Below are 72,089 nucleotides of genomic sequence, written 5' to 3'. Positions count from 1 at the left end.
GGAATTACATGGTCCCGATTTAATTCACCAAGACATTGAGAAGGTGAAAGTGATACAAGAACGACTGAGGATGTCGCAAAGCAGGCAAAAGTCTTATTTTGATGTACGATGTCGTGATCTGGAGTTTGAGGTTAGTGATTTGGTTTTCCTGAGTATCTCGACGATTAAGGGTGTTATGCATTTTGGCAATAAGGGTAAGCTGAGTCCGCAATATATCGGTCCATATAAAATTCATCGACGAATTGGACAGGTTACTTATGAGTTAGAATTGCCATATGAATTAGAATTTGTACATCCGGTATTCCATTTATCTATGTTGAGAAAATATATTGGAGACCCTTCTCGAGTCATCCCTATCAAATATGTACAAGTTATAGAGGATCTATCATATGAAAAAGCGCAGTGGCTATATTAGATCGACAAGTCCGCAAGCTGAGAACAAAAGATGTAGCTTTCGTCAAAGTATCATGGAGGAACAAGAATATGGAAGAAATGACATGGGAAGATGAAGAGGAGATGATGTATACATACCCTTACCTGTTCCAAAATAAAGATATCGAGGATGCTAGGGGAACGCATGACGCATTAGAAGGTGAAACAACTCTATGAGGTAAGCAATAGCTTGAGAATACTCTTCCTTAATACAAAATGGTGATATGTAGATAATGTACATATCCATTATGCTTTATATAACCTTGTGATTCCATACGTTTGGCTTAACTGCTTGCAAGTTTGGCTAGTGACCCTTTTATAAGGGACAATCGACTGGATTTCCGTTGGAATCCACGATGATTTGGACTCCCCATAAACCCTCACATTCGAGGATTAATGTTTCTAAGGGAGGACGGTGTTACAAACCATATTCAGGTACGTTAGTTTATGCCATAAGTTAGTCAACATAAATGACACAAAGGTGTATAAGGGTGGTTAACAAGTATTAAAATTTAAACGAAGCAAGGATGTTGTCAGCCATATTTTCGGGTAAACCTAGAGGTGCTTAATACACTCAAGAGGTCATTTTTAATGTATTTGAATCATATAATATTTGTATCATAAGTCTTGAGGTCAAATGAGTTATGAAACAAAAGTAGACAAAAGTTGTCGCAACTTACATTCATAATTTTACTTAAACTTTAGGTCAAATATTACTAAGCTTCTATCCTAATTTACTTGTAATTATCGGGTGATATAACCAAAAAAATTAAGATCTATAAGTCTGGTTTCCAACACATTCAACCGTTCATCGATACGATATCAGAGTAGAGAGATATTCTTGCTTTTGCGAGACTGTGCCAAGCACCTCTCTATCGGTCCCACATAGTCGGTTTAAGAGATATGGACAAATAAAATATGCCTAGAACCCATTTTAAGTCATTCATTTTTAGTATATTCAGACCTTAGAACCCTAGAAATAACCTCTCAAGGTTCTATCAAGATTCAAGACCCAAACAAAGGGCAAACAACACAAATCAAGTGTCGGGAATCCCGTGACGCTAGTAAGTTTCTTGTTCTTCTTGTTGTTGCTCATATTTATTTTCTCATAGCTCATGTGGGAGATTGTTTTAAGGGGTTTATGTTATGTAAATAATCCCTCAAGTTTTTAATATAAACCATAGGTAATTTCAAGCCTTCTAAAGTGATTCTAGTACCAAAAAACCCTAATTGATTGCCAATTTTGCTTCCTTGTTGTTGTGGCAGCATTGGAGGGATATTTCGTGGAAAATGAAGGTCAAATTGGAGTTGTTATTTCAGTATAAAGGTAAGGAACCTCTTACTCTACATGTATTTAAGATTATCCAAGTTGCGGCTAAGTCATTGAAGCTAAAACTTGTGAAATATATATCAAAAGGCTTGGTAGTAATGTTCTTGGTTGATGGACTATTTTAGGTGGCTCAATATGATTAATATTGATGTTTTTTGGGCTGTTTGGTGATTTTTTTCACTTGTGGGAAGTCATATAAATAGGGGAGGTGCTGTCCGTTTCATCGTAAAATAGGTTGTGGTCGGTACATAATAGTTACGACGCTTAAACGTTAATGATAGTGTCATTTCTCATATTGTAGACTATGGAATCATGACATTTTCCTAGATTGAGGTTGGACAGTATATACAAGGTATTTGAGGCTATCCCTTTCCTTCTTTTGCCCGACTCCGATTGTACATAATGTAATGAATGAGCTTCCAAAGATACTCTACTCTTAGAAGCTAGCAGTACTTACATTGCTTCCCCTCTTATGGAACGATTGATGTTGATGTTGCTTCTCTTATTCTTATGTTTTCAATGTTGTTGGTTCTTCCTAATTCGTATAAGGTTCATAGTGAAGAGTTAGTCCTAATAACGTGTATAGAGGATACTGACCTTACGTCACCCCGAAAGGTTTAGAACGTGATTCCATGAGTCGACCATGCATTATATATATGAATATATTTTACTCCACTGAGCCACGCTATAGTCGGCTGGGTACGACACCTATTGTGCAACCACTAATCAGTTGGGTTTTACCAAGATCCATGTGGCCAGGTATGATTCTATCGAGCTTTATGATGGCTGGGTACATTTTTACCGAGTTCTCTTTGAGGCCGGGTAAAATATGATGACGATGATGCCCACAGAGGCGTGTGTTTTAAAAGTTTATGTATATATATGTTTGTATCATGCATTTCATGTCAGTACCCCACAGATGTACCCAGATGTTACAGGTTGTATATTCTCAATCCTTATTCACATTACTATTCATACTTATGCTTTCCTGCCTTGCATACTCAGTACTTTATTCGTACTGACATCCTTTTTATTTGTGGATGCTTCATGTCGTGTTGCAAGTCCTGATAGATGGGTAGACGCAACTCCCCCACCATGTTCAGCAGTTTTTAGCAAGATCCCTTCTCCGGACTTGCCGTGGTCTTGGTATGAATTTTTGTTATAGATATTATGGGTATGTTGGGGCCCAGTTCTATCTATGTTGCAGCACTTATGTTCTTTTAGAGGCTCATAGATAGGTGTCGACTCATGTATAGTTTGGTATGCCTTGTCCGCTGATTTTTGTTGTATAGTCTTTCATGGCAACGTGGTAGCTCGTACCATATATATAGTTTCCTGACTGTCTGGTTATTCCATTTTAAGTATGTTCATGCCATTATATTTCATTTGTTGGTTGGTTATGATCTATATCTACCATTTATATTGATCTAGTCCTTAAAGATAATAAGGAAGTTTAGATAAATTGTACGTTGGTGCTCGACAAGTATGTCCCGGGTGCTAGTAATGACCCTCCAGTTTTGGCTATGACATGAAATATCCAACCTCACAAGTCTATTAGACAAGGACTGAATACCCAAAGCTAATGGCCTCTCCTCTGCTGAAATGAACGCCAAACTTCCCATACTCTCTGCCTTTCTACTCAGGGCATCCGCAACCACATTCGCCTTGCCCAGATGACAAATGATGGTAATATCGTAATCCTTTAGTAACTCAAACCACCTGCGCTACTTAAAATTGAGATCCCTCTGCTTGAACAAATGCTGCAAGCTATGATGTTCGATGTATCCCTTACAGGACTCCCCATAACGATAATTCCTCCAGATCATAAGAGCATGAACTATCGCGGCCAACTCTAAATCATGTATGGGCTAATTCTTCTCGTGGGGCTTCAACTGTCGTGAAGCATATGCAATAACTTTACCCTCCTGCCTCAATACACAACCCAAACTAATGTGTAAGTGTCACAATGCACAGTATACATCCCTGAACCGGAAGGCAGCACTAAGACCGATGCTGAAGTCAATATGGTCTTTAGCTTCTAAAAGCTCGCCTCACAATCATTGGACCATTGGAATGGAGAACCCTTAAGGGTTAATCTTGTCAAAGGTGGTGCGATAGATGAGAAGCCCTCCACAAACCGGTGATAATAACCTACTAACCCCAAGAAGCTCCTGATCTCGATCGCCGTAGTAGGACAAGGCCAACTCTGAACTACCTCGATCTTCTTGGGATCTACCTTAATACCCTCTCCTAATACAACATGCCCCAAGAATTCCATAGAATCTAACCAAAACTCACATTTGGAGAACTTAGCATATAGCTTTTGTTCCCACAAGGTCTGAAGCACCACTCTTAAATGCTGCCTGTGCTCATCTATGCTACACGAGTAGATCAAAATGTCATCAATGAAGACAATGACAAACGAATCAATATAAGGCCTGAACACCCTATTCATCAAGTCCATAAACGCCGCTGGGGCATTAGTCAAACTAAAGGACATCACTAGAAACTCATAATGGCCATATCTAGTACGAAAAGCAGTCTTCGAAACATCTGAGTCCCGAATCTTCAACTGATGGTACCCCGATATCAAGTCGGTCTTAAAGAACACCCTGACACCCTGCAACTGGCCAAACAAATCATCAATACGTGGCAACGGGTGCTTGTACTTAATGGAAACTCTGTTCAACTAGTGGTAATCAATGCACTTCCGTATAGTTCCATATTTCTTCTTTATGAAAAACATCGGTGCACCCTAAGATGACACACTCGATCAGACGAACCCCTTTGCTAGAAACTCCTCAAGGTGTTCTTTCAACTCCTTCAACTCTTTTGGAGCCATGTGGTACGGAGGAATAGAGATAGACTAGGTACTTGCAGCCAAATTAATAAAGAAATCGGTGTCGCGATCTGGTGGCATGCCTGGATGATCAGAACAAAACACATCGGAGAACTTTCAGACTATGGGTACTAAATCAATCGCCGGAGACTCTGTAGTAGTATCCCGAACATAAGCTAGATAAGCCAAACAACCCTTTTCGACTATGTGTCGAGCCTTTAGAAAGGAGATAACCTGACTAGATGCACTAACAGATGAACCCTTCCACTAACCCGACTTGATGCACTGACAGACGAACCCCTCCACTCCAATCTAGGCAACTCTAGCATCGCCAAGGTAACAGTTTTGGCATGGCAATCAAGGATGGCGTAATATGGAGACAACCAGTCCATGTCCATGATGATATCAAAGTCGGTCATATAGAGCAATAGATGATCTGCTCTAGTCTCATAACCACAAAAAGAAACAATGCAGGACCGGTAGTATTGATTCACAACAACAGAATCACCCACTGGAGTGAACAAATAAATAAGAGTACCCAAGGACTCATAAGGAATACCCAGGAAATGAGCAAACAAAGATGAAATATATGAATATGTAGACCCTAGATCAAATAGTACTGAAGCAACCCTACTGCAGACAGAAATTATACATGTGATCACTGTATCTGAGGCTACTACATCTGGTCAAGCTGGAAAGACATAGAATTTCGCTATAGCACCACCTGACTGGCCTCAACTTCTAGGACGACCCCTACCTACCTTCCCTCCACCTCTAGGCGGCTGGACGACTAGTGTGGTAGCTGCTACTGTAATCATAAGCTGATGACCCTACTGCATTGCCTTGCCCCGAAGCTTGGGGCAGAACCTCCTCATATGAACAAGATACCCGCACTCGAAACAACCCCTCGGTATGGTGGACTGCTGACCTGAAGTCTGGCCCTAATGGCCTAAAAGCCCACTGGAGGAACCCTGAATAGCTGGCAGATAGTAGGAGCTCTCTAGACTGGCGCTAAAATAGAGCCGCCCTAGAGCTCCTCGAGAGGGCGACGATGGTAGATATGTGGGCTTACTAAACTGGCCCCTCTCAAACTAACCTCTGCCCCTAGCTAGAGCACCATTAAACACTCCAGAATATCAAAACCGCTTATCCCTCGTCACCTGCTCTTGGCTCCGCTGACGAACATGCTCGATCCTTCGAGGTATCTCTACAACTAGCTTGTATGAAGTCCCCATCTCAATCTCTCAGGCCATAATGGCCTGGATACCTAGAGTGCAATCCGCAACGAACCTCCGCACTCTCTTTGCATCAGTAGGAAGTATCTTAAGTGAATGGAGAGACAACTCAGAAAATATCGCCTCACAGTCGGTCATCGACATCTGTCCTTGCTAGAGCTGCTCGAACTAAAATAGTAACCCTTCCCTCTGAGAGGTTGGAATATATCTATTTAGGAAGAGGTGTATGAACTAGTCCTAAGTCATAGGAGAAAGAACTTACTGGCCTACCGCGAAGATAGGACTGCAACCATCTACGAGCCCTACCATCTAGCTGAATGGTGGTAAAGTCCACCCCGTGGGACTCCAATATCCTCATGTTATGGAGTCTGTCCCTACACCGTTCAATAAAGTCATAGGGGTCATCATGTCACTCACCTCTAAAGATAGGAGGATGAAGTTTGGTCCATCTGTCCAATAGCTTCTACGGCTCGCCGACCGCAGCTGGTCTGGGCTTAGGTATAGTTGCTGCAACTAGCTGGGCTCCGCCAATGGGTAGTATGTTCGGGTTCTTATTTATGACACCTGCATGCCCTGGAGCCTGAGTAATAGGGGTCTGTGCTCCCCCTCCCGCCTGAGATGTGGCTGAGTCTACTGGAAATAAGCTAGCCTGAGTCATCGAATCCATGAACCGCAACATATGGTCTATGACCTCCTGGAATCCTGACACTGGCATGAAATCCGCTGGGGCTAGCTCCACTGCAGGCACCTCGTCTTGCTCCTCAATAATAGGATCCTCTACTGGATCCACTAGTGGCATAACTGGAGCAACTCTGGGACGCCCTCATCCTATAGCACAGGCTAGAGCCCTCCCTCAACCTCTACCTCGACCTCTAACAACAGGGGGAGCAGCTCCTCCACGGTTGGGTACATCTTGTAATTCCACAAAAAATTTTGCTATGTAATTTAGGATTTTGTAGTACCAGGTAGGCTAATCATAATATTTTACACGCTATTAAGATGATAGATATCAATTGGATTTGGTAAATAAGTGTATAAGTCATATAATAAGTAATTTGGGGTCCAAGAAAAGGCCTAAGTCTAAGTCAAATTAAAAAATTTCATAATAGGCTAAAATTCCAAATGAGTTCGCGCAAGTCCACACTTTGGATGAGCATATCTAAATATATATAAGGTTTTATGTGATTAAGAACTATAAAATGAAAGGTCATCGAGTTTAATTTCTAACCCTTCAAACCGTTCGTCATTTGGACATTCCTACACAAAGTTATGAACAAATTACCAAAGGCTGGATTTGCGATCAATTTCGCGATCGCAAAATGACTCTGCAAACCGCATACGCGTCTCATAGTGAAGCAGAGTCGGGCAAAAATTATGCTGTCGCATAATTGATTAAGCTGTCAATTATGCTATCACATAATGATTATGCTGCAAGTTTGCTGCCCACATATCGATTATGCTATAGCATAATTGCACCACATATTTGACTTCGGGGGTCATTTTTAGAATTTTTCATATCCGAACCCACTTTGATAAATAAGCTTTGGGGCTTCATTTGGGGATATCTTATACTAAATCTAGAGAGAGGTGAGACTATTTTATAGAGAGAATGAGGAAGCCTAGCATTATAACCATTTAATCTTTCATCAATCTTTAAGAATCAAGGAAACCAATCACAAGATCTTCATCTAAGAGATAATGTTCTATACACTAGATTTTAATTTCGAGTTTTGAGTATAAGATGGGTTATTGAGGTGTGATTTTTGGGTGTAATAGTATTATGTATACATGCAAGTACAAATTAGGTTTATGGGAAGATTGTTGAACACAAATAAGTAAAGATTGGGTTGGGGAAGAAGGAAATCTTCTAGAAGATCTTTGAAATCAAGATGCATAACTAGTATTTTATAAAATTCTCAAATGAGTTGAAACTATGAATATCTTCCTAATTTGTGTTCAATTTTGTTATGTCTCGAAGTAGATTGGGATTGCTAGAATTTCCGGAACGTTGTGGTAACTTAAGGAAAGATTAAACAAGGTATGTTGGCTAAACTTTCTCTCTTGAAATCAAATTCCATAAATGTTTTCATAAGTTCAAGCATGGTTGGCTCAAAGTTCATAAATCTTATATTCCGAGTTATTACTCATAAACATTACTATTCCAAAATGAGCCTTATGAATATATATATATATATATATTCTAAGTATGAGTTGCGTATTAAAACGTTATGTCTTTGAGTCATGTTTGAAATAAAGGGTAGTATGCCAAATTGTGTGAGAAAACTCGACATGGTTGATACTCCTAAATGCTCTCATATATATTGAATGTATTTGATTGATTGTGTCTAGTTGTTGGTAATCTGTAAAGATGTTTGAAATGAATTAAATAAATTTGGGAAATAGAGTGTGGCCAACGTGTCGAGAACTTGAGTTATAATTGTGGCTGGTGATGCCTATGACATGAGAAAATATGAATAGATTATGAAATGAGCCTCGACTCAACCGTTTTAAGATGACTTCAAAAAGTAGAATTTGCTTAAAAGCTCTATTTGAGGTATGTATGTCTAACCCTCTTCTTCTTATAATTGAACTATTGGTGTCCGAATAATTCGTGTATGTTTTGACTTGATCATGCTAGAATTGGTTGCCTTAATGTGTTGGGTTGAAAGATTTATGTTCCACAATTGTTCTAATTGTTTACCATGTAATCATGCTATTTGAGAACGTGGTTATGATTTCCATGCTCTTTTCTTTATGTGTGCAATGTTTTATGTGATAGAACTTATTGACATGAATGACATTGCTATTCGAACAAATAAAAAGGGAAAGACTAGAATTATAAAATGTGTCCAAATGCCAAGAAATACTTAATAAATGGGGTGATTCTGCCATGTAATAGAAGATGGAAAGAAATGTGAATTAAATGGATAATTGGAAGAGGTTATATCCAAAATGAGATGGCTTAGCCGGTCGGGCCAAGACCGGACTCCATGTAAGAACACAGTGACATTGTGGATGAAATTGTGAATATGGTTACGTCTCACTTGAGACGGCTTAGCCAATCGGGTCGAGATCGGACGCCATGCTATACACATGGTGGCATTTATGTTGGATTTCTGATTATCATTGTGAATTTGGATATGTCTCACTTGGGATGGCTTAGCCTGTCGGGCCGAGACCGGACTCCGTGTAAAAATACGATGGCATTATGGGTTGTAGAACTTGGCACTAAAGATTATTTAACTTAAAGATATGAAAAGATTGAATCAGAATGATGTGATCCTTAATTAGTGTTTCATTGTAATCCTGTGAAGTACTTATTGATGATTTTAACTGACTTCTATTTGTTTTCACTATTCATTCTATTAAGATTTGTGTTTGCCTGACATACTAGTACTATTCGACAGTACTAACGTCCCTTTTGTCGGGGGCGCTACATCTTTAAATGGATGTAGGTGGTTCCATAGCATATAGTATTGGTCGCAACTAGTGGCGTATCCTCTTTTCAGCAGACTTGGTGAGCCCCACTTCACGTCAGGGTCCTGTATCATTGTTTATCATGTACTTTGCATTTTGAGGTATAGCCGGAGCCTTGTTGTCGGCATTTCCATATTACTCTTCAACTGTATTTAGAGGCTTTATGGACAGGTTGTGGGTAGTGTTTGGTATTGGAGATTAGATTAAAAATATTGGTATTTGACAAATATGTTTTTCTTCATTTCTATAAAATTTTTAATATTTTGGATATTATGGTTGAAAGTGCTAACGGAAACAAAATGGAAGTTGTTAGTGAAATATTTACAAAGTATTATAGATGGAGTTCATCTCCTCTTTATTCATGACTTGGTTTGTGGTAGAATTAAATCTAACAGGCTTACTCAGTCGGGTTTACTCGGTTGAGCGTCGGTCGCACTCCTTGATTTTGGGGCATGACACATCTGTCGCGCGCTTTCTCATCATCTATGAGAGAATAAGAGGACGATACTTAGCATAACATAAACTGCACATTAGAAGATAAAGAAAGAGTGGTTTTGTAACACCATATAGCCTCTCAAAGATAAGTACAGACCTCTCTGCACCGATCCGCAAAATTCTATTAGGCCTGCTCATAACTTGTAAGACCTACGTGAACCTAGTGCTCTGATACCATATTGTCACGGTCCAATTTCTTCTATAGGCCATGATAGTGCCCAACGTTTTTGCTAGGCAAGCCAACAGTGAACTAACCATGTGATTGTTCTTTTTATTAAATTCTCAAGTTTGGCATTGGGGAGAAAATGTTCTATGCGGTCGCTTGAAGTGGGTTGTGATCATAGAAGGCTGGGATCCAGTGAATTGCGAACACGTGCAAGTGGTCACATTCACGTGGAAGAATTTGAGGGTTTGCAGTTCATGCGTTTTCTTCATTGCAGTCGCGAGGGGTACTACGCGATTGCATAGATTGGCGAGGCAGTGGTACAAGTTCTCATAAGGGCTTCCACGTTCTCATAGTAGGATTTTTAATTCATGGTAATTTTATTCTAGGAGGTCACGTGTGTATTTCCGCGATCGTGTAGTGTAAATAACTGCGCAGCATATTAAAATTCCAAAATCGAGGTTTATGTCATTTTTCACCATTTGGACTTGAGAGCTCGGAGGCGATATTTTGAGAGATATTCAGAGGGATTGTTGGGGTATGAGTTCCTAACTCGTTTTTGACTAATTTCCGCTAATCTATCTTCGATTTCTTCTACTAGTTAAGGATTTGGGTTGAAAATTTTACGGAAAAGTGTAGAAGTTCTTAGACCAAGTTTTTGGATTTTGAATGGCTAAATGAGGTCATATTATGATGATTCTTGTATAGTTGGACTCGATATCAAATGGGTGTTCATTTTTTGTAATTTTTGTCAGCTTCCAAGATGCGGACCCTGTCAACTTTTGGGGAGATTTATCCAATTCTTGCAAAAAACATAATTTCATTATTTAGATTAGTTTCCTATAGTTATAATTATAGTATGTAATTATTTTTGGCTAGATTTGAGTCATTTGGAGTTGGAAAGTCGAGGTGAAGGCCTTCTTATTGATTGATTGAGCGAGGTGTGATGAAAGTGACTTGTCCAACCTTGTGTGGGGGAGATTCCCCCTAGGATTTGGTACTGTTATGGTAATTTGCATTATGTGAAGGCCGTGTACACGAGGTGACGAGTGCGTACTCGGGCTAAATGTTGAAAATCCAATTTTTGCTAAGTAGTTTCCCTTTTTATTTCTTTAATTGAGTTACTCTAGCATGTGTAGTCATCATGTTTAGCCTAATTTCACATGTCTACGTGTCTTATCTCTTATTTGAAATTTTTACAACCTGCTTAGTTGAATTACCTGCTTCCTTGATTCTCTATTCATTATTTAACTGCGGGATTCTTTTCTTGAAATATCATTGTTTCAATTATTATGTTTTAGTTTTCGTGATTATTGTTGAGGTGACTTTTTATTTATGGAATGAGGATTCTGCCGTGCGGATTGTTATTGTGGCACAAGATTTCTGCCATGCTGATTGTTATTGTGGCATGGTGTTTCTTCCATGTGGATTGTTATTGTGGCATGAGGTTTCTGCCATGCAGATTGTTATTGGGGCACGCGGTTTTTGTAGTGTGGTTGTTATTATTTACATGAGGTTTCTGCCATACCATTGTGATTATTGATACACATGGGTGGTATAAGGAAAGATTGTGATATATTTACTTTTGGGACTACGAGGCGGTATCTCGGGAGTTACCCTATTGATTTCCTCTATTTACTGCATTATTTGTCATTGTTTTTCCTTAAGTTGTAAGATTCTTGCTTCCTTACATGTTGTATTTGTTTTCTTTAATTTCAATGCTGTTACTTTCAGTAAATTCTTAGTGTTTTACTTCCCTGGCATTTTATTATATCATTTTATCGTCTGCATTGTTTCTTATTATTTCCAGTAGGGCCCTGACCTGACCTCGTCACTACTCTACCGAGGTTAGGCTTTACACTTATGGGGTACCGTTGTGATGTACTCACAATATGTTTCTGCACATGTTTTGTGCAGATCTAGGTACTTCCAATCAGCGTTGATATTAGAGTGTTACGTTGATGCTTGAATATTTTAAGGTACATCTGCCCTCATCCGCATGCCTCGGAGTCCCTTCTACCCCGTCTTTTCCCTGTTTATTTATGTTTCTTGATATAGATAATGTATAGGATTGTGCAACATTGTATCTAGATCTTGTGACTTATATCTTCCGGGACTTGGGAGTTGTATGTACTTTGAGTTGCAGTTTTACCTTGTGCAGTTGTTGACATTTTGAGCTTTTAGATTATTAATTCAATTATTCCGCATGCTTGTTAGACTTACCTAGTCATAGAGACTAGGTGTTGTCACAACATCCTACGGAGGAAAATTGGATCGTGACACGTTGGTATCAGAGCTCTAAGTTCATAGGCGTTAGTCCCCGCAATATTACGTCGATATTACGTCCTGCGGTATTTCATTGCGATGATGTTACGCTTCGCAGTATTAAATTACGACGATGTTTCACCCTGTAGTATTGTAAGTTGAATTTGTCGTAAGGTAATTGATATCAGACCAAGGAAAAATTATTTGGAGATTATAAGGCTTATGCTATTTCAAACAAGTGATGAGAAAATTCGTGAAGGTGAGAGGGGAAGCAAGTCAAAGAAAATGAATTTTCATCCAAGTTTGGCATGTTGGGATAAAATACGGGTCGATCGTTAATACCCGATATCTACGGACTAGCACCATATAAGGTACCATATGACCATGATAATAAGATATATAATGTGTATTAAAAACAAGTAGAATTTTAAGTAATTTGTGGTATTTTTAAAATATGCGAGTAATTGGTTAATTACCAGGTAACGGGATATTACCTAGTTAACAATAAGTGGGTAAAGATTAAAATTTCTCCACCCCACCCCCATGTGGTAGCAAGCCACTAAACCCAACAAATAACTCATACTCCCTTTTAATTAGGTGTCCATCTAAGGTAATGGGGATACGAAACTTGCATAGAAGTTGGTTTCAAGTGATTGCTAAACTTCAGTTTTGGATTAAAAAAAGATTATGGATGAGACTCAAAAACATTTTCATTTGTTATTCCAATAATTTTATGATGGTTGTAAAGTTTTTGTTTGTTAGATGAGAAAAAGAATCAAATTACTTTGGAGAATTCGTTTTCCTAAGGAAACTATTTGGATTGACATAATTCTAGAAAAGCATTATTATTGCATTACTATATTGAGTTATAGTAATCTATTCGTGTTTTAGCTTCGTGATATTAGATTTCGAGTAGTTGAAGATGGAGCAGTTTGTAAAAAAAACTAGTTTAGTCGTCTATACATCGCAAGTTCCTGAAAATATGGTAGGCAACTTAGTAACGTGACGTTTCTTCTTCAACAAGAATTATAGCAAGAATATCACACGAATTTTTCCATAATTCAGGTATGTTAAGGCTATCCCTTCTATTCTTTTTGCATGATCCATACGATACGAACGAAACATGCAAATACACATATTCTATAAATGACTCTATTCATAGAAGTATTAAAGATATCTATATTCTTGAATTTCCATGTGTCATAATATATTATCTTCTGTTCATGGGTCTCAGAATAATACACAGTTAAAAAAAGTTTATCCGGAAGGAATATTGCGATTATTACGTATTTTTCATGCATTTCACTCATTTATACATGTGCATTGATCCATGACCAGATGACGTTATATACGCATATATATATGTATGTATATGTATATAGGATATGGGAAAAGGTTACGATGTTATATACGCACCACCACCTGATCAGTTGGTATATGATGATGATGCTGCTCACAGTGGCTGAAATATGATTCAAACAGCGTTATATACGCGTATATAGGTATGTATATATATGTATGTGGGATATGGGAAAGGTTATGGCGTTGTATACGAACCACCACCTGATCAACTAGTATACGTTGATGATTTGGCCCACATTGGCCAAGATGATATGATGGGATGCCCACAGAGGCTGATGATGTTATGAAACATGTACCTATGCACGACATGATATTCATATGCATATCAATAATGCTAAAAGTAATTTATGATTTACAAAGTTCTTCAGACTTACAGGTGAGGTCATTTACTCTATATTTCCTCCATGTCTGTTATGTACTTATTTATGTGCCTTACATACTTAGTACATTATTCGTACTGACATCCCTTTTTGCTTGGGGATGTTGTGTTTCATGCCCGCCGGTCCAGATAGATGAGTCGAGAGCCCTCCAAGTAGGCTATCAGCTTAGTGGAAAATTTTGGTGCGCTGCATTTGCTTTAGAGTTGTGTGTCTGGTAAGTATGATTTTGACGTGTATCGTTTGGTATGGCGGGACTTTGTCTCGACTTTTATGACATTTATGTATTCTTAGAGGCTTCTAGATATATGTCGTATACATAAAAGATTGTACGGCCTTGTTGGCCTATGTTTTGTGTTTATAAAGGATCATGTTGGCCTATTAGGCATGTATGTCATGTGTATATGATGATGTAATAAGAAAGATACATTATGTTGGTACTCGGTTGAGTAAAGTACCGGGTGCCCGTCGCGGACCATCGGTTTGGATCGTGAGAAAAGTGGTATCAGAGCAGTTCTTTCCTAGGGATGTCTACAAGCCGTGTCTAGTAGAGTCTTGTTTGTGGGTGCGTCGCGCACCGCACTTATAAGCATGAGGCTACAGGGCATTTAGGATTGTCACTCTTTCTTCTTACTCTAGATCGTGTGGTAGAGATCACTTATAAGAATTCAAATTCTGAAATTCTTTTTTTTATTATTCATAATAAGACGATACCTACATCCGGAAAGAAGAATTGGAAAGAGAGATAGTTGTGGAAGAGCTGAGTCAGAAGAATTGGATTTTTGTATAATTGTCACACCTCCTTTTTACCCGCGCCCGCAGGGGCGCAGAAGAAGTTTTTCCAATTAAAGGACAATCGAAACGAGATTTGTTTATTTATTTCAAAGTCGCCACTTGGGAGATTTAGGGTGTCCCAAGTCACTAGTTTAATCTCGAATCGAGGAAAAGAATGACTCTGTATTACAGTCCACGAACCAGAAATCCGGATAAGGAATTCTGTTGACCCGGGAGAAGGTGTTAGGCATACCCGAGTTCCGTGGTTCTAGGACGGACGCACAACTGTCACATTCGGCTTATTTATCTAATTTTAACAATTATGAGCTTATATGCAAGTTTTAACTCTTTACCAATTTTATTATTATTATTATTATTATTATTATTATTATTATTTTTATTTTAATAGAGAATTTGTGAGAACGTATCTCGAACCACGTCACATCAATGTACCCGTGGTTATCGACACATTTCGACTCTGTTGGGATTTGGATTTGGGTCACATAAATGTGCACCCGAGTTTAAGAAAGTAGATTATTAAAGGCGCGCCTAAAGCGACTAGCGTATCATTATTTTGGGTAAGGCCGTGAAATTTTGCTAAACGGCTTATCCCGAAGTCTAAGTAATTTTACCAACACGTATAGAGGGACCCACAGCTTTTGTATTTTTATTTGTCGAGGCTCGTCTCATTCATTATTGTTTTTAAAAAGAATTTGCAATGTCGTGGAAATGCATCTTGAACCATGTCACAATCAATGTACCCGTGATTAGCTACACATTTCGACTTCGTTGAGATTTGGATTTGGGTCACATAAATGTGCACCCGGGTTTAAGAAGGTAATGTTATTTAAAATACGCGCCTAAAGAGACTAACGCGTGGTTATTTTGGGAAAAGACCGTGAAGTTCGCTAAGCGGCCGATCCCGAGTTCTAAGTAATTAATACGTACATTTGTGAGGGCCCCGCAATCTATGCATTTTATTTGGTGAGGCTCATCTCGTTTATTTTAAAAGGACGATCCTAAAGTGACTACATTTTTTCTATTAAGTTCGTCTCTAAACACAAAATGAAGGTCCCAACCAATTATTACTTAACTCTATTTTATGATTTTTAAGGACGGTCTTGTGATCGAGCCCGTTTCCTACGACCAGCTTTCATGCGTTATTCGGGCCAAGTTCAGTGTTCGACTAACAGAAGCGGATTCGAGTCTGATTTAACATACACAGGCTATTGTCAATTGTTTTACATGATGAAGCCAAACCCAATATTTCAACTTTTTGAGCAAATGGGCTGCCAACAATCATTATCTACCTACTGTTGACAATATTAAAACCTTCATAGCTAGTGAAACTAACAAATTTAAACAGGCAGGTTCAATAGAACAAACTCATGCTATCTTCATCTTATTCCACTTATTTGACTAAACAGTTTGACAATAATGAGCATGCTTAAGTATTCGAGAAAAGCACAGTTAACTTGGGAGTTTGATTTTTTAATTCTTTACTACTAAAGTTGGTATTAAACTACTAAATTTACAACTAAGAAAGGCAAATTAATGGTCCAATACAGTCCTTATCCACAGTCCACATTTTTCATTGAATTATAAAGATAGACTATACAACTTATCATTTATCTACTAAATTACAGATGCACTAAGTACTCCACTACTCGAGCATTTTCTTTTCTCTTTTACATCTCACAGCTACATCACAGTGTGATTTTAAAGTGTACCCGGTAATAGACAATAGAAGAAAAAGAGGAGGATCAGTAGAGCAGTAGCAAACAAAAACAGCAATAACCAGCAACATATTAACAGAATAACCCAGTAACAAATTTAAAAAAAAACAGCAGAATTCCAGCAACACCCAATGAAACAGTAGCAAATAACCAATAGCAAACTCAGGAAAAACCAATTGAAACCCCAGAAATACCAACCAACAACACCAATGAAACAGTAATAGTACTAGTTCTGATATTCAGTAGTAAAAGAAAAGACCTCACTTTTCAGTTTCTTAGCTCTCAAACACTGAACCTTTTAGGATTAAAAACCAGCATATTTTTTTGATCTCAAATTACTGAACTCTTAAATGTTAAAAATCCAGCTTAGACTCTCAGAAAAAAAAACTGAAAGAAAACTTATTTCTCTTCTAAAAAAAAAACCAACCCCTCAATCTGTCTTAAATGACTCTATTTATAACCCAAAAATAGGCCTTCTATCTTTGCCTTGAAACTATCAGATTCTAACTGCACATCCCCCTTTGAATCCCATTACTTAATGTCTTCTTGTTTGAAGTTATTTTGTTCCCCACACTTGCATGCCTTGTTCCCTATTATTTCAATCAAAACTATGGGTTATTATAGTATTCCTATTAACTCCCATACTATCATGTTATGTTCCTCATTGATGTTAAACTAATGGCATCTATTATCCACTGAACAAACTCTTAAGTTAGTCGACTTGCAGACCTGTTAAATCGCAAAATTACCCCCTTAACCCCTGTGTATTACTGCCCTGCCCTAAGCTTCATTGATCTGTTATTAAAACTCTATAAGTTGTAACCCTAACAACTAATTTCTAATTGATCACTAAATTACTACAGCTATAAACCAATTCCCACTATCAAATTCACACAGTGATTCAAAGCAGAAGACCAGATCATTTCAAACATGGCATCAATCAAAGGGAATGAGTTGATCATATTGGGAACCAATCCTGATCAACTCAGACCCAGTGATTGAGCAGGGATTCAATAATACAAGCAAAAATTGAAGCAGTATGAATCAAGGAAGGAGGTTCATGCGAACAACTATAAAGAACAGGAGGTCAAACCAAATTCAGGGAATGAGCAAACACAACTCTAATTCAAGTATATACAAGATGCAAGATAGTAAACATACTGGTATGAACCAAAGGTTGAACTAATTGGTTTAAAAGACAGAAAGAAGAATACTATGTAGTAAGCCAAAGAGAACATATAATAGATTGTAAATACATCAAAGGAAAAGCACAAATACCAATTTTAAATAAAAGACTACTAAATAAAGAAATACAAGATATAAAAGCAAAAAATCCAATAAAATATGTACACTTAGGAGGAACGGAGATCCTAATAAAAGCATGTTTTATTTCATCATATAGTATTTCCGCTGGTGCTGTATAGAATTTGATGAAGAATAGGTTGCCTTTTGTAATTCTCTTGAAGGTGACAAATGCTTTGTATAGCTCTGGTATTCCAATTATTTCTTCTCTGTCATGGGTATATACTGTGCTGAGTAGTCCGTAGTTGTAACATGTTTTTACTAGGTTTGCTTTTGTTTTTGGCTGGGCTATAAGCCTATTATATCCCTGTAGTTTTTGGGTTACATAATCTTGTGTTGGATCTGTAGTAGTTGTTGATCTAGGGTTTAGGTTCAGAAATGTCTGGATTTTATATATATTCTCAATATATGTTTGAGTAATATGGTTATATACCTTTTTGTTGTGGTGTAGGCTATTAGCATAGGTTGAAGTTTGTGGGGCTATAACTATTGCTTCTCTTGGCTTTTTTGATGTAAATGGCTTATCAAATACGGTATTTAGGTTTACATTGATATGTGGCTTTTTGCTAACTTGTTTGCTTGTACCTGCAGCTGTATATAAAGCAACTGTGTTATGGGTTTTTTGGAGTTTCCCAACGTCTCCTTCTACCTCTGGAAGTTTAGAGTCTTCCGATTGACTTAGCTCCGCATTTTTATAGTCATGCTGCTGACTTTCTAGCTATTGTAATCTTTTTCCCATACTCTCCATCTGTAAGGATAGAGTAGTAAGGATTGTAAATATGTCTTTTGATTCTTGGCTTTCATCTGTTTGGGTACCTTTGTCTTGATAGGTAGTCTGCAATAACATTCTTGTCAGTTCGTATTACTTCAATTGTAAATGTAAAATTTTGTATATTTAATACAAGTCTCCTTATTTCCTTTGTAGTTACTGAATCCTGTACTTTCCGAGTTATCCACCATTTTACTTGTGTATTATCTGTTCTTACTATAAATTTGTTATAAACAATATATGGCTCAAATGCTAACAAACATTTATATAATCCAAATAGTTCTTTATTGTTGGTACTTCTAATATTTTGTCTATACTTAGATCCAATTCTTTTCCTTTTATTTGTTCAAATATATTAGTGTCAAATATTATTTTTTGTTCTGAAGATTGTTCATCTTGGTGTTCTTCTTGTTGTATAATTTGTATATCTTTTTCAGTCATAATTTTCTTCATCTGACTCTTCTATATCCTTGTTTATTTCATTTTCAGAGAACTCGTTTTCTGATATCTCATATATGCTGTCTTCACTGCTTAATTCATAATCTACATATTCTACTTGTGTATATTTATCATTATCTATCAATATTTCGGTAATTTGTTTCTTCTTTGGGTTTTTTGGTAATTTACAATCTTTGGCTAAGTGTCCTAGCTTTCCACAATTATAGCAAGTACATTCTGTTAGTTTTTCTTTTTCCTATATGGTTTTTTATGTTTATAATTTTTTACATAATATCTTCTTCTTGGTTTCCTATATTTATACTTTGAATATTTTGATTTAAATTTCTTTTTCTTTCCTTCTTTTTTGTAATATTTATCTGTGCAGCCAAATTGGGGTGCTATTCTACTTTTGCAACATGCCAAATTTTTTACTAATATTTTTTCCATTTTCATGTTTTCTTTATATTTTTCACATAATTCTATAAACCAGTTTTGTAGAAATTTTATCCTTACTCCTAATGTATCTGCTAGTCCTGCTTCGTTCCAACTTTTTATTATTTTTGAGCTAAAGGGTTCTGGTAATTTTGTAAAATATAATTTTCTTATCTCTTTACTTTCATCTGGACTATATGTTCCTTTATAATAATAGTCTCTAAATGCACAAGTATATTCATCTATATAACACATATTACATATTGCTAATTTTGTCATTAAATTTCTATTTGTAATTTTTTCTTTATTTTGTTCTTCTACTTCTGTTGTCATACTACTAAATTCATTTCTTATTGCTATTTCATATTTATTTAATAAATCTGTAACTGTTGTTGTAGTTGTACCGTCAAGTTTTTTATTACTCCTTAATGTGTCTAAGCTTTCACTTGATAAATTTTGTAACCATAATTTTACAGTTCCTATTAATGTTCTTTCTATATATCCTGGTGTTTCCGTTATTGTTATTTTATTATCTATTAGTTGTTTTGAGATATATCCTATCCATAATTGTATTGTTTTATTTATATCTGCTACACAATCTAGATCTAAAAAATTATATTGTTCAGTTATCTGTCTTGGTGCCCATTTCTTATTTAACCTTTTATCCCATAATGTTTTGTTTCTGTCATATGCATCATAACTTACTCTGTAATAGGTTGGGTTTAATTGTTTTGGATTTTTTATTCCTGATATGCTTGGTTTATCTTCGTTCATATCTCCTGTATTTATTTCTGGGTTTATTTTTATCTTTTATGTTTTTTCTATAAGTTCTGTGTATGTTTCACTTGTTTCTGAATAGTTTTCTCCTAGTTCTGTGTCTTTATCACTTTGGTCATTTATTTCGTTTATACTTATTTTTGATGGACTCTCCTGTACTTCTTCTAACTGTAATTTGAATCTTTCTATCTCATTTGTTAGTTTTAGTTCTTCTTCTTCTTCTTTACGTTTTTCCTTTTCTTTTAAAAATAGGACTAACACGAGATATGATAATACCGGAAGAGATAGAGAAACAACCGGAGATACAGAAAATGGAGATACCAAGTTTCTATGCTAATAAAAGAATAATTGGTATAGCAACTATTATTCAAGAACTAGCTAACAATTATCTACAAGGAAATGCTATCTGGAGCTACTATTCCAGAGACCAATTGATGATATATGCCAACTCGAAGGAACTACGACAAGGAGATATGGATGAAGTCCAGAAATGGATTTTATCATTATTAAAGCCAGAAATGCAACCAACTACCAGAGCATTGAAAAAAGAATTTATTTCAAACGAGTTATTAACAAGATACTGCAAACTAGTAGGACACAAATATCCAGACCACATATGTTCAAAGTGCAACGGAGATGATAACTATGTACCAGAAGTCCAACTAGAATGAAGGTATCAACAAAGAAGACAAAAGAAGAAGACAACTACTGGAAACATATAATGTAAAGTAAATAGTACTAGTCGCATTCATGAACAGTAAAGGTCGTTCATGAATAGTAAGAGTCATAAAGTAAATAGTATATGTCATAATCATGAACAGTAAAGGTCGTTCATGAATAGTAAGAGTCATAAAGTAAATAGTATATGTCATAATCATGAACAGTAAAGGTCGTTCATGAATAGTAGGAGTCATTTGTAAACAGTAAGAGTCGTTTTAATTTTCTTTATATAGAATGTAAATCTGAGGAAGGAGGACATCCTCAGACATCCTCACCCTTACCTTCTCTCTCTAATATTCTCTCTTATCTTCTCTCTTGTAAGAAATATCTGAGTTATTTACAAGTATCTAAAACAGCTATGGAGCATTCAAACGAGTTACAAAACCAGGTAAATTTATTTATAATCATGTTTAACTAAACTCTTATATTCCTTATAATCTCTTAAAAATCATAATTGTTTATCATGTTATAGTACTGTTATAAAGAACATCTTGAGAAAGTTTGCCTGTCTAATAATGCTGAGAGTAGTTAAGCCCAGACTATGCCATCCTAAAGTGGAAACCAGTAGGCAAGGAAGCCGTTTAGGGGAGTACACAGAGTTGAGGCGCTGTTAGGGTAAATGATTGAAGCATGAAAAACATGGTAGTGACCAGAAAAGATTGTTCAGTATAACTTATTAAAATATGATAAACTCTATGATAAACAAAGAGGTTAGAGGGAATATGTTTAGTAAACACATGATAAATAATAATTATAAATGAACAACCACACATATTTATTAGAAGAAAATATTGACTATAAAATACTTATGTTATATATCTTTAAGAGACTTAATAACGATGTTAAAAGAAAAATTTACGATATTTTAGTTACTTTTGAAATAATATATGTAATGGAACAAGCATTTACAGAACTAATTGTATCACATGAAATAGATATATTAGATCTATATGAACTAGATTTATATTCAGACTAATGATCACATATCAAGTTAATAAAATCTTTTTATAAATGAAACATAACACTTTTCATTATATAAGATTCTATAATACCCAGAAATGGAAACTTCTTAAAAACCTCAGTAACATAAATAGAAAAATAGATTGTGTTAAATACAATATTAAAACCTGCAAAGATATTATTAGATATAATAAATTACGTAATAAAGCTTTATTAACTATAGAAAATGAAATTGAATTTTATGAAGATAAACTTGAAAGTTATCAACACAGAAAAGAAATAACACTGAGAAATATAGTATTCATATTCTATATATAGTTTCTTTAGTTTCTTCCTAATTTTCTGCGATTTCTTAGTTATTTTGATTGTTTCACTGTTTTGCGGGTTTGTACTATTAATGTCAGTGTTATTTTTCATGATTTGCTTCTTAATATAAATGTTTATTTTTCATAGCTCTGATACCATTTTGGGGGGGGTTGTTTGAGTTCATCTTATTTTTCATAGGATCTTTTTTATGTAGTTGTGGAATTAAATGCTTTTTCATGATTATCTGTAGCTAATGAAATTAACCTTGAAATTTCTTTTATATTTTCAAGTGTGTATTCTAAGTATTTAATATCTTTAGTTTTTTGATATTCTTCTATATTTTTTCTAATATTATTTTTGACATATTTATATGTTTTAGAATTTCTAACCAGTACTTAAAATATTTGTAACTATCAATTTTTGATTTGTTCATATTAATACTGAGATGTATAGGTTGTCCAAATTAATCGATATAATATCTAAAACAGAATATAAATATGTTTGTTATCTAAAGGATAAAAGATGAATAAAGAAGAATTCGCATTAGAAGAGAAAACATATGAGAATCCAGAAGGATTAAAAATAACAATAATATTTTCTAACTTAGGAAGAAGATATAAAAAAATAGGAAATAACCTAAACTTAATGTTAGAAAAAGAAACTGTAAAACTAGAGGATAGTTTAACCGCCATGGTTAGAATAACAAAAGAAAACGAAGAAATAGATAGAAAACGAGAGATTAAAGAAATACAACAGCAAGCTAAAGAAAAAATACAACAGATAGAGGAAGTAAAAAACACTAAAATAACAGAATTAGAAAAAGAATTAGATACCCATATAGAAATATACTTGGCAGATGATAGGATTGTACAACCTATAGAAAAGAGTATAATAAGTGCTGTAAGAGGTAACTTAATATACCAAAAATTTAAATTTATAGTAAGTGCTAACTATTCAGTAGCAGTAGATGATAAAAATATAGATAAATCATTAGTATTATACTGGAAAATGTCTGGAATAGAATTAGCACCAGGAAGTAAAATATTCACAGCAAGATGTAAAAATCTATATGTCTTAACAACAAAACATAAGATAACAGCTAAAAATAAAATAAATAAAATAAAAATAGAAAATCCATTCGAAAGAATAGTATCAGTTATAGACAACAATGATTACAGTTATACAGAAATAGACATGGATGAAGATTTAGAAATAGTAAAAGAAAGATTAAGCACATCAAAACGAATAAATAATGAAATGCCAGAAACATCATCATCAAAAAGAATAAATTATACCACTCCACAAAAATTAATAGAACAAAAAATAGAAGAAATAAACCCACATCATTATTATATAACAGGAATAATGGACCAAAGAAAATATTTAATACTAATAAATACAGGGCAGGAAGAGAATTATGTTATAAGAGAACTAATACCAGAACAAGAGATAGTAACAATAGAACAACAAAATTCAGAACTACCAAAAGCGTTAAGAAAAAACGAAGAAACAACTGAAAAAGAATTAATTATTGGAGGAATACCAATATTAATAAATTTTAAAATATATCAAGGAGATAAAAATATTACACTAGGGATAAAATGGTTAGAAAAAGTCAAACCATATAAATTAGAAGATAGGCAATTAACAATAAGTTATGAAAATAAGAAAATAATAATAAAAAGAACTTTGATATAATGCCAAAGATATACATACTTTCCAAAATAATAGTAGAAGGATATTATAATAGATATTATACACCTATGGTGGATACAGGAGCAGAAGCTAATATGTGTAGACATAATTGTTTACCAGAAAGTAAATGGAAAAAGCTAAAAACCCCCATAGTAGTAACAGGATTTAATAATGAAGGAAGTATGATAACATATAAAGCAAGAAATATAAAAATACAAATATGGGATAAAATATTAACCATAGAAGAAATATATAGTTATGAATTCACAAATAAAGATATATTATTAGGAATGCCATTTTTAGATAAATTATACCCACATATTATAACAAAAACACATTGGTGGTTTACTACCCCGTGTAAACAAAAATTAGGAGCAAAAAGAGTAAATAATAAAGTAAGAAAAACAACACCCTGGATTAAAGGAAGTGAAAAGATTACCCAAAAATTAGAAAATGTAATACAAAGTAACCATAATATAGAGATAATCATTTTCTCCATAAATAAGATAAAACCACTACAAGATAAACTAGAATTACTATATAATGATAATCCACTCCAAGGATGGGAAAAACATCAAACAAAAATAAAGATTGAACTAATAGATGAAAATAGCATAATAACACAAAAACCTTTAAAATACAATTTTAATGATTTAACAGAATTTAAAATGCATATAAAAGAATTATTAGATAATAACTACATACAAGAAAGTAATAGTAAACATACTAGCCCAGCATTTATAGTAAATAAGCATAGTGAACAAAAAAGAGGAAAAAGCCGTATGGTTATAGATTATAGAAATTTAAATGCAAAAACAAAAACATATAATTATCCGATACCAAATAAAATACTAAAAATTAGACAAATACAAGGATATAACTATTTTAGTAAATTTGACTGTAAATCAGGATTTTACCATTTAAAACTAGAAGATGAATCTAAAAAGTTAACAGCATTCACAGTACCACAAGGATTTTACGAATGGAACGTATTACCTTTTGGATATAAAAATGCACCAGGTAGGTATCAACATTTTATGGATAATTACTTCAACCAATTAGAAAATTGTATAATATATATAGATGATATATTGCTATATTCTAGAACAGAGAACGAACATATAAAACTACTAGAAAAATTCATACACATTGTAGAAATATCAGGAATAAGTTTAAGTAAAAAGAAAGCAGAAGTAATGAAAAATCAAATAGAATTTTTAGGTATACAAATAGATAAAAACGGAATAAAAATGCAAACCCATGTAGTACAAAAAATAATTAACTTGAATGAAACACTTGATACAAAAAAGAAGTTACAATCATTTTTAGGATTGGTTAACCAAGTAAGAGAATATATTCCTAAATTAGCAGAAAACTTAAAACCATTACAGAAAAAATTAAAAAAGGACATAGAATATCATTTTGACGAAAAAGATAAAATACATATACAGAAGATAAAAAATATGTGTAAAAAATTACCAAAACTATATTTTCCAGATGAAAAGAAACAATTTACATATATTGTAGAAACTGATTCTAGTGATCACAGCTACGGAGGAGTTCTAAAATATAAATATGATAATGAAAAAATTGAACACCATTGTAGATATTATTCCGGATCATACACGGAACCACAATTAAAATGGGAAATAAATAGGAAATGGATATATGTATCAACAGGTATACATCTCAGTATTAATATGAACAAATCAAAAATTGATAGTTACAAATATTTTAAGTACTGGTTAGAAATTCTAAAACATATAAATATGTCAAAAATAATATTAGAAAAAAATATAGAAGAATATCAAAAAACTAAAGATATTAAATACTTAGAATACACACTTGAAAATATAAAAGAAATTTCAAGGTTAATTTCATTAGCTACAGATAATCATGAAAAAGCATTTAATTCCACAACTACATAAAAAAGATCCTATGAAAAATAAGATGAACTCAAACAACCCCCCCCCCCAAAATGGTATCAGAGCTATGAAAAATAAACATTTATATTAAGAAGCAAATCATGAAAAATAACACTGACATTAATAGTACAAACCCGCAAAACAGTGAAACAATCAAAATAACTAAGAAATCGCAGAAAATTAGGAAGAAACTAAAGAAACTATATATAGAATATGAATACTTAAGTATCACAAAAATAAACAAAGCTAGGCTGTCCAAATTAATCGATATAATATCTAAAACAGAATATAAATATGTTTGTTATCTAAAGGATAAAAGATGAATAAAGAAGAATTCGCATTAGAAGAGAAAACATATGAGAATCCAGAAGGATTAAAAATAACAATAATATTTTCTAACTTAGGAAGAAGATATAAAAAATAGGAAATAACCTAAACTTAATGTTAGAAAAAGAAACTGTAAAACTAGAGGATAGTTTAACCGCCATGGTTAGAATAACAAAAGAAAACGAAGAAATAGATAGAAAACGAGAGATTAAAGAAATACAACAGCAAGCTAAAGAAAAAATACAACAGATAGAGGAAGTAAAAAACACTAAAATAACAGAATTAGAAAAAGAATTAGAGATGCTAAAACAGATGTATGCAAATAAACTAAAAGAAAAGGAAAAACGTAAAGAAGAAGAAGAAGAACTAAAACTAACAAATGAGATAGAAAGATTCAAATTACAGTTAGAAGAAGTACAGGAGAGCCCATCAAAAATAAGTATAAACGAAATAAATGACCAAAGTGATAAAGACACAGAACTAGGAGAAAACTATTCAGAAACAAGTGAAACATACACAGAACTTATAGAAAAAACAGAAAAGATAAAAATAAACCCAGAAATAAATACAGGAGATATGAACGAAGATAAACCAAGCATATCAGGAATAAAAAATCCAAAACAATTAAACCCAACCTATTACAGAGTAAGTTATGATGCATATGACAGAAACAAAACATTATGGGATAAAAGGTTAAATAAGAAATGGGCACCAAGACAGATAACTGAACAATATAATTTTTTAGATCTAGATTGTGTAGCAGATATAAATAAAACAATACAATTATGGATAGGATATATCTCAAAACAACTAATAGATAATAAAATAACAATAACGGAAACACCAGGATATATAGAAAGAACATTAATAGGAACTGTAAAATTATGGTTACAAAATTTATCAAGTGAAAGCTTAGACACATTAAGGAGTAATAAAAAACTTGACGATACAACTACAACAACAGTTACAGATATATTAAATAAATATGAAATAGCAATAAGAAATGAATTTAGTAGTATGACAACAGAAGTAGAAGAACAAAATAAAGAAAAAATTACAAATAGAAATTTAATGACAAAATTAGCAATATGTAATATGTGTTATATAGATGAATATACTTGTGCATTTAGAGACTATTATTATAAAGGAACATATAGTCCAGATGAAAGTAAAGAGATAAGAAAATTATATTTTACAAAATTACCAGAACCCTTTAGCTCAAAAATAATAAAAAGTTGGAACGAAGCAGGACTAGCAGATACATTAGGAGTAAGGATAAAATTTCTACAAAACTGGTTTATAGAATTATGTGAAAAATATAAAGAAAACATGAAAATGGAAAAAATATTAGTAAAAAATTTGGCATGTTGCAAAAGTAGAATAGCACCCCAATTTGGCTGCACAGATAAATATTACAAAAAAGAAGGAAAGAAAAAGAAATTTAAATCAAAATATTCAAAGTATAAATATAGGAAACCAAGAAGAAGATATTATGTAAAAAATTATAAACATAAAAAACCATATAGGAAAAAGAAAAACTAACAGAATGTACTTGCTATAATTGTGGAAAGCTAGGACACTTAGCCAAAGATTGTAAATTACCAAAAAACCCAAAGAAGAAACAAATTACCGAAATATTGATAGATAATGATAAATATACACAAGTAGAATATGTAGATTATAAATTAAGCAGTGAAGACAGCATATATGAGATATCAGAAAACGAGTTCTCTGAAAATGAAATAAACAAGGATATAGAAGAGTCAGATGAAGAAAATTATGACTGAAAAAGATATACAAATTATACAACAAGAAGAACACCAAGATGAACAATCTTCAGAACAAAAAGTAATATTTGACGCTAATTGTTATTTGTTGCGATAACATCAACATACTAGTTGAACATATGTATTTTGATCGTTTCTATTACTGACTGTTATACAAACATTATCAAAAGTATTGTTAGCATTCACAAGTCATACACGATTTGTTATGTTAATGAACCTATTATATTACGAAACACATAGCTGAAAAATTAAAACGTCTTTTATAAATCAGAAATTGTGGGAAAGATAGAATGTTGTACATAAATAAACTCTTAAGAACAAAATAATCATAATATATCTACTTTACAAGGGTTCACGTCTGTCATGCAAGGCATATTTCGAATCTTCGATGGGAACATTTCATTCAACAAATTATTTTTTACAATAAGATTGACATGTTTCTGGCAGTGTTCCAGAAACATAGTTCAAAAGAATTAAGAAAGAACTTGATATAATGCCAAAGTATATATACTTCAAGCTATACACCTATTGCAAATATACTACCGTAAGTATAACAGCATTTAATAATATGGCAGTAAATATGTAGCAAAAGAACAAATAATTATGAAATATACAGTAAAATACAATTGATATATACCCACATATACAGTTATCTGCAAATAACAATAGAAAAGAAAGAGTACACTGACAGCGAGATTACTCCAAAGTAATAGAGATAATTTTCAAATTACTACAAGATGTGGGCTGATAACAAAAGATCTAATAGATAAAAATATATATATCATAAAACCTCTTAATATTTAAATGTGGGTTATAAAAGTTATTCATTGTGATAATAACTACAAACATATTGTATTTCCAGCATGGCCATATAGTGGTAGATTATAGAAGGTCAAAGAACTGATACATATATAGATATGTTTGTTTGATTAAGTGTTTATTCAGAGATGAGCAAAGCACAATTAATGCATGAATGGTTGATATAAAGTAACATTTTATTTCAATAGAAAAAAATATATAGATGATATTAATCAATATATACAGAGTTACACATTGCATGCAGACAAATAGAATTTTTAGGTAGTACAAATAAAACGTAAACCCATGTAGTATGTTATCCTTTGAAATACTTGATTACAAGGTTTTAGATTGTATGTTAGAATATATAATTGAATAGTAAGCTTTAAAATATTACAAATAAAAAGGACATAGTATCTTAAAAGAAAATACAAAAATATGTAAATTCACAAAACTATTTTTCTCTGTATTTATATATTGAGAGGAATATGTGATGTGAAGAAGAGTTCACGTGATAAGACGGAACAAAAATGGAAACAATAGGAAGGATAAATGTTGTTTATAATAAATCAGAGTATGCAAATGCATGTTCAGAGGGAGACTTGTATTATTACAAAATTTTTCATTTTACAAATATTTTATGAATTATTTCCATCATACTTTAAATATTTATTACATGAGAAAATAAAATGCTTTAGCCGAGTTCCAAAAGTTAGCGTAAATTTTATCATAGGAAGTGTTGCAAATAATCAAATGTTATATATGTATATATACCATTAAAAGGTATCACAAGATCAGCAGAATCCAGACACGAACAATCTAACAAGGTGTGATAGTTTAGCCCCAGCAAACCTAACTAAATGAGACAAATAATACAGATGAGACAAATTAAAAGTACGGAATATTATAATATTAAATAAAATCAGAAAAATGGATTCAACACGATGTGTTGTATGGTATTGAGATTTACATGAGCAATTAAGAACTACAGGAGCATCTACAGAAGGAGGCATTTACATGAATGCGATCATATTATACAATTTAGCTGCATGTACTGTATGAACGAAGGTATCAACAAAGACATCTGAAATATTAAGTAAAATTAGTCGCAAGCACGTTCATGACACAAGTAAACGTTAGTAGAATAGTAACAAGAGAAGTCGCCTTCTTTATAGAATGTGGGATATTTTTCCTTCATTCTTCTTATCTCTCTTCAAGAAATATCTGAAAAGTAAAGGCAAAATCAGTGTGTCATGTTTAACTAAATATAACTTGGTTGTTTATCAATTTGTATTTGTCTGTTATATTAGTTTGATATCCTAAATGTTATGGTAAATGATCAAAAATAATTGCACTAAGATATTAAAATATATGATAAAATAAGAGGTTAGAGGGTAAATACAATATTGAGAATGAATACAAATTCACTACAATTATTTATTAGAAGAAAATATTGACTATAAAATACTTATGTTATATATCTTTAAGAGACTTAATAACGATGTTAAAAGAAAAATTTACGATATTTTAGTTACTTTTGAAATAATATATGTAATGGAACAAGCATTTACAGAACTAATTGTATCACATGAAATAGATATATTAGATCTATATGAACTAGATTTATATTCAGACTAATGATCACATATCAAGTTAATAAAATCTTTTTATAAATGAAACATAACACTTTTCATTATATAAGATTCTATAATACCCAGAAATAGAAACTTCTTAAAAATCTCAGTAACATAAATAGAAAAATAGATTGTGTTAAATACAATATTAAAACCTGCAAAGATATTATTAGATATAATAAATTACGTAATAAAGCTTTATTAACTATAGAAAATGAAATTGAATTTTATGAAGATAAACTTGAAAGTTATCAACACAGAAAAGAAATAACACTGAGAAATATAGAAACCATGGATATATGTATCAACAGGTATACATCTCAGTATTAATATGAACAAATCAAAAATTGATAGTTACAAATATTTTAAGTACTGGTTAGAAATTCTAAAACATATAAATATGTCAAAAATAATATTAGAAAAAAATATAGAAGAATATCAAAAAACTAAAGATATTAAATACTTAGAATACACACTTGAAAATATAAGAATTCGCATTAGAAGAGTGAAAATATAAAAGAAATTTCAAGGTTAATTTCATTAGCTACAGATAATCATGAAAAAGCATTTAATTCCACAACTACATAAAAAAGATCCTATGAAAAATAAGATGAACTCAAACAACCCCCCCAATTTGGGGGGGGGGGGTTGTTTGAGTTCATCTTATTTTTCATAGGATCTTTTTTATGTAGTTGTGGAATTAAATGCTTTTTCATGATTATCTGTAGCTAATGAAATTAACCTTGAAATTTCTTTTATATTTTCAAGTGTGTATTCTAAGTATTTAATATCTTTAGTTTTTTGATATTCTTCTATATTTTTTCTAATATTATTTTTGACATATTTATATGTTTTAGAATTTCTAACCAGTACTTAAAATATTTGTAACTATCAATTTTTGATTTGTTCATATTAATACTGAGATGTATACCTGTTGATACATATATCCATGGTTTCTATATTTCTCAGTGTTATTTCTTTTCTGTGTTGATAACTTTCAAGTTTATCTTCATAAAATTCAATTTCATTTTCTATAGTTAATAAAGCTTTATTACGTAATTTATTATATCTAATAATATCTTTGCAGGTTTTAATATTGTATTTAACACAATCTATTTTTCTATTTATGTTACTGAGGTTTTTAAGAAGTTTCCATTTCTGGGTATTATAGAATCTTATATAATGAAAAGTGTTATGTTTCATTTATAAAAAGATTTTATTAACTTGATATGTGATCATTAGTCTGAATATAAATCTAGTTCATATAGATCTAATATATCTATTTCATGTGATACAATTAGTTCTGTAAATGCTTGTTCCATTACATATATTATTTCAAAAGTAACTAAAATATCGTAAATTTTTCTTTTAACATCGTTATTAAGTCTCTTAAAGATATATAACATAAGTATTTTATAGTCAATATTTTCTTCTAATAAATATGTGTGGTTGTTCATTTATAATTATTATCTTATCATGTGTTTACTAAACATATTCCCTCTAACCTCTTTGTTTATCATAGAGTTTATCATATTTTAATAAGTTATACTGAACAATCTTTTCTGGTCACTACCATGTTTTTCATGCTTCAATCATTTACCCTAACAGCGCCTCAACTCTGTGTACTCCCCTAAACGGCTTCCTTGCCTACTGGTTTCCACTTTAGGATGGCATAGTCTGGGCTTAACTACTCTCAGCATTATTAGACAGGCAAACTTTCTCAAGATGTTCTTTATAACAGTACTATAACATGATAAACAATTATGATTTTTAAGAGATTATAAGGAATATAAGAGTTTAGTTAAACATGATTATAAATAAACTTACCTGGTTTTGTAACTCGTTTGAATGCTCCATAGCTGTTTTAGATACTTGTAAATAACTCAGATATTTCTTACAAGAGAGAAGATAAGAGAGAATATTAGAGAGAGAAGGTAAGGATGAGGATGTCTGAGGATGTCCTCCTTCCTCAGATTTACATTCTATATAAAGAAAATTAAAACGACTCTTACTGTTTACAAATGACTCCTACTATTCATGAACGACCTTTACTGTTCATGATTATGACATATACTATTTACTTTATGACTCTTACTATTCATGAACGACCTTTACTGTTCATGAATGCGACTAGTACTATTTACTTTACATTATATGTTTCCAGTAGTTGTCTTCTTCTTTTGTCTTCTTTGTTGATACCTTCATTCTAGTTGGACTTCTGGTACATAGTTATCATCTCCGTTGCACTTTGAACATATGTGGTCTGGATATTTGTGTCCTACTAGTTTGCAGTATCTTGTTAATAACTCGTTTGAAATAAATTCTTTTTTCAATGCTCTGGTAGTTGGTTGCATTTCTGGCTTTAATAATGATAAAATCCATTTCTGGACTTCATCCATATCTCCTTGTCGTAGTTCCTTCGAGTTGGCATATATCATCAATTGGTCTCTGGAATAGTAGCTCCAGATAGCATTTCCTTGTAGATAATTGTTAGCTAGTTCTTGAATAATAGTTGCTATACCAATTATTCTTTTATTAGCATAGAAACTTGGTATCTCCATTTTCTGTATCTCCGGTTGTTTCTCTATCTCTTCCGGTATTATCATATCTCGTGTTAGTCCTATTTTTATCACCTGTATTATGGGTTTTATTTCATCATATAGTATTTCCGCTGGTGCTGTATAGAATTTGATGAAGAATAGGTTGCCTTTTGTAATTCTCTTGAAGGTGACAAATGCTTTGTATAGCTCTGGTATTCCAATTATTTCTTCTCCGTCATGGGTATATACTGTGCTGAGTAGTCCGTAGTTGTAACATGTTTTTACTAGGTTTGCTTTTGTTTTTGGCTGGGCTATAAGCCTATTATATCCCTGTAGTTTTTGGGTTACATAATCTTGTGTTGGATCTGTAGTAGTTGTTGATCTAGGGTTTAGGTTCAGAAATGTCTGGATTTTATATATATTCTCAATATATGTTTGAGTAATATGGTTATATACCTTTTTGTTGTGGTGTAGGCTATTAGCATAGGTTGAAGTTTGTGGGGCTATAACTATTGCTTCTCTTGGCTTTTTTGATGTAAATGGCTTATCAAATACGGTATTTAGGTTTACATTGATATGTGGCTTTTTGCTAACTTGTTTGCTTGTACCTGCAGCTGTATATAAAGCAACTGTGTTATGGGTTTTTTGGAGTTTCCCAACGTCTCCTTCTACCTCTGGAAGTTTAGAGTCTTCCGATTGACTTAGCTCCGCATTTTTATAGTCATGCTGCTGACTTTCTAGCTGTTGTAATCTTTTTCCCATACTCTCCATCTGTAAGGATAGAGTAGTAAGGATTGTAAATATGTCTTTTGATTCTTGGCTTTCATCTGTTTGGGTACCTTTGTCTTGATAGGTAGTCTGCAATAACATTCTTGTCAGTTCGTATTACTTCAATTGTAAATGTAAAATTTTGTATATTTAATACAAGTCTCCTTATTTCCTTTGTAGTTACTGAATCCTGTACTTTCCGAGTTATCCACCATTTTACTTGTGTATTATCTGTTCTTACTATAAATTTGTTATAAACAATATATGGCTCAAATGCTAACAAACATTTATATAATCCAAATAGTTCTTTCCTATTTATTTCCCATTTTAATTGTGGTTCCGTGTATGATCCGGAATAATATCTACAATGGTGTTCAATTTTTTCATTATCATATTTATATTTTAGAACTCCTCCGTAGCTGTGATCACTAGAATCAGTTTCTACAATATATGTAAATTGTTTCTTTTCATCTGGAAAATATAGTTTTGGTAATTTTTTACACATATTTTTTATCTTCTGTATATGTATTTTATCTTTTTCGTCAAAATGATATTCTATGTCCTTTTTTAATTTTTTCTGTAATGGTTTTAAGTTTTCTGCTAATTTAGGAATATATTCTCTTACTTGGTTAACCAATCCTAAAAATGATTGTAACTTCTTTTTTGTATCAAGTGTTTCATTCAAGTTAATTATTTTTTGTACTACATGGGTTTGCATTTTTATTCCGTTTTTATCTATTTGTATACCTAAAAATTCTATTTGATTTTTCATTACTTCTGCTTTCTTTTTACTTAAACTTATTCCTGATATTTCTACAATGTGTATGAATTTTTCTAGTAGTTTTATATGTTCGTTCTCTGTTCTAGAATATAGCAATATATCATCTATATATATTATACAATTTTCTAATTGGTTGAAGTTATTATCCATAAAATGTTGATACCTACCTGGTGCATTTTTATATCCAAAAGGTAATACGTTCCATTCGTAAAATCCTTGTGGTACTGTGAATGTTGTTAACTTTTTAGATTCATCTTCTAGTTTTAAATGGTAAAATCCTGATTTACAGTCAAATTTACTAAAATAGTTATATCCTTGTATTTGTCTAATTTTTAGTATTTTATTTGGTATCGGATAATTATATGTTTTTGTTTTTGCATTTAAATTTCTATAATCTATAACCATACGGCTTTTTCCTCTTTTTTGTTCACTATGCTTATTTACTATAAATGCTGGGCTAGTATGTTTACTATTACTTTCTTGTATGTAGTTATTATCTAATAATTCTTTTATATGCATTTTAAATTCTGTTAAATCATTAAAATTGTATTTTAAAGGTTTTTGTGTTATTATGCTATTTTCATCTATTAGTTCAATCTTTATTTTTGTTTGATGTTTTTCCCATCCTTGGAGTGGATTATCATTATATAGTAATTCTAGTTTATCTTGTAGTGGTTTTATCTTATTTATGGAGAAAATGATTATCTCTATATTATGGTTACTTTGTATTACATTTTCTAATTTTTGGGTAATCTTTTCACTTCCTTTAATCCAGGGTGTTGTTTTTCTTACTTTATTATTTACTCTTTTTGCTCCTAATTTTTGTTTACACGGGGTAGTAAACCACCAATGTGTTTTTGTTATAATATGTGGGTATAATTTATCTAAAAATGGCATTCCTAATAATATATCTTTATTTGTGAATTCGTAACTATATATTTCTTCTATGGTTAATATTTTATCCCATATTTGTATTTTTATATTTCTTGCTTTATATGTTATCATACTTCCTTCATTATTAAATCCTGTTACTACTATGGGGGTTTTTAGCTTTTTCCATTTACTTTCTGGTAAACAATTATGTCTACACATATTAGCTTCTGCTCCTGTATCCACCATAGGTGTATAATATCTATTATAATATCCTTCTACTATTATTTTGGAAAGTATGTATATCTTTGGCATTATATCAAAGTTCTTTTTATTATTATTTTCTTATTTTCATAACTTATTGTTAATTGCCTATCTTCTAATTTATATGGTTTGACTTTTTCTAACCATTTTATCCCTAGTGTAATATTTTTATCTCCTTGATATATTTTAAAATTTATTAATATTGGTATTCCTCCAATAATTAATTCTTTTTCAGTTGTTTCTTCGTTTTTTCTTAACGCTTTTGGTAGTTCTGAATTTTGTTGTTCTATTGTTACTATCTCTTGTTCTGGTATTAGTTCTCTTATAACATAATTCTCTTCCTGCCCTGTATTTATTAGTATTAAATATTTTCTTTGGTCCATTATTCCTGTTATATAATAATGATGTGGGTTTATTTCTTCTATTTTTTGTTCTATTAATTTTTGTGGAGTGGTATAATTTATTCTTTTTGATGTACTTCTTGATGTACTTCTTGATGATGTTTCTGGCATTTCATTATTTATTCGTTTTGATGTGCTTAATCTTTCTTTTACTATTTCTAAATCTTCATCCATGTCTATTTCTGTATAACTGTAATCATTGTTGTCTATAACTGATACTATTCTTTCGAATGGATTTTCTATTTTTATTTTATTTATTTTATTTTTAGCTGTTATCTTATGTTTTGTTGTTAAGACATATAGATTTTTACATCTTGCTGTGAATATTTTACTTCCTGGTGCTAATTCTATTCCAGACATTTTCCAGTATAATACTAATGATTTATCTATATTTTTATCATCTACTGCTACTGAATAGTTAGCACTTACTATAAATTTAAATTTTTGGTATATTAAGTTACCTCTTACAGCACTTATTATACTCTTTTCTATAGGTTGTACAATCCTATCATCTGCCAAGTATATTTCTATAGGGGTATCTATTCCTTCCCTAAAACATGCTTTTATTAGGATCTCCGTTCCTCCTAAGTGTACACATTTTATTGGATTTTTTGCTTTTATATCTTGTATTTCTTTATTTAGTAGTCTTTTATTTAAAATTGGTATTTGTGCTTTTCCTTTGATGTATTTACAATCTATTATATGTTCTCTTTGGCTTACTACATAGTATTCTTCTTTCTGTCTTTTAAACCAATTCTTTATTGTTGGTACTTCTAATATTTTGTCTATACTTAGATCCAATTCTTTTCCTTTTATTTGTTCAAATATATTAGTGTCAAATATTATTTTTTGTTCTGAAGATTGTTCATCTTGGTGTTCTTCTTGTTGTATAATTTGTATATCTTTTTCAGTCATAATTTTCTTCATCTGACTCTTCTATATCCTTGTTTATTTCATTTTCAGAGAACTCGTTTTCTGATATCTCATATATGCTGTCTTCACTGCTTAATTCATAATCTACATATTCTACTTGTGTATATTTATCATTATCTATCAATATTTCGGTAATTTGTTTCTTCTTTGGGTTTTTTGGTAATTTACAATCTTTGGCTAAGTGTCCTAGCATTTGTGGTATGAGGTAAGTTAAAGTCTGAACTATGAGAGCTACCTCGAGGAGCAGGTAATGTTTGTTTAAAGGGAGCGTGTGTCTCTTATTCTACATTCTGAGGCTAATGTCTAGTTTATTGCAGTTGCAGAGAAAGATGGAGGACCTAGAATGTCTTAGGAGCGAAGTTGGTCAAGTCAAGTGTGAGCGTGATGATCTAAAGTCTCGGACGAACACCCATATCGGGTAAAAAAGACACCTTGGCCAAGGCTTCCGCCCTCGAAGTGCAACTTCGCAATGCTCACGAGAATAGCTTGGTCCGAACTGACACGATTTCAAGGCTCAAGTTTGAGCTCCTAAAGGTAAAAGCCAAAGTCGAAGATTCCTGAGCTAAAGCCGGAGAAATCCGAACTAAGGCTGATAAGAAGGTGGCTATCTATTTGGAGGATGCTGCCGACGCTTGTGCTAGGCTGAGGGGGGCTCTCGATAAGGAGAGTAGGAACAAAGAGTAAGTGAGGTGTAAATCTTGGAGGGAAACCCTCGAGGAAATTCATGTAGGGGCTTCGATCTCTCGGAAGAGATAAAGCAGGCGAAGGCAGAAGAATATGCTGCTAAGATCCTTCTGTTTGATGCTGAAGATAGCGAGAAAGAGGCCGACGGACCATAGTCCCCGAGGGGGACGTAAATTAGGTCCTTCCCTTCTTGTTTTGAGTATAGTGCTTTCAAAAAATTTTGTAAATAAAGTTTGTACTCTCCCACATATATGTATAGAAGGAAACCTCGTAGTTTTATTTTTCATTCATTTCCCTTTGCCTTGATATTTTTCAATCATTAGCCAGATGAATTGGTCTTTGAGTTAAAATGAATCCTCAGATTCACAGTATGCCCATGGGGCTCACTGGGCTGGCCCGTAGGCTCTTACGCGCGCGGTAGGTACGACTTTTTAGTATAAGCCAGCATTTAAACTCTTATTCTTTTTCTCTTAGGCATATTTTGTAATCTGTTTCGGGTACAGTCTCCAAGTCGGGTTTCGACTCGAGCTCATTTGACCCTTAAGTTTTTGAATTTAAAGCCGGCCCTTAGGCTCTTACGCATTTGGTCGGTATGACCTCTACTATGGGCTTGCGACAGTGGCTCTTATGCATTAGATTGGTACAACCACTAGTATGGCCTGGCAATAGTGACTCTTATGCATTAGGTCGGTACGACCTCTAGTATGGGCTGGTGATAGTCACTCTTACGTATTGTGTCGGTACGACCTCTAGTATGGGCTGGTGACAGTGGCTCTTATGCATTTGGCCTGTACGACCTCTTGTAGGCTTTATTTTTCCCTCATTAAGGACCTTTGAAATTGTGTTTGCCTAACTCTTTGATGGTTTGATAAGAACCTCGATTGTGAGTCCTTATATGTCAATGATCGAGCACCTCGGGAGGTTTGGTTCGGTGGCTGAGTATCTCGAAGCCTATAGTCTGGAGCTGACATGGTCGATGCTCTTTTGCCTATGTCAAGGGTAGCCTGTCTAACCGGTTCTTTTCGAAGTATTTTCAATGTAATTGAAGGCCTGTGATTTTATAGCGATGGTTGGGCGTCCCCGAGTCGCGTTAGTTTGGCTGGTACAGACTTATGGCCGCAGTCATTGTTTTTGCTCGGAGCCTTTCAGTCCCCGAGTGAAGTAGTTTTTGGCATCTATATCGAGGGTAAACCTTTTAGGGGTCTTACAAGTTCGATATGTAGCCTTAACTTTAAGATATGGTTTATGCCTTTTGTAAGGTCTTACAAAATTTTACATGCCTTACTTGAGGTCTTAGAGTTTTGGCTACTTGGTACAAGTATGGTGCACGCCTTTCTTGATGTCTTAAAAATATTGTTACTTGGTACAAGTACGGTTCATGCCTTGCTTGAGGTCTTACAGATATTATTGTTGCCTTATATAGGTCTTACGAGACCGAGGCTGCCCGCATGTGGTCTTATGGCCTTGGGTTTTGATAAGTTGATGGGGGTGTCAATTGGTGGCAGTCCCCGAGTCATCGAAAGCTACTTGGCTCGGGAGGCATTACTTGTATACTTTTTATTGGCTCATTGAGGTCTTACGATTTTGGAGTTTTCGACTCGGAGGTCATGTGGCCATGAGTTTTGGACGCTAGTCCCCGAGTATTCGTGATGTTTTTGGCTCTGGGGCCGTTTTGTGATCTTGAAGTTGCCTCATTGAGGGCTCACGAGTTTGAAGCTCCGACCCGGGGGTCATACTGCTTCGCGTTATTGACACCAGTCCCCGAGTGTTAGGGACGTTTTTGGCTTTGGAGCTATTTTTGCAAAAAGACCGAGCTTCTTTGAAACATGAAATGCTTTGGAAAGTATTCTTTGATTACTTGGTATAAGTATATACGTTTTCGCTGTTAAAGCTTGGTTATTCTATACGAACACGGTTCGTTCGACTGTTTGGCCTGGTACAATATTTTCCTATCGAGACCCCATTTAGCGCGTCTTGGCTTCTCCGAGTAGGTGACCTTCCGAGGGGACGGCCCCCAGTATTCGAGGTGCATTGCAAAAGAATCCTTGAATACTTACTGAGTCTTCCTTAGGTAGCATATAGATGTTGCCTCGTTAAAACCTTGCTGGTAAAACCCTTCTTGGGATAAAAACCTGATCGAAGGAAAAAAGTGCAACATATGCTCTTGGATCCTAAGGCCTTTGAGTTGGAAAGCACATCAGTCATTTTGATCGGTTACCTGCGTTCAGGTTAGTATAAAATGTTAATGAAAAAGGGAGATGACCATACCTTAGTGTGGACGGCGCTTCGGACCTCGATATGATTCAAGAGTTTGTTATGAGGACTCGGTACGGTCCTTCTTTTTGTTTAGTCGGCGTAGTCGAGAATGTAGCTTGTTATCTTTATCCTACTGTTTGCTTATCCTTTGGCTCCTGTGGAGGTATTGGTGTTGGTGCCACATCGTGCACCACAATCATCTCTGTTGCCGCATGATCTTCCCCGTAGATGAGTTTGTTCCCATCCTTTTGTCGGGAATTTCATCATTTGATGAAGGGTGTATGGTACTGCTCTCATGCAGTGTATCCATGGCCTTCCGAACAAGGCGTTGTACCTCATTTCTCTTGCAATGACATGGAATTTGGCATTTTGGGTTGTGCCGGCCACGTTGACTGGGAGGGTGATTTTCCCTTTTGTTGTTTCGCTTGCCATTTTAAACCCATTGAGAATTCGAGAAGCCGGCCCAATTTGGTCAAGCAGTCCGAACTGCATTACCACCCTCGACCTGATAATGCTGGCCGACCTACCTAGATCTATAAGTACACCTTTAATTTGAAATGTATTTACAAGAAAAGAGATTACCAATGTGTCGTTGTGAGGCTATGACAAGGTCTCGATGTCCTCATCGCTGAATGTGAGAGCATCCTGGGGTATGTAACCTCGAGTTTGCTTTTCTTTGGTGATGGATATTTTTGTTCTTCTGGTCATGGGTTATTGTGGATCATCTATTCCTCCTAAGATCATGTGGAAAATATGATGTGGTTCGTTTGTTTCATGTTTCTTGGTCGCCTCTCTCTCTCGGAATTGATTTTTGGTCCGGTCGTGGAGGAATTATCGGAGGTGACCTTTGTTGAGTAGTGGGGCTACTTCTTCCCGGAGTTGCCGGCAGTCTTTGGTCCTGTGACCATGCGTGTTGTGAAATTCACACACTAAGTTATGGTTTTTTTCCAAAGGATCTGATTGTACAGGCCCTGGCCACTTGGTGTCTCTGATTTTACTAATGGCATATACAATGTCTGAAATGTCAACGTTGAAGTTGTTTTCCGACAATCGGGGTACCTCCGTCGGCCTTGTGTGCCTATCGAATCCAGCTCTGTTAACAAGTCCCCGAGGATTCTGGCCTCGGTCCATCCTTTGGTCATTGCAGGGTATGTTACGCCTTGGGGCATTTCTTCTATCTTTAGTGTACCGTTGGTATCTCTTTTTATTCGGCTTTGACTCCTTTACCGGAAGCCTTCTAGGATATACCGAGCCCAAAGGGGCTCCTAGTTGGTCTTCTTCGACGCTAATATTTGATTGGTATCGGTTGTGGACATCCGACCAAGTCACGACGGGATATTCGACTAAGTTCTACTTCAGCTGCTTTGAAGCTACCGAGCTTCGCTAGTTCAAACCTTGAGTGAAAGACTGCACCGCCCAGTCGTCGGAGACCGGTGGTAGTTCCATTTGAAAGTGAGATACGAATTCTCGCAGCATCTCATTCTCCCTTTGTTTGATTTTGAAGACGTCGGATTTCCTTGTAGCTACTTTGATGGCACCAGTATGTGCCTTTATGAAAGAATCTGCTAGCATGGCAAATGAATCTATCGAGTTTGGGGCCAGGTTGTGGTACCACATCATTGCCCCTTTTGAAAGCGTCTCTCCGAACCGTTTTAGTAGGACAGACTCGATCTCGTCGTCCTTTAGTTCATTGCCCTTCACTGCACAAGTGTAAGCAAAGACGTGCTCGTTGGTGTCCGAGGTTCCATTGCACTTTGGAAGGTCGAGCATTCTGAACTTCTTTGCAATGGGTTTTGGGGCCGCTGCTTGTGGGAATGGCTTCTTGTCACGCCACAAGCCTGGGGGTGCGACCGGCACCTAGTGCCTCACTTATCCTTGTGTACCACTTTGAACTAAGAGACTCTGAACATGTAATATCATACTTTTGCCATGGGCCACATTGCAAGATAATGTGCGATGCAAAATATAAAGCTGAATAGAGACTAACGCTGACTAAACGTCAACATAAAGCTGGGAAGGGCAAGGCCGTCATAATTACTACAATTGAAAAGCCAACAAAATATATGTACATGTCCTAGAAGCCCAACGTACTATACTAACTGAGAGGATATATCTACAAGCCTCTACTGATAGATGTACTATAATCGGAACAGGGCCCTAACCTAACCATAACCCATCTACATATATACACAAGATACACACCATATTGCTAGACCTGACAACTTCAAAAGAAGGGGAGCTTACCGATAAAGCTGAACTTGGGCAACACCTACTGAGGAGGTCTACCCGTCTGTCTGTCTAAACCTGCATGCATGAAATGCACCGCCCCTACAAAGGGAAGTCAATACGAAATAATGTACGAAATATGTAAGGAAATATACTGAAGCTGAAACTGAACATGATAAAATAATAACTTAAAAACAACTGGGAGTCAAGAAAACCTGAAGATATGCTTATCTGTTGATACTGACTCAACTCTCTCAATATAGTGAGCAAAATAGCTCCCCGACCCTATAACGCTCGGTATACATATATATCTGCTCTGCCGTAGTAGGCTCGCTCATAAGCGCTCGACCATAGGCTCTGTATCTGGACCATGCTGGGCTCGCTCACACGTGCTCAGCCACAGCAAGCTCGGTATATAACTTACCATCTACTCAGAGGTTTCCTAATAGGGGCCTGCCATCGATTATTGCTCGATGGTAATGAAAATACTTTTAATACTGCATATATGTAAATTTTCTGCTCTCTTGACTAGATGAAGGAAATACTCAAAGGAATATGAAGTCTCGATAAGGAGAATATTATAACTTACAAAACTAGGAAAATATACACAATTTGCAAGACTAGCAAAATATACGTAAATTACCGGATATGAATTTTTCTCTATACCTCGTTATCGAACTTGTGTAATTATGATATCACGCTAAAATAAAGGAAAAGCTTAGCCTTAACATACCTAGAGTAGAAACAATTCCATATAATTATCCCGTTGGAAACCTTCGTGGATTGAACTTAGACCCAAAAATTGAATTTAGGACTGTGTTGAGGAACAAAGTTTGCCTTAAATGCCAAAGTAACAAATTGATCTCATTTTGTAAGGCTTGAACGTTTGGATGGGCTTATAAAAATGCTTCTGCTTTTCACTTGGTTAATGACAGAATGAACAATTGTTCTTTTGTCATAAAATGAAATGTTTCCCCTTTTAATTGATAAGCTAAAAAAGTCTTGATAAGACTTTGTATTTTAGTGTCTTGACACATGTTAAAGGTGATTGATGAATCACCTTAATAAAGGAGCGGGGCTGCCATATATCTCCTTGGGGGAGGTGATTTTATTAATTTATCCACTTATTCGTTAATCGGGTAATGTTTCGTTACCCGGTAATTAATCTATTACCCGCATAATTTAAGAATTATCACAAATTACTTAAAACTCTATTTATTTTCAAAATACTTCATATATACTTTAAATATTATACTACCGTGGTCATATGGTACCTTGCATGGTACTAGTTTATAATTATCAGGTATTATTACATATTCCGTATTTTATCCAAACTTGGCCATTTTCAACGAAACTCGTTTTCTCTAATTCGTGCATCCTTTATCCTTCATGAAGCTTATTTTTTGCTTGTTATAAATAGCGTAAATACATTAATGTCAAGATAATCTCACCCCTAGTCTACGTCAATTAATTGGAGATGAAATTTTAACGTACGAAAAACGCGGGATGTAACATCCTTCCCCTCTTAGAAACATTCGTCCTCGAATGTTCAACTCCCTATGATCCATATAACTTTGGCAGGGTCACCTTTGTACTAGCACTCTCCCTATAGAAGTTTAATAATCCAACGCCTCACTGGACCACAACTATCAATAACGACAATGGCCTCACATGACCAATGACTATAATCAACATAAGAATTTATACACGTACCTTATAATTTTGACGTCTCAGTCGGACCCTTCTCTGGAGGAGGAAATAAGTAGGGATATCTGGAATTCATGTTTTCCTCGGCCTCCCAAGTCATCTCTTCCACATTGTTGTTTCTCCAAAGTACTTTCACGGAGGCTTCCTCGTATGATAAGTTCTCTGTAATTTGTACGCTATTCGTGGGCGCAATTCGGGTAGGATCGTTAATGCACTTTCGTAAGACAAATAATTGAAATACCGGATGGACATACTCCAATTCCGAGGGCAATTCTAACTCATAATCTACTTGTCCCACTCTCTGAATGATCCTTTAAGGTCCAATATACCGTGGGCTAAGTTTGCCTTTCTTGCCAAACCTCAACACACCTTTCATTGGTGACACCTTTAAGAATACCCAATCATCAACCCTATTCTCTAAATCTCATCACCGCACGTCATAATATGACTTTTAACGACTCTGAGCTGGCAACAGTCGCTCCTGGATAAGCTTTACTTTTTCTATGGCCTGATAAACCAGGTCTGGCCCATATAACCTAGATTCTCCAATATCAAACCACCCTATAAGTGATCTGCACCTGCGCCTGTAAGCCTCGTATGGAGCCATCTAGATACTAGAGTGGTATCTATTATTATATGCAAACTCGATAAGAGGTAGATGTTCATCCCAACTTTTTTAAAATCCAGCACACATGCTAGCAACATATCTTCGAGCGTCTGAATCGTGCGCTCAACATGTCCATCCATTTGTGGATGGAAAATCGTGCTGAGATTCACCTGAGTTCCTATACCTTTCTGAAATGACATCCAAAAATGTGTTGTAAACTGGGCCCTATGGTCAGATATAATAGATATTGGCACTCTGTGTAGTCGCACTATTTCTTTAATATATGACTTTGCATAATCTTCTGCTGTATTAGTGGAATTGACCGATAGGAATTGAGCTGATTTCGAGAGCCTATCGACTATTACCCATATGGAATTGAACTTACGTTGAGAACAAGGTAAACCCATGATAAAGTACATGTTTATCGCCTCCCATTTCCATGTCGAGATCTCTATAGTCTACATTAGCCCTTCGGGCTTCTGGTGCCCAATCTTCACATGCTGGCAACGAGGGCATTGAGCGACATACTCAATAATGTTCTTATTCATATTGTTACATCAATATACATCCTTAATGTCATGATATATTTTTTTCATCCCAGGGTGAATGGAATACTATGAGTAGATTCAACGCTATGACACAAGGTTATCCGAGTTCACAGGTGTCGTTGCTTATCCCTTTCTTCATTAAGATGGAGTTGGTGTTCAGTGTACCCACCTACTCACTCGCGGAAGAGATAGATAGACGTCCAATCCTGCAGTAGCTAGTTGCTCGGCCTTAGTCTTGGGTTGATCTCAGACTTCAATCAACCCCCCTCTTCTCTGCCGCCGCCGCATCTGTAGAAAAAGAAGGAGTGGAGAAGAAAGGACAACCGTTTGACTTTGCCACATGATTAGATCTTACCGCGTCGCTGAGATTCAATGATTCCATCATAGGCCATTTCTCTACAGCCTAGAGATGCATCATCACACGGCCGTCGTGTAACTCCTCGAGAATCATGTCATTCGCCTGTCAAGTGTTGCCACAGTCTCGAGGACGGGATAATAGGGGCGTAGCACCGAATATGTCGGAGTAGTCCCACCCAGTAGATGGACAAGCCAGTAGTACCAATCAAGGAAGCCTTGAACTCTAGAGCTTTCTTTCCTGATGGGGACTAAGTAAGTAGAGATATGGAGAGAGGGGACAACTTTGTCGCGGACCTTTCTTTGGTTTCTTTTATGAACTCCACTGACATAATCCTACCTCGTCGCCCTGCTATATCTGGAACACACAAACGACCCTTGTATCCGATAACTCTATCTCCTTTGAGTTCTAACAACTGCTTCTTCTATTGGGGAACCTGCTCTCTCAACTTGACTAACTCTGGATCCTCGTACTGCCTCTCCTTTACTTCAACTATGAGAGATGATTTCGCAATATTTTGTATTACAACTCTTCCATTGCCAGAGTCTACTAACCGAACCCCCAAATAAGCTAATTGATGAACATCTTTGGGTAATTGACTTTTCTCGGCCTCTACATGTGCTAAGCTACCCATAGATCGACGACTTAAGGCATCTGCTACAACATTAGCTTTCCTTGGATGGTAAAGAATGCTAACATCGTAAACTTTTAATAACTTAAGCCATTGCCTTTGTCGCCAATTCAACTCTTTTTGCTTGAAGTTATACTGCAAGCTTTTATAATCTGTGAACACATCAACATGAACACTATATAAATAATGCTGCCATATCTTAAGTGCATGGACAACCAGCAGCAAATTCGAGGTCGTGAATCAGATAATTCTGCTCATGCTTCCTTAACTACCTTGAAGCATATGCAATTACTTCCTCGTGTTGCATCAGGACACATCCTAACCCGACACTTGAGGCATCGCAATACATGGCATAACCATCTGGACTTTCTGGAAGTGCTAGAACTAGTGTTGAGGTCAACCTGTTCTTAAGCTCTTGGAAAGTCTGTTCACATGCCTCTGTCCACTGAAACTTAGTCGCTTTTTGCGTCAGCTTTGTTAATGATACTGAAAGAGAAGAAAAACCCTCTGTGAACCTCCAGTAATATACTGCTAAGCCTAAAAAGCTACGAATCTCTGCCATAGTGGTAGGTCTAGGCCAGGATTTCACAGCCTCAATCTTCTGAGTGTCTACCTTTGTACCTCCGTCGGATACAATATGCCCCAAGAATTCTATGGACTTTAACCATAAATAACACTTAGAAAACTTAGAATACAATTTATTATCGTGAAGGGTTTGGAGTACTGCTTGTAGATGGTCCACATGCTCAACCTCTGAACGTGAATCAACCAGAATATTATCAATAAAGACTCATAAAAAGATCCATATATGGTCGGAATAGTCTATTCATCAAGTCCATAAATATGGCAAGTGCATTCGTCAACCCGAAGGACATAACAAGGAACTCAAAGTAGTCATATCGGGTCTTAAAGGCTGTCTTGGGAATATCTTTCTCCTTAACTCTAACCTAGTGCTAAATGGACCTCAAATCTATCTTTGAAAAGCATATAGCTCCCTGCAACTGATCAAACAAGTTGTCTATCCTTGGATGGGGATAATTATTCTTAATAGTTACCTTGTTCAGTTGCATATAATCGATACACATCCTTAGCGAGCCATCTTTCTTCCGTACAAATAGTACCGGTGCACCCCAAGGTGAGGTACTGGGTCTGATGAAACCTTTCTCCAGTAAATCTTTTAACTGCTCCTTCAACTCCTTTAATTCGGTAAGTGCCATTCTATACGGAGGGATGTATATTAGTTGCGTTCCTGGAAGCAAATCGATGCCAAAATCAATCTCTCACTCTAGAGGAATACCTGGAAGTTCATCTGCAAATACATCTGTGTACTCTTTTACAACTGGAATAGACTGAAGTGTAGGTATCTCAGCATCTGCATCTTTAACTCGAACAATATGATAAATGCACTCTTTTGCAATCATTTTCCTCGCCTTCAGATAGGAAATAAACTTGCCTCTGGGTGTCGCTGTATTACCTATCCATTCAACGACTAGCTCAACCGAAAAATGAAATCTAGCTGTCTTTGCTCGACAATCAACTGTGGCATAACAAGCTGCTAACCAGTCCATGCCTATGATAGCATTGAAATCCAACATCTCTAGTTCAACTAGGTCGGCCGAGGTTTGACGACCACAAACTATTATCGTACAACCTCGATAAATGCGTCTAGCAATAATCGATTCTCTGACCGGTGCAGATACGACAAAAGGATCACTTAGTATTTCAGACACTATACCAAATTTCCGTGCGACAAATGGGTAACACATGATAAAGTAGACCCTGGGTCTGTCGAGGCATAAACATCGTGAGAACAAATGGTCAACATACCTGCCACAACGTCAGGTGAGGACTCTTGGTCTTGTCAACCTACTACCGCATAGATACGATTCTGGTTACCATATGAACTAGACCCTCTATCTTTGCCTATACCTCTACCAACCGAAGACTGAGACATACGTCCTGAAGGATGCACAAACATAACTGATCATGTTTCTGAATTTTCTAGTTGTGCCATACCCCTAGAATCTCTATTTGGGCAATCTCGCATCATATTCCCTGGACGTCCATATGTATAACAAGCATCAGAACTGGCTCGGCTTTAACCCAAGTGTCCTCGACCACAGATGGCACATCGCAGAGGAAACGACCTTATCTGTCTCGAACCTTATTGTTGGTGCAAACTTGACGCCTAGGAGTTCTCATCTAGTCCTTACTGAGTATAGAGGTCATACATGTAACCCTGTAGCTGAGGTGGCGGAGGTCTAGGAGGTCGTTCAAAGTACTGGGGCATATAGCTACCCTGAGACTGCTCTTGAGACCTGGCAAATTTCGTCATCTTACGCTGCCCTGACTCAGTCCTCTCCATACTCTACTGTCGATGCCTACCCCTATCTATATTCTAGGCAAATGCCTGAATATATAAGATACCCATACTATCCTATAATGCAGCGGTGGCACACACCTCGGTCAACTCTAGGGCCAACCCTGCTATAAACATGTGGATTCTATCCGCATAGTAGCAACTATGGATGGTGCATATCTGGCCAATGACTCAAAATATAGACTATATTCTCGAACACTCATATTGCCCTGCTTGAGGGCTAGAAACTGATCGAGTCGGGCCTATCGGACCTCTCATGGTAAGTACTATTCAAGGAAGGCATCTGAAAAATTTTCCCAAATAGAATGAGGTGCATCCCGTCCCCTGGACCTTTCCCATCCATCATACCAAAAGATGGCTATATCTCGGAGTTGAAAAGATGCTAACTCAACTGCCTCATTTTCCGTACCATGCATAACTCGAAAGATCCGATGTAGCTGATCTATGAAATCCTACGGGTCCTCCCTATGATCTGTCCCCGTGAACTATGGGGGATTCAAAGCAATAAACTCTCGGAACCTTGAACTCCCAGATCCCTCAAAAGGTCCTACACTAGCGGCTGCCCTAGCCTGTTGATGGGTGGCGACCAACTGTGCCAACAAATGCACCACACTCCTCAAGTCCTAATCTGATTGAAGCGGAGGGGGAATTGGATGTGCGGTCTCCCTAGGAATCTCCTCAGAAGGCGAAGGAGCCGGTAATCGCTGGGTAGGGGTCTCTCCATGCGACTCCGATTAGGCCACATCTATTGGGGGTACCCTACTAGTCCCCTCACCTACTATTGTTTCTCTCCTTTGGCAAGCCGTAGTCTTTCTAGTTACTGTCATCTGTGCATACAAATGTGAAAACGTAAGCTTAGCTCAAATTTCCTATAACTCAGTGCTACAGCACGATTTAGATTTGAAAGAAGGGTAACTAACTCCTAAATGCCTTGTAGTCCCCTGCTTATATAATGTGGTGCACCACACATCTATAAACAAGACCCTACTAGACATGGCTTGTAGACTCCCTAGGATAGAACTGCTCTGATACCACTTTTGTCATGCACCTCACCTATCCTTACAAACCACTTCTGACTAAGAGACTTTGAACATGTAATGTCATATTTTCCTAATGGGCCACATTTCAAGATAATGTGCAATGCAAAATATAAAACTGAATAGAGACTAACGCTCACTAAACGTCAATATAAACCTGTGCCGGCAAGGCCATCATAATTACTACAAATGACAAGCTAACAAAATATATGTACAGGGCCTACAAGCCAAACATACTGTACTAACTGACAGGATATATCTACAAGCCTCTACTAATAGATGTACTATGATCGGAACAGGGCTCCGACCTACCCATAACCTATCTACATATATACACAAGATACACACCATACTGCTAGACCAGACAACTCCGAAAGAAGGGGAGCTTATCGATAAAGCTGAACTCGGGTAACACCTACTGAGGAGGTCTACCCGTCTGTCTGTCTGAACCGGCATGCATGAAATGTAGCACCCCAAAAAGGGATGTCGGTACGAAATAATGTACTGAGTATATAAGGAAATATATTGAAACCGAAACTAAACTGATAATATAACAACTGAAAACAACTGGGAGTAAGAAAATTTGAAGATATGCTTATCTGCTGATATTGACTCAACTGTCTCAATATAGTGAGTAAAATAGTTGTCCGACCCTATAAGGCTCAGTATACATATATATCTGCTCTACCATAGTAGGCGCGCTCATAAGCACTCATCCATACTATGCTTTGTATCTCGACCATGTTGGGCTCGTTCATACGTGCTCGGCCACAATAGGCTCGGTATATAACTTACCATCTGATCAGAGGTTGCCTAATAGGGGCCTACCTATCTATTATCGCTCGATGGTAATGAAAATACTTTTAATACTGCATTTATGTAAATTATCTGCTCTCTTGACTGGATGAAGAAAATACTCAACTAAATATGAAGTCCTAATAAGGAGAATATTATAACTTACAAAACTAGGAAAATATACGCAATTTGCGAGATTAGCAAAATATACGTAAATTCCAGGATATGAATTTATCTCTATGCCTTGTTATCGAACTTGTGTAATTACGATATCATGCTAAAATGAAGGAAGAGCTTAGCCTTAACATACCTGGAGTATGAATAACTCCGTATAATTATCCTGTTGGAAATTTTCATGGATTGAACTTAGACCCAAAAATTGAATTTAAGATTCTGTGTTTTTTGAACTTGAGGAACGAAGTTTGGCTTAAATTCCCAAGTAACGAATTGATCTTATTTTGTGACGCTTGAACATTTGTATGAGCTTAAAAATGCTTCAAGTTTCACTTGCTTAATGATAGAATGAACAATTGTTCTTTTGTCTTGAAATGCACTGTTTTCCCTTTTTAATTGATTCGCTAAAAAAGTCTTGATAAAACTTTGTATTTTAGAGTCTTGACACATGTTAAAGGTGATTGATGAATCACATTAATAAGGGGGGGGGGAGGGTTGCCACGTATCTCCTTGGGGGAGGTGATTTTATTAATTTATCCATTTATTAGTTAACCGGGTAATGTTTCGTTACCTGGTAATTAAACTATTACCCGCATAATTTGATAATTATCACAAATTACGTAAAATTATATTTATTTTCAAAATACTTCATATATACTTTAGATATTACACTACTATGTTCAAATGGTACCTTGCATGGTACTTGTTTATAATTATCGTGTATTATTACATGATCCGTATTTTATCCAAACTAGGCCATCTGCAACGAAACTCATTTTTTTCTAATTCATGCATCATTTATCCTTCATGACACTTATTTATTGCTTGCTATAAATAGCGTAAATACATTAACATCAAGATGATCTCACCCCGAGTCTACGTCAATTAATTGGAGACGAAATTTTAACATACGAAAAATGCGAGATGTAACACTTCTATACAAACTTCTTAGAATCTACACCTTTCAGAATTGGGGGTGCGCCGGGAATTTGATCAACCCCAGAATTGTAGGTTTCTACCTTCTTGTCTTTGGCTTCTATCTTCTTCTAGCCCGACTCAATCCTCTTTGTGAGGTCCTCGAACATCTTTATGTTGGCAGGGTCGACTGTCGACCCGTTATTTCTTGATCTTTCTGGTACCTACTCAGCTCGGGGAGCCATTTCTTGAGCTACCGTGCTGGTGGTCTTTTGGTGGCTTTGCAACTGAGAAATCGCTAATTGTTGTGCTTGTAACATTTCGAAGATGACGTGAAGGCTAACCCCTTGTTCTTCCTGAGCCAGTGTTTTTGTGCTTCTTGTTGATTTTCCTGGTGTATGCTCATGTTGGTGTGGGAGCTTATTTCGATGTGTTGAGCGTTACGCGAGACAACGTCTACGGGAATTGGTTCTGGTGCATTCTCAAGGTTTCGTGGTGGTACACCAACACATGGAACATCCACACCATTCTCTTTATGGTCCTCAAAATTGTTGTTTTCCCGTGCGTTTACTGAGTTAGACATTTTGACCTGAAATCAATGATCTTGGACAAGAAAAAGTGTGTAAGGTAACTTGCATTATGTAGTAAACCAACAAGAAAATAATCATTATTATTTTTAGCCCTACGGTGGGCGCCAAACTTTTTACCTTGAAAATGGTAATTACAATTAGATTTGATTTTGCGGTTCTAAAAATATGTGATCTATTTTTATGTTGGTTGTTAGGCAATTAATGTTAAGTGAAATACTTGAAAAAAAGATAAGATCTTGAAAACAAGGTGATAACCAAACCGAATGGCTTATAATCGGGGCCTCGAGCTTGCTTATTCGAGGCCTCGAGGTTGAGTTTGATGTCCTGCCGAGGGTAGTCGATGGATGACTAACAGTTATGATAAAATCAATGATGGATCTTTATGGCCAATAATAAGCAATAAGTGAAGAATAAGAAACAAAACATAATGAATATAAGTAATAAATGAAAGCAATAAGATCAAGAGAATATGCTAGAGAGTAAAGAGAATGTTCTTGTATATTCAATATTAAGCATCCGGTCCCTTACAAAATGACAAGGATCCCCTTTATATATGAGGGGGAATCCCAACATAGTACAAATGTATTTATTACAAAGATATGGGGCTGGTACATCTATTTAATGCCATGATATAGGCCTGGACTAGCCTAATAGGGTTTGCCAGCTCTAGCTATGTGACTTGGGATCTTCCCACTTTTTCGCCATAACCATCGATCTGTAATGCCTCAAGGCTAGACGTCGACAACCCCTTGGGTGTTAATCTTGACCATAATCTAGAGCCTATGCAAACGTGCCTGTGAAGCATCATAATGACCGAAAATTGAACCTTATACACCATTGCCACGTATTGATGGCCTATTATCAGCTTCAGCGTGCCAAAATGTTCTCTAAGATCGACATACGTTCAGGCTATCATCAGTTGAAGATTCAAGAGCCAGATACCCCGAAGGCTACCTTCAGGAATCGGTATGGTCATTATGAGCTCCTTGTGATGTCATTTGGGCTGACCAATGCCCCAACATCGTTCATGCACTTGATAAACAGTGTATTGTAGCTCTATCTTGACTCATTCGTCATTGTGTTCATTGATGACATTCTTGTGTACTTGCGGAGCAAGGAGAATCATGAGCAACACCTTAGAACTATGATCTAGAGCTTGAGAGAAAAGAAGTTATATGCAATATCTATCTTGATCTCCTCATTTGATAGTACATGACCCAAAAATGCCACTGAATCTAGCCAGAATTCACACAATGAACAGTGTACTTGAGCCCTAGCTTGACTCATTCATCATTGTGTTTATTGACGACATCTTGGTGTACTCCTAGAGTCGGAAGGATCATGAGCAACACCTGAGGATCGTGCTTCACGCCTTGAGAGAAAAGAAGTTGTATGCAAAGTTTTCAAAGTGTGAATTCTGGCTTAATTCTATGGCATTTTTTTGGGTCATATAGTGTCGAGTGAGGGGATCAAGATACATATGAAAAAGATTAAAGTAGTGCAGGATTGGCCTAGACCATCTTCATCTACGAAGATCCACAGTTTTCTTAGTTTGGTGGGGTATTATCGTCGATTTATAGAGGGATTCTCATCTACTACAACACCTATGACCAGATTGACCTAGAACGGTTCTCCGTTTAGGTGGACCAAGGAGTGTGGGAGAGCTTTCAAAAGCTTAAGACTACTTTGACTATAGCCTAGTATTGGTATTGCCTACAGGTTAGTGGTCTTATATTGTGTATTATGATGTGTGTCTTATTGGTCATGACGGGTTGTTGATGTGAGACGATAGAGTCATTGCCTACACGTCTAGACAGCTTAAGGTGCATGAGAAGAACTATCATGTCCACGACCTTGAGTTATCAGCTATTGTTCTTGCCTTGAAGATTTGGCAGCACTATTTGTATGGTGTCCCTTATGAGGTCAACACTGATCACCAGAGTCTACAACATTTGTTCAAACCAAAGGATCTTAACTTGCAGAAGTGGAGGTGGTTTGAGTTTCTTAAGGACTATGATATCACCATTCTATATCATCCCGGAAAGTCCAATGTGGTGGCCGATGCCTTGAGTCGTAGGACGGAGAGTTTAGGCAGTCTAGCCTATCGACCAGCAGCAGAGAGATTGACATTGGATGTTCAGGCCTAGGCCAACTAGTTTGTTAGATTAGATATTTCTGAACCGAGTTAAGTTTTGGCTTATGTTGTTTCTTAGTTTTCTCTTTATGATCGTATCAAGGATCGTTAGTATGATGACCCCCATATTCTTGTATTTAAGGATGCGGTTCGGCACGGCGATGCCAAGGAGGTCACTATTAGAGATGATGGTGTGTTATGGATGTAGGACAGGCTATGTGTGCCCAATATAGATGGTTTGTGTGAGTTGATCCTCCAAAAGGCCCACAGTTTGCGGTACTCCATTCATCCAGGTGATACGAAGATATATCAGGGCCTGAGGCAGCACTATTGGTAGAGAAGAATAAAGAAGGATATAGTAGAGTATGTAGCTTGGTGCTTAAGTTGTCTGCAGGTGAAGTATGAGAATCAACAACCAGGTGGATTACTTCAGAAACTAGAAATTCCAGAGTGGAAATGGGAGCCTATTGCATGAGTTGGGCACACGGGGGGAGTTAAGTACAACATTTCTCCCTCAGATGGACGGACAGTCCGAGCTCACTATTCAGATATTGGAGGATATGCTCCATGCCTGCATGATGGATTTTGGGGGTTCTTGGGATCAATTCTTTCCGCTTGCGAAGTTTGCCTACAACAACAATTATCACTCGACCATTTAGATAGCACCGTATGAGGCTTTGTATGGTAGGCGGTGCTGGTCTCTGTTGGTTTATTTTGATCCAGGTGAGGCTAGACTTTTGGGTATAGACTTGGTTCAGGATGCTTTGTATATGGTTAAATTGATTTATGATCGACTTCGTACAACCCAATCAAGATAGGAAAGTTATGCGGATCGTAAGATTTGAGACATTGCATTCATGGTTAGAGAGCGGGTCTTGCTCCGGTTTCGTGCATGAAAAGTGTTATGATGTTTGGGAAGAAGAGCAAGATGAGACCTAGGTATATCACACCTTTTGAGATTCTCAAGAGGGTTGGAGAGGTGGCCTACAGACTTGCACTACCACCTAGTCTAGTTGTAGTTCATCCAGTGTTCCATGTTTCTATGCTCCGGAAGTATCACGACGATCCATCTCATGTGTTAGACTTCAGTCAGTCCAGTTCGACAAGGATTTTTCTTATGTTGCAGAGCCGATGGCCGTTTTGGATAGGCATGTTCGAAAGTTGAGGTCGAATAACAATGCTTCAATGAAGGTTCAGTGGAGGGTTCAGCCAGTCGAGGAGGTGACTTGGGAGACCGAGCATGCTATGTGTAGCCGTTATCCTCTTATTTTCACAACTTTAGGTATGTATGTATACTCATTCGAGGACGAACGTTTGTTTTAAGAGAGGGAGGATGTAACGACCCGGCCGGTCATTTTGATAGTATTAGCCCCGATCCTCTATTTATTGTTCCCTCTATTTTATTTTTGTGGTTACTTGACTTCTCGGGGTTCTTGGTGTCAGGTTCGGAAGAGTTTCAGAGTGAAATGGGACACATAGTCCCTAAAATTGAAGTTTAAGCTGTAAGAGTTTATCGTAGGTTGACTTGTATGAAGATGACTCTGAAATGGAGTTTTGATGGTTCTAATAGATCTATATGGTGATTTTGGTCTTATTCCGAATGTTGATTTGGAGGTTCATAGGTCATTTTGGTGTTAATTGGCGAAAGTCGAAAATTGGATGAATTTTGGGAAGTTTGACCGGAAGTGAACTTTTGATATTGGGGCCGAATTCTGATTTCGAAAATTGGAATAGGTCTATAATGTCAATTATGACTTTTGTGAAAAATTTAAGGTCTAATCGGACTTGATTTGATCGGTTTCGGCACCAGATGTTGAAGTTAAAAGTTCATAAGTTCATAAGGCTTCAATAGATGCGCAATTCATGGTTTTAGTGTTATTTGATGTGATTTTTAAGGCTCCACTAAATCTGTATGATAATTTAGGACTTGTTGGTATGTTTGGTTGAGGTTCTGAGGGCCTCGAGTATGATTCGGACCATGTTCCGCGCATTTCGGATCATTGGGGAGTTGCTGGAAGCTAGTGTCCTAGTTTTCTCCTATACGATCATGACTGGGATTACGTGATCATAAAGGTCAGTTTGGCATTGGGGAGAAAATGTTCCATTTTCTCGCTTGAAGTGGGTTGTGATCACGGAAGGCTAGGCTACAGTGAATCAGAAACAAATGCAAGTGGTTGCGTTCATGTAAAAGAATTTGAGGGTCTACAGTTCACGCGTTTTCTTCCTCGCGGTCGCGTGGGGTGTTACGCGATCGCATAGCTTGGCGAGGTAGTGGTACACGTTCGCATAAGGTCTTCTGCGTTAGTGTAGCAGGATTCTGAACTTATGGTAATTTTATTCTATGTGATCGCGTGGGTATTTCTGCGATCGCGTAGTGTAAATAACTACACAACAAATTAAAATATGGACTTGAGAGCTTTAATTAAGGAGATATTTTGAGAGAGTTTTAGAGGGATTGTTGGGGTAAGAGTTACTAACTCGTTTTTGTTTAATTTAGACTAATCTATCTTCGATTTCTTCATCTAATTAAGGATTTGGGTTGAAACATTTGGGGAAAAAGTGTAGAAGTTCTTAGGCCAAATTTTTGGGGTTTGAATGGCTAAACTAGGTCGAATTTGGATGATTCTTGTATAGTTAGACTCAATATCGAATGGGTGTTCTATTTTTGTAATTTTGGTCAAGTTCTGAGACGTGGGCCCGAGTTGACTTTTGGGGCGATTTTTCCAATTCTTGCTAAAAATATAATTTCATTATTTAGATTAGTTTGCTATAGTTATATTTATAGTATGTAATTATTTTTGGCTAGATTTGAGCCATTTGGAGTCGGAAAGTCAAGGGAAAAGGCATTCTTATTGATTGCTTGAGAGAGGTTTGAGGTAAGTGACTTGTCTAACCTTATATGGGGGAAATTTCCCTTAGGATTTGGTACTGTTATGTTAATTTGCAATATGTGAAGGCCTTGTATGCGAGGTGACGAGTGCATACTCGGGCTAAATGTTGAAAATCCTGTTTTACTAAGTAATTTCCCTTTTTATTTCGTTAATTGAGTTACTCTAGCATGTGTAGTCATCACATTTAGCCTAATTTCACATGTCTACATGTCTTATCTCTTATTTGAAATTTGTACAACATGCTTAGTTGAATTACCTTCTTCCTTGATTCCATATTCATTATTTAACTTGAAATATCATTGTTTCAAATGTTATGTTTCGGTTTTCGCGATTATTGTTAAGGTGATTGTTCGGTTGTGGCACGAGGTTTCTGCCATACGGATTGTTATTGTGGCATGAGGTTCTTCCGTGCAGATTGTTATTGTGGCACGAGGTTTCTGTCGTACGGATTGTTATTCCTCTATTATTTTTATTGTTTTACATTGTTGTTCCTTAACTTGTAATATTATTGCTTCCTTACGTGTTGTATTTGTTTTCTTTGATTTTTGTGCAATTACTTTCCGTAAATTCTCAGTGTTTCATTTCCCTACCATTTTATTAGTAAGGCCCTGACCTGACCTCATCACTACATTACCAATATTAGGCTTGGCACTTACTGGGTACCATTGTGGTGTACTTATACTATGCTTTTGCACTTGTTTTGTCCAGATCTATGTACTTCATATCAGTCTCGATATTAGAGTGTTACATTGCCGCTTGGATACTTCAAGGTACACCTGATCGCGTCCGTAGGCCTCGGAATCCCCTTGGGAGTTGAATCTAGATCTTGTGACTCATATCTACCGGGACTTGGGAATTGTATATACTTTTGAGCTTTTATATTATTAATTAAATTATTGCGCATGCTTGTTGGGCTTACCAAGTCTTAGAGACTAGGTGCCATCACGACATCATATGGAGGGAAATTGGGTCGTGATATTTTGATGTTGTTTGACATGGTTTGAGGCTTCGACTAATTCTGTGTCGTGTTTTAAGATGTTTTGATATGTTTGGACAAGGTCCCGGGGGCCTCAGGTGCGAATCGGATTGGACATAGATCAAGTTTGGACTTGGGACATAGATCAAGTTTTGATATGTTAGTATATTATTCGTACTAACATACCTTTTGATTGGCGATGCTGTGTTTCATGCCCACAGGTCCTGATAGACAGGTTGAGAGCCCTACAAGTAGGCTATCAGCTAAGCGGAAGATGTTGGTGCGCTCCATTTGCTTCGGAGTTACTTGTTTGGTTAGTATGATTTAGACGTGTACTGTTTGGTATGGCGGGACTATGTCCCGACCTTTATGAAAACTATGTATTCTTAGAGGCTTGTAAACAAATGTCATGTATGTAAAACATTGTATGGCCTTGTCGGCCTATGTTCAGTATACGAGTAGTTATTTTGGTCTTATAGGCCCGTATGTCTTATGTATACATTTGCATTCACTCATAATTTACTACTTATCTCACGGCAACCTTCTGGCTAAGTTATTTATGATAGTATGACATGAAAAAGATACATTATGTTGGTACTCGATTGAGTAAGGTACCGGGTGCCTGTGGCGGCCCATCGTTTGGGTCGTGATAAAAGTGGTATCAGAGCAGTTCTATCCTTGGGAGTCTACAAGCCATGTCTAGTAGAGTCTTGTTTGTGGGTGTGTCGTGCACCACACTTATAACCAGGAGGCTACAAGGCATTTAGGACTGTCACTATTTCTTCCTACTCTAGATCGTGTGGTAGAGCATAGTTGTAAGAACCCAATTTCCTAAAATCTATCCTACTTATAGTACGATGATTCCTACATCTAGAAAGATGGTTGGTAAGAGATATGGCTATGGAAGAGTTGAGTCAGAGGAACTCGACTTTTCATCATGCTTATGATAAGTAAATTTGAGGTCTTCAGCAGATCATGTGTATACTAAGATGTGTAAGCTTCTTGATAAGAATTCCTAAGGCAAGAATGCCTATCCACTCTTACGGTAAAAAAGGAATAAGGAGGGAGACACAAGTTTTAGCAAGTAAAAGAAGCAAGGGGAAGAAGAGTACAAGGCACCCAGTTAACAAAGATTATCGGTATTACAGTCTCGACAGAAAAATATAAGCATTGTGAGTTACCCTCAACAGAAATAGAGGTATGTATAATTGGCCACACCTATCTCAGTTATAACCTATTGGGGGCTAACAACTGTAGATTAAGAAAAGGACGGGATATCAGGATCCGGCTGGGGTTACAGTAACCCAAAATAGTGAATTGATTGTTTGCATTAGTTGACATTTCCAAAAGAAATTCCAAATGTGCTAATAGATCTCCTTATGAGACACCAAGATGGTGCACTCTAGAATATTACAATTAGATGTGAATACTAGCATGATCAAAAAAATTCAGAAGATAGGCACTGAAAGCCTGGAAGGGATAAATATTACCTTAGTGTGACTCTCGTCCCTAGTAGAGCGAGGATGTTGAGCAACCCGAAGAGCCAATGAGTGAAGTAAGGAGAGCTAAAAACGGAAGAATGTCATGTCGAAGATTTCATAAGAAAGGGGATAGGCAGAAATATTAGCAGAGTAATGAGAAAAGAGATAAGGAAGAATTATGAGTAAGATGTGATACATGGATGACAATAGTAGAGTGTTACAAAATCTATAGTCAGATGAAGAAAGAGAAGAAAGGTGATAGGCCTTAAGACAACAAAAAAACATAGGCCATACAGTCACATCCTCATTTCGAGAAATAAGTTCGCGACTCTAACGTGATTAACAGAAGGAAAAGTTAGACCCCAGAGTGATAAAAATCAGTATGGACTGGTGAACAAAATAAGCTAAACATGAATTAGGAACTGAGTGATTTGATAATAGTCAGTATCATGAGAGTTTCAGATTTCGTTCCGGCGATAATAAAATGGACAACAGAAGAAGATCCATGATGAATTCAGAGAATGGTCATTCAGGGAAACGCTTCTGTAAAGCAAACAATATGAGCAAAGTTAAGCTTAAGGGATTGTATTTGCCAATTACACTAAGTGTCACCATCTGGAGTGAGGAATTTTGTTATCCTTGGTATGGAAGGATTATCGCAAGGCAATTAAGTGTTATTGATGATGTGAAAGGACACCGAAGATGAAGAGGAAAAACATCTATAGGTAGGTCGTCATAGCACCAAGTCTTAGTACTCCCCTAAAGGGGAGAATATGGAATTATACAGGAATAATTCGATAAAAATGAGAAAGGGATGAGATTGCACCTATCCAGATGTAACAAATATGATATGATTCGAGAACGCTATGTATGCACGACATCAAAAAAATGGGAGTAAGGGTTCCTGCCCGGGATGTTACTGATAGATAAGGAGCCAGTACGTGAGGTACATTAAAATAAGAAAATAACCCAAAAAAGATTACGCGAAACATTGATATCAGAATGAGCCAACAAGTAGTTGGTAGCTGATTCAGGAAGAGCCTAGTTATGGCTAAACAGGAGGTTACAAATGAGTCAGCAGATCGTGCAAGACAAACATGGTAAAACCTAATATAGTGAATTTAACCTCGCAGTAATGTCATTGTATTACTTGAGAAATATTCAGATAGGAGTTGGAGTAGTTAAAGGTATCGTATGAATGTTATAGAAATAAGATAGAGTGCCACTGGAAAGACAGTTAAAATATTAGTTTAGAAACAACCCGACAAGCACAAGGACGTGAAGGCAAAAACTACAGATAAATATAGGGGACTACAAACATTAAGAATTCCATCGAGTATGTGATGTAATAAGCTCGCAACTTTACAAGAGTTAGAAGGTCTTCCCTAAATACTATAATGAAAAACTAACTAAGGATATAAGGAAGAAGGCTTCAACCTAAACATGGTAACTTGAAGAAAAAAAATGGTCATGCAAAAAAAAAAGGTCTCACTATAACATTGTATGCACACTATAAAATAGTGGCACCTACTGTTGATAATGAATGGGGAGTAAAAACCAAAAGTAATATTCGAGATCATAAGAGTTGCACGAAAATTCTAGCATGCCAGGGAACTAAGATAAGCTAAGTATGCATGCCACAAGGAGGCAGAAGACTAGGAAAAGTAATAGCTTAAGTTTAAAGAAAGTTGAGAAGGAAATATTCGATCAATGATCCAGAGTTGGTTACGTTATGAATGCACTTGCGATTTCGGAGTATACATATATGTTGACAATCATAGAGCCGTAGAAGACTCTGATATAAGTTAAAAGAAAGAATTGAGTCCAGGTCATAGACAAAGAATTGAATTATTAGAAGATTATATCCTAGGTGTTTTATAGCGTCCATGAAAGACTAAAGTAATAACTAATACCATGAGCCGCAGATCGGAAAGCTTAAGCCTACATAAAGGTTGATCAAAAGGAAGAAGAGACTAAAGAGTTATATCAATTAAGTAAATCCGGAATCTGATTATTGAACCCAGAAAATTATAGACCTCATGATTGAGAACATTACAAAATCACTCTTAAATATCAGAGGTACAAGAGAGATAGTACAGTAGCCATATTCTATAAGGGCATCAGAAGAATACTAGCCTCATAAAAAGTCAGTATGAAGCTCTCATTGGATTATGTATACACAAGAAGTGCAAGTATGATAATAAAGCTTCAAGTTATGAATGTGAATTATACCTATGTGGAAGGAAGGTCATGAAAGAGATACAAGATGTGATGCAAGATTTTAAGGTATGTAAGGTAAAGGTGAACAATGTATGCGATACTCAAATACAGAAGGTTGTGAATAGTACTTACTTTGGATAGAAGGCTAGAAGTGTGGGGATTCAATATCTAGGAATAATAGCGGCATCGTTAGTAGCATATCCTCCAGCCTATGGTCTAGGTATCGAGAAGCCTGATTAAGAGAATAAAGAAGAGTTAGAGACTATATAATGTCTCGCTTGATATTCCAGAAGGATATAAGGAAATCTATGATGCAACAAAGTTGAAAGGTTGAAAGTAATATAAATAGATATGTGTAGGTAGCAAGATATTGTATGGTGAAGCGACAAGGTTCTAGAAGACAGGAGTAAGGATAAAAAAGGGCGAGTGAGAAGGTAGGATAAGTCCTCAGGATTAAGCCCATGAAAACAAGAAGACCAGGTGGTTTCTCTAAGTTATACAAAGCTTAATATAACCTAAATGAAATCAAAGGAGTCTAAGACTAGTAGTATTTTGGTGAAATGGAATGCTGCCCTAACAGTAGAATGGGGGTGTAATTGTGACAGATAAAGGATTACGTTTAGGCCTTCGATTGAGTAATGATTTGAAGAGGGTCTAATGAATTGTACGGGATTAAAATACCCACGTAAGGTAAATCACATTGGGATACTATGAAATACGGTTATTGAAGCATGGTATAGCCCCTAGGTGGATCGGTCTAATCACTTAGATGTTTTGCAATGAGACATAAGCTCTAGTTCTAATGTATTACGTAACAAGCGTCAAGTTATGAATGGAATATTATAGATCAACATTGAGCTGAATAGACAATGAAAGATACAAAGTACGAGATGAGATTAGGCCATCAGCCTTAAGATGAATAGTAATGAAGAAGCGTTAGAGGACTTAGCTTTATCCATATAGGATAAGCAATGAGAGTAACATGGAGTTTGGTTGCCGACCTCAGTAACGATAAATCGATGTAAGAGTTATGGTATAGTATGACCTACTTAGAGGTGGTAAAGCTAATGATGCCAGAGGGACAACTTAACATAATTTGGTATATGTTCACCAAGTGAGGCCTAGGGATTGGCTAAGAGATGGAGGAAAGAGTAAAGAAGCATCGCATAGGCGCACATACAAAGTTCGAGTCGTACAAGCTACATGATAGAAGGTAGCAACAGTTAAAAGATTAAAAGGATTCCGACTACACGTCGTGGTGTGAGAAAGAGGCTTAAAGGGGGAATAGTTGTCTAAATAGAAAGGAGAATATTAAAGTATTCGCAAGAGATATGGGTTATGATAATGATAAGTGCATCAGTCAACATTCGAGGACGAATGTTCCAAAGCGGGGAATGATGTTTTGCCCCACAATATTATGTCGATAATACGCCCCGCAGTATTATATTACGATGATGTCACACCCTCAGTATTATGTTACGATGATGTTACGCCCTGCAGTATTATATTACGATGAAGTTATGCTCTGCAATATTATATTACGATGATGTTACGCTCCGCAGTATTTTATTACGAATACGTTACATGTAGTATACATGAAATTGTCGTAAGATAATTAACCTTAGTTCAAGGACAAGATTATTTGGAGATTATAAGCATTATGCTATTTCAAACAAGGGATAAGTAAATTCATGATGGTAAGAGGGTAAGCAAATCGAAAAAATGAGTTTCGTCGAAGTTTGGCATTTTGGGATAAAATACGGCCCGAGCTAAAATACCTGGTATTTATGGAGTAGTACCATACAAGGTACCACATGGCCATGATAGTAAGGTATATATAGTTTATTAAAAGTGAGTAGTATTTTAAGTAAAGTGGGATATTCTTAATTATGTAGATAATTGGTTAATTAGCGGGTAACAAGACATTACCTAATTAATTGGAGATATATTGGATAAGAATTAAAAAGCATGAGATGGAAGCCCCTCCTTTTAATTTAAAATGACTCATAAGTCATTACAAATAGGTGGAAACTAAGTTAGCCAAGAAAGGAACACTATATTCTTATCATTATGACACAAGTCTTACCATCAAAACCTTATAAACTCTTTACAATTCAAAGATATTAGAAGTTGGTAATCAAAGAACATTAGACATTTCAAAGCTTTCTTTCTCATATCTTGGAAACAAGTTACAACCCAAATGTTAGAAATATTTACAATTCAAGCTCCTACAAGAAATTAATAATTAGATTTCTTGCATCTAAATTCTCCTACAAAGAATATTATACGGATTTTTCCCTTCTCCAGGTATATTAAGGCTATACCTTGTTCCTTTTTTGGCATGATCCATATGATACAAACGAAACGAGCAAATGCACAATTTCTATAAATGACTCTATTCGTAGAAATTCTAATGTTTTCTATGTTATTGATTCCCCATATGTCTTACTATTATATCGTATGTTCATGGGTCTCAGAAAATAAGTAAGTTGAAAAAGTTTACTTCAGGATATTAATCAAAGGCATAATGGTCTTATGACACTACGAGAGATTTTATTAACGTACTTCTCATGCATCGCATTCATTTATACATGTACATTGTCCCATGACCAGATGACATTATATACATGAATATATGTATATATATATATGGGATATGGGAAAAGGTTACGGCGTTATATATGCACTACCACCTGATCAGCTGGTATACTTTGATAATTTTGCCCATAGTGGCCGAGATGATATGATGGGATACCCTCAGAGGCTGATGATGTTACGAAACATGTACCTATGCATGACATGACATTCATACGCATATGCATGATACTATAAGTATTTCATGATTTATAACGTTTTCCAAACTTACAGGTTGAGTCATTCACTCCATATTTCTTCCATGTCTGTTATGCACTTATTTATGTGCCTTACATACTCGGTAAATTATTTGTACTGACGTCACTTTTTACTGGGGAAGTTGCGTTTCATGCTCGCAGGTCCTGATAGACATGTCGAGAGCCCTCCAAGTAGGCTATCAGCTCAACAAAAAATGTTGGTGCGCTCCAATTGCTTCGGAGTTGCTTGTTTGGTTAGTATGATTTAGACGTGTACTATTTGGTATGGCATGACTCTATCCTGACCTTTATGAAAATTAAGTATTCTTAGAGGTTGTAGACAAATGTCATATACGTAAAATATTGCATGGCCTTGTCAGCCTATGTTCAGTATACGAGTGGTTATTTTGGTCTTATAGGCCTATATGTCTTATGTATAAGCTGGTGTTATGTATTGTATTCTACTTATCTCCCGACAACCTTCCCGCTCAGTTATCTATGATAGTATGACATGAAAAAGATATGTAATGTTGGTACTCGGTTGAGTAAGGTATCTGGTGCCCGTCGCGGCCCATCAGTTTGGGTTGTGACAATGTACAAGGAAACGAATTGATCCAGTTTCTTCTTTGGGAGTGTTCATGTGCCAATAGAGCAATAAGTTTGATTATATTCAGGACCAGTTCAGAGTGGGTAACTCTCAATGGTGGTTCAAATGGCTTCAAGGATGTAAGTACGTTGTCTAAGGATTTTGGGTTCGTTTTGTGGCTGAACACTGGAATTATGCAGCAGAATGTGAAGAATAGTTGAAGATTTTTCTATGTTATCATCAAGTCTGTGGGGCAGTATTGGAGAAATGGAAGAAATAGTTTTGGATTCGTAGAAGGTCATTTAGAATGTGTGTATCAGTTGGAGATATTATTGTGCACATGAGGAGGGCATGAGATGGTTTGTGGGTATTAAAACGATGTGGTCTCATGATTGGGTTCACTTGGGATGAGTGATGATTGAGTTTGTTATGCTTTGAATGGAGGTATTATTATTTCTAAGATAAGTCAAGAGTAAATTGGAAAAAGTTGGGTTGGTTAGTAATGGTTTGAATCATCATGATTGTGACAATGATCAGTTCCTTTGGCGTGGTAAGTTATACATGTGGTTCGTGGTTGTACGTGTGGACTTGATAGCCCCTATAATTTGATTTATTTGGGAGACATTTGATTCTAATGGCCTTGTTATGTGTAAATGGATTTTGGAATAATTATGGCGGTTTAGACCACGACTTGAGGTTTGTATTTTCTATATTATGGGAATTCAGTGCGTGATGAAATGATGCTTCTAAAATGAGTTAGGTGAAAGGTTTCTAGCCAATGAAGTGTTTATCCTACTAGTAGTTTGAGGGTTATGATGAATTCTTGTACTCTCGCTTAGCGGTATGATAGGTACAACAAGTGGCATGAGAATTGGGAGTTGAGGATCAAGGTTGCGGCTTGGTGTTGATAAAAATGTCACGAGCTTGGTTGTTCAGAAATTTGTATGGTTGGAGGTGTGGATGCACAAGCTTTGCTACCTAGTGCGGAAGGTCATGGGAGTATAACCCATGGGAAGATCATATAAGTATGATATGTTAGTCACTTGATTGTTAATATTGAAACCAAGTATGGAGATTATGGTACTATCGTTAATGTGAGAGTTTATGCCTGGAAAGCGCTCTATTCCTTTGGTTGTGGACGGTGGGAGTTTGTTCCGTATTGGATGGCTACTCGTGTGTGTCATGAATACAGACATTGTGGAACCTTGGAATGTTGTGGCCTAGTATGGTATGATCATAGTCAGCTTGAGGTCCGTTGGTGGGTCTAATGTTGGTGTGTGCTCTACGGTAGGTCGGATGTGTTCATTCAGCATAACATTGCTTACAGATGAGTCTGCATACGTTGGATATTATTACCGCCGTCAACTATTTCATGTAATAGTCTATTGTGCTAGGTGGGTTGTGAGGTGACTTGGTTATTCCTACATGTGTTTTGATTTTGTGTAGCTTATGGTTCTATATGAGCAGGATGGCTCTCGAGACGCAAGTCGTTTATTACACCTTAGTCGTGCTTGGGTTTTGTAGTGTATGGCACTACCTGTCTCCCCAGGGTTCTATTAGGCACTTGGCGTGCTTGAGGTCAATGGTTGAGCATTTCGTAAGTATAAGCATTACAGCTTGATGGGTGTTTCCTTGTTGATTGTTATGGGTGGATCATGTGACGCGCCGCCACAGATACATTATTTGGATTTGGTGGCACGCCGACAAGTGTATGTGTGTGTATCGGGTTGTGCATTGCAATAATATCATGTTCCGATCGGGTTGCACACTACAATAGTCTCATAATTGGATCGGGTTTCACGCTGCAACGGTGTCATAGTTAGATCACGATGCATGCCATAACACTGAGATTTAAGTACGATTCCTTAAAATTTGTTTGTGTGCCTTTTTTTCTAATCTCTGAGATAGGGCCATAGCATCGTTTTGGCCGTTTTATTGGTTACACGTGCTGGATGGTGCTTTGCTACAGATCATTGTTCCCTAGGGGTCATATTCAAGTTGTAGCTTTTTGTCGCTTTGATGGCGCTGTATGAGATTTTAATCGGCGTTTGAGATGGCTTATTGCCCCAGCAGCTTGTACTGGGTGAGATGAGGCTATTGGACCTGAGTGTAGTGCGATCAAGGTTATGTATGGTATATTAAAGAGCAAATCTCGTTATTTAGTTCAGAATGTGGTAATGGTTCTTGTTAGAAGGAGAGACTCTATGATTTATTGATTCGACAGGAGGTTTGAGAGTCTCTACACATCTCTTTTGTTGTGGCAGTATTTCGAGAGTAAGAACATGGCTTACATGTGTTATAAGGTGTATTGCGGGCGTTGTATTTGTGAAATGGCAGTTATTGTGGTCGGAGGGTGTTAGTACGGGAAAATGACTTATGTGATGCATGGGTGCATGATCATGTTTTGGTACAATGTGTAGTGATTGATGCAGTTTCATATGCTAGAATCAGGTCTCATGGAGAATTCCGAATTATGGAATCTGGTTTTATGGCTTGTTAACTAAGGTTATAGTGATGATCATCAGTCTAGCTCGAGGTAATGTGCTCACATGGATGGTGGTGGCACGGGTAGATGCACGAGGTGTTAAACATTGATTTTGGACAACTCCAGAACAGTTCTTGGAACATGCGAGGACGAACGTATGTTTAAGTGGGGGAAAATGTAACGACCACACGTGTCGTTTTGAGCTCTAGTTCATTGTTTGGAGATTTGAGTCCTTGAGTAGCTTTACTTCACGTACTATGACTTGTACGCGTAGTCGGAATTGAATTTCGAGAACTTTGGAGTTGATTTGAAAAGAAAATTCTAAATTTGGAACCTTTAAATTGGAATAGTTGACGAAGATTTGACTTTTGAGTAAATGATCTTGTAATCGATATTTGAAGGTTCCAATAGGTTCGTATGATGATTTCGGACTTGGGCGTATGTTCAGGTTGAGTATCAGGTGCTCCGGGCACATTTCGGCGCTTACTATGGAAAGTTAGCATTTTAAAAGTTTAAGAATTTCGTAAGTTTGATTTGATGTGGACTTTGGTGTTATCGATGTCCATTTTGGGTTCGGAGCCTTGGAACATGTTTGTGTTGTGATTTATGACTTGTGCATAAAGCTTGGGGTCATTCCAGAATGCTTAAGTGTAATTCGGGCGCATTCAGCGAAGTTTGAATATTTAAAAGTTAAAAGAAAGGTTTAGATCATCAACTCGTAATTTTGATATTGTTTGACATGGTTTGAGGCTTCGAATAAGTCCGTGTCATGTTTTGAGATGTGTTAGTACATTTGGACGGAGTCCCGGGTGCCTCGGGTACAAATTGGATTTGAAAATGGATCGAGTTTGGAGTTGGGGAACTGCTAAAGTGCACCAGGTGTGGTGCGATTATTTACCGTAAAAATGGTAATAACAATTAAATTTGATTATGGGACTCTAAAAAACGTGATCTATTTTTATGCTAGCTGCTAAGCAGTTGATGCTATGCGTGAGGTTTAGAAACGAGATAAGTTTAAGGAGTAAGGTGATAACCAAACCGATAGGTTAACAATTGGGGCCTCGATCTTGTCGATTCAGGGGCTTCGAGGTCGATTCCGGAGTTCGGCTGGGAGCTATCGAACTTAGTCGAAGCAACAATATCAATGTGTTAAAGAGCAGTTGCTACAGTGAACAATAAATGATGAACAAAATAAAGATAATAAATGGAAGCAATAATATCAAAAGAATGTGTTAGAGAGCAGAGAGAATGTTTGTATATTTCGTGTGTACCAACTGAAGCAATAGGGGTTTACAAAACGAATAGGATCCCCTTTATATAGGATGGGAATCCCAACATAGTACAAAATATATTAATGAAAAAGAAGCGAAGATGGGACAGCTAGATGACACCCTAATTCAGTGTTAGGGTAGTCCACTAGGCTCTGTCTGTCTTAGCCGTGTACCTTGGGAATTCCCTATTTCCACCAGAGACGTGGTCAACATTGTCCCAATGTCGGGCATCGACGAACCTCGAGGGAGGAAACTCGGTCGTGGCCTCGAGCCTTCAAGGTGATCTTCCGAAGTGCTTTAATGGCGAGAAATAGGACCCTTCGATTTCACCGTGTATAGATAGTCCCCGCATTTCCTAGAACAAAGTGATAGGAAACGATTTTGAGCTTCTATTCCGAGGGCATCATCGTTGTGACGTCAGCCTATCACAACATTAAATGCCATGCGCAAAAAACTGCACAAGAGTCACCATCAAATGCGACTATCGAGAAGACCACGAACCACTTCTAGTTCGTCCCTTCCGCTACCCATACGGCTCCTATAAATGCACGAATCGTTTGATAATTCTTACTTTCTAAACATCATCAAATTTGCAAAGCCAGACCCATCCCTATTTTCATCCTTTCTTCTTACTTTCTTAGAGAAATTTCACCATCATCATGGCTAGAACCTCCAAGGCGGTTCCTCGGAAAGACGAGGCTACCTCTTCATCTCGAACGTCTAAAGGGAAACCCAAAGTGATACCCATCGCTGGATAACGTACTCTCACCGAGCTTGACAAGTTGAAGGACTTTACCATCGACAAAACCTCGTCTACACCGGGCCTATGTGAACACATGTCCCGGTACATTAGTGTTGTGACCAACATAGGGAAGGTGAAGGAAGACTACCGATTGGGAGAGGCAACAGAAGTGGAGATTCTTCGCCCTGATAAGAACATAACAAATTACAAGGCTGGTTTCCTTCATGTTTATACTTACCCGTTCACTTTGGGTCCGGTCGATCCTCCTAAATCCCCTCCCTCGGAGATAGATCTGGTTATCCTCAATTTCTGCGACAAATACTAAGTGACGCTTGGTCAAATCTATCCTTCTTTCTAGAGGATAGTCTTGATGCTCCGCCATTTCTCTAATGAAGTCGAGGGCGAGACCTTTACCCTCAACTATTTGATTAGGTTGTATAGCCCTCAATTTTATCGAGGTTTGATCAGGCTTCACCACTGATCCAAAAAATTGTTTTTCTCGTGCACCGACAAGGACAAGGATTGGGGGTGGATTAGCAGGTTCGTCCGTATGAAGACCTCGGATATCATTCTGCCCGGGAGGATGCCATTCCCGTAGAAGTGGAACACACAGCGTAAGTGTTTTTCCCTCAGACATGTTTCACGATTTTCTGTCCTTCCTTCCAAAAAATGATCTCTTTTTGGTTTCTGCAGCTACCGCTTAGTATTCCGAAGCGGTCTTGGATCTGTCGAGATGGATCGGGTGGTTGGATACCTTATTCCCATATCTTGTCCGATCTTGGCCCAACCAAGCCAAGAAGCAGTGGGTGGCCAAGAATCAGGGTAAAGTTTCCCTTGCCACATATGTCTTAGCCTTATGTTTCTCCCTGTATCCTTTGTGTTGATAAGTTATTGTCACCGCACTCGTGAAGGCCTTGGTGAGAGTATGCGGATGAGGTCGCGTCTTGGGGGCGAGATGGAGGCTTCGGAGCCCGTTGAGGGCAAGAAAAGGAGGGGTAAGGCGGCTGTAGATCCTCCTGTAGTAATGAAACCTAAGTCACGCGGGCCTCGAGCTGCCACTAGGACCTCGGCTTTAACATCCGGAGCAAGCCTCGTCGTTGATGATGAGGGTGAGTACCGATTGGTACGGAGAATGACGTCGGGCGCGGGAGCCTCGTAAGCGCCTCGATTGGAAGCCGTTGAATTAGGATCGACCAACTCAGGTCGGTCCCGTGTTGTGAAGACTCTCGAGGAGGGTGTTAATGCGGTTTCGCATCCCATGGCTGGATATGGTGTAGTTTTTGTTGGGGGGATTGTTGCTGCTGGTCCTGAAAGGTTTGGAACTAGAGCTTTTTGAGGGCAGGAGATTCCCATCGGAGACATCGATGACATAGGTGATTTCAGTTCGGGCACATAGTTCTTGTTAGGGGAGCTAAGGGATGCTCAGGATGTGAATGCCGCCAATGCTGGGGGTCCTCTCATGAGGAGGGTGGAGCTGCAACATTATTGATGATGTTAGCGAGAACATCGATCTTGATGCTCTTGGCGCCATCAAGGTGGCGGAGAGGTTCATGCAGCAGGTGATGGCTATTTTATGTATATTTCCTTTAGTTTCGAGCATTTTTCTTAATTCTTCTAACTCTTTTGTTTTTTCGCAGTGTAAGGAGATATATGATCATGCCCTCTCCAGGCTTCATGAGGAGCTTTCAAGCCGTGAAAAGGAGCTTGAGAGGCTGACCTTGGGACTATGAGAGTCAGAGGCTTACTCTTCCCCAAAAAAGAGAAAGAGTCAGGTGAGCTCTGGGCTGCTTTGGAGGGAGCACTCTAAGAAAAGGTTAATCTTGCTGAGCAGGTATTTTGTTATTCATGAATCCACCCTTCGTTCCCATAATTCGATACTGACTGGCTTACCTTTCCCTTTGCAGATCGGTCAAAGGGATTCGATAATTGGGCAAAAGAATGTGGAGATCCTCGGGCTGAGGGAATGAAATGAGGTTGCGGCCTCAGAGTTGACATCGACCCGTGGTCATCTCCAAAATGCTTAAAGGGAGGTTACTATGCTACCTGCAGCCAAGTCCGAGATCGAAGGATAACTTGCTACTTATCTGTAGGACGCAGCCACGGTGAATCAAACAGCCCGTAATATTTCGATAGAGGCCGAGCTAAAACTTGCTCGGGATGTCGCCCATGCTAGAGCAAAGGCGAGGGTGGAAGCCTTGGGGGGGATTTAGAGGCAAAGGTGTCGATATTTCAATCGAGATTGAGGAGGCTCGAGAGTTGTAGAGAAAATTGGCACTCTTGGTCGCTTTAGACGAGGATCGTGGCAATGAAGAGTAGGCCTTGTGTCGCTTTACTTTTTTATTTTTTCTTTCTGTACATGTACTCCCAAGGGAATAAGTCTTGTAAAGACATCCATTGTAAATATATTTTTGGCAATGCAAGAGAGTTTTTCTGCTCCAAGTCTTTCCATTCTTTGTATCTCGTCGCTCTTGCGAAGCTATTCTTCGAATTTTAATATTAACTCTTTGGAACCCATCTTGGAGTAATCGGGACCCCCAAAATCGGGTCCTGTATTGAAGTTAGGTTGATAGCTTCTTTGGGCCGATGCTTGTGATAGCAAGAAGCTCCGAGGTCTCGACACCTCTCGAATTTCGTAAGATAGCAGCATTTATGCAA

This window comes from Nicotiana tabacum, chromosome 16 (assembly GCF_000715075.1).
Source record: "Nicotiana tabacum cultivar K326 chromosome 16, ASM71507v2, whole genome shotgun sequence".
NCBI classification, from domain to species: Eukaryota; Viridiplantae; Streptophyta; class Magnoliopsida; order Solanales; family Solanaceae; genus Nicotiana; species Nicotiana tabacum.
The sequence above is the reverse complement of the archived record's forward strand: the minus strand, read 5'-3'. Positions refer to the sequence as shown.